This window comes from Dioscorea cayenensis, unplaced genomic scaffold, assembly GCF_009730915.1.
Source record: "Dioscorea cayenensis subsp. rotundata cultivar TDr96_F1 unplaced genomic scaffold, TDr96_F1_v2_PseudoChromosome.rev07_lg8_w22 25.fasta BLBR01001254.1, whole genome shotgun sequence".
NCBI classification, from domain to species: Eukaryota; Viridiplantae; Streptophyta; class Magnoliopsida; order Dioscoreales; family Dioscoreaceae; genus Dioscorea; species Dioscorea cayenensis.
This window is the reverse complement of record NW_024087645.1, coordinates 40,643-112,731: the sequence shown is the minus strand read 5'-3', so window position 1 is coordinate 112,731 and position 72,089 is coordinate 40,643. Positions and strand designations below refer to the sequence as shown.

At 40.4% G+C, this 72,089-nt stretch overlaps 2 non-coding genes across 2 annotated transcripts; one reads left to right on the top strand and one right to left on the bottom strand.

Annotated features, from left to right (window-relative positions):
- Positions 1–31,454: 31,454 nt before the first annotated feature.
- On the top strand, positions 31,455–31,561 carry LOC120255969. Its single transcript, XR_005535158.1, has one exon. It is a non-coding gene; the product is annotated as a small nucleolar RNA R71 (small nucleolar RNA).
- A 5,508-nt stretch (positions 31,562–37,069) lies between these two features.
- LOC120255966 lies at positions 37,070–37,176 on the bottom strand. Its single transcript, XR_005535155.1, has one exon. It is a non-coding gene; the product is annotated as a small nucleolar RNA R71 (small nucleolar RNA).
- Positions 37,177–72,089: the final 34,913 nt, after the last annotated feature.

Sequence of the window (72,089 nt, the reverse complement as noted above, 5' to 3'; positions counted from 1 at the left end):
CCAATGTCTGTTTTTTATTCAGTACCAAGTTTATGTATGTTATCATTAAGCATGTATATGTTGTATTAGAGCATGGATCCATTAGTGTGTTTGAAACTCTTTATGCATGGCTGGTATGTTTGTGTAATTTTTTTGAAACTTTGTTGTACTTGTGATCTGTACAATTTTTGAACTCTGCTATCAGGTCATGTTGCCAATGCTTCCTTTACGTATCTTTGAATTCCCCTATTTTTTACTTGTTGTTTGAGGTTGCTAATTCTAGGTATTTTTTTCAGCCTTCGGTGACTTAAGGGTAGAGTGGGGTATCCCTCTTTAGGTTGTTGAGTTCAGTGGGCCCATGGGTAGGGGGCATGACAATTTTATTGGTATCAAAGCCATAAGTTTAGACTAATAGCTGTCCTCTATGCTTGTCTGTGATTTTCTTCTGTCGTAGCTAATGGAGGAAATTAGAGTTGAGCATATAACACTATTATATATCAGAATTAATTCTAAAGATTTTTTTGGTATCTTTTTCAATGAAAATGGCAGTATAACTCCCGCGTACACATAGTGGAGTAGTTGCTCCTGATGTTTAGCCTACTCTTGCATGGCCAAGAGATGGATGGTGTGGAGTGCCATCTCCATCGTCCTTTCCTTCGCCACCTAGGCAGGGAGCCACTTCGAGGCATGATCCTGTAGTATCAGCTTCAGTGTATGCTCCAAGTGCACTTGAAATTTTGCCTTAGGACCCACCACCTAAGTTAGCTCAATTCCCAGATGTAATGCACGCTTTTAGAACCTATTGAGACAGTGTGGGAGACAACTAATGCGTGTGCAATCCTATAAGTATACGAGTCATCTTGTAGTACCTCTCTCGCAAGCATGAGATGGTAGTATCCCCAGGTCACGAGAAGCTACTCTTACTTCCTCTTTGCATGTTGTTTAACCTACAACTTCGAGTAATGCAATAAAACTACAAAGTAACAAATACAACTTTACTAAAATGTCTATGGTGAAGGTAAATCCTAAGTTAGGTCACGGATGAAGGTAAATCAAGGAGGGACAGTGGTCACGGATGAGGATCATCTTGGGGCTACTAAATTATAAAGGATGGTACAACTATCATGCAAATGGTAGTTTTTACCGAGAAAATCCTAAGTTAGGTCAACTCAATGGTCATGATGATTAACCGCTAATCCGGTCTGAGTATTGATATAGAATTTCTTCCGACTAAATCCTCCTATGAATTCAAAGAGGGTAATGGCTTTCTCAATTTAGGGGCGAAACACAAACTAGGAACAACCTTAGAGTTGGAGGGCTATAAAATAACCGATGGTCACGGCGTATTTGTACATGTATCCCTTCCAAACGTGGTGTATCTAATACAAAGACAATTGATAAGTGTTTGTGTATTATTAATATGAACTATTCTTTTCTTACATTGAGCATTATTTTTCTCATATTTTACTGCTTATGCATGGGTATTTGTGTTCTTTTGTGCATATAGGGTTGTGAAGACAATTACAGAAGAAAGCAACCAAAACAAGATCATGGATGCATTTGTTGATAAAGTCTTTGAGTGAACAAACATAAAGGCACAAGTTGTGCTCAAAATCATGTGAGTGTGTGCCAACCTCCGTTGTGCTTGTGCTCACATACAAATTGGAGGGGCACAAAGGCAGTCATACTCAAGTGTTCCGACTTGTGCAATACTAGCAAGATCTTCATCAATGTGGCTTTTCTTGAAGAAGCAACACGATTTACCTCATGGATGTGTGCCCATTTATATGGCCTCGATGAAAAGAGTGGGTTCAGGAGCATTACGGCAAAATACTGTAACAATTTACTATAGAAAATCACTGTTGCAATTATTGTCCATAGCGTATGGAAAAACTCAAGTCTGTAAATCCACACGGCCGTGTGGAAATTCCCAATTCCAGCTATTATAAAAGCCACAATTTCATAATCTTTTTCCAATCTTTTTCTCATCATTACCCCATCTTTGGAGGCGCTCACGGCTAGGGTTTGGAGAGGCTTTGGCTAGGTCTTTGGAGTAGTTCTAAGGCCTTCAACACCGTGTTCCTTTGGAAGATAGTTATTCGGGGAGCTTTCATCGATATCGATTCGGTTTGTTGTGCCCTAGGCTTGACTAGGGAACCCTTGGAGAAGAAGAGGCAACTCCATAAGACCATCGATACGGACTGTGAGGGGGTTTTTCTTATGGATTGTAAGCTTTTACATTTGATTTCAGTGTTGATTGTATCTTGCTCCATGGAGAGCTAAACCTCTAGTGGTCGCTTTTACTTGTAAACCCTACGATGATTTTGTTTCTTTGACTTTTATTATGCTTATTTAATTGATGTTTTAATTGAGTTTCACCCTTGAATGTTTATTGCATTTATTTTCCCTTAGAATCACACTAGGGTTGAGAATCTATCTTGGTAATCCTTGTGGATGAGTGACACACCATGAGGGTTAGACAAAGCTAGGTTGGAGAGGGTCGAGAGGGTGAGTAGAGAGGTAGCCAAATGTCCCCTTTTCATTCCGATGTGATTTATCCTACTTCCACATTCCAAGAGTTCTTCGCGGTCGCTAATAGAGTGAAGTGCTAAGAGACAAACTCCACTTGGGCTTAGTTGCACAAGCAACGAGTGAAAATATTGATGTAATCCTTAGTGTTGGTGCTCAATTGTGACTAGGGGTCTTTCGCTTGTACCAAAGAGATAGATCTATACTTGGGAATAGGGTTTATCTCTTGGAATCGCCATAGCTTCTTGCAACCCCACACAGTGTGAGGCGTCGAGAGTATCGCTTTCCACCGGGGCATAGTGTGTGGGTTAGTCATAGTTAACCTTAGGTTTGGGACGGCGTGTCTTAGGATTTCCATGACTCATTAGACATCATTTATGTAGCATAATAAGGAGTCTTGCTCTTGAAGCAATAGTCCTAGGGCGAGCAATGTCCGGGTGCCCATCTTCTATCAATTGTCTCTCCGTATTTCTATCGCGTCCCTTTCTTCCCTTACGCTCATTTTTTTATTTGCATTAATATTGTTAAAACCACTTTTGAATCATCTTCACTATAGTTAAATAGCAATATTTGTGTTTTTGGGCACTATTCCCTGTGGATACGATTACCCACTCACGAGGGTACTTTATTACTTCGACAACCAATGCACTTGCAGTACACACACACGTAAGGGTAGTGTCAATGATGGTCACGCAACCTATTATAACCTAAAAATTAATACATAGAGTTCTCTTGCATAACAAAACATTAAAGTACATCAAGCATGGATCACAAATGTACCAATGTAATAAATAAGTTAAAGCATCCAATCTACACAAGTCCAACCCAAGGTTCACCTACATGCGGTGACCTTGGGGGTTTAGTTGTCCATACTAGCAAAATACATAATCAAGTCAATGAAAACAAATAAATAAAGCATGAAAAACTCCCTCAAAGGTCGAAGGCCAAATGATGCTTGGAATCCCTTGTAGAAAAGCTTCCAAAGACACCACTCAAGGGGTGGCTTCCCATGTGTCTTCAACCTCCTCTAAATGTGGCTCTGGGAGTTGATCTTACCAAATCTCACTCTCCCCATCGATTTCTACCTCAGAGATGCTCTCTCTTGCCTTCTTTTAGCTTAGATTAAGAAAGGTGGTGATGAGCCTTAAGCATAGACTTCTTCTCCTCGAAATGATGCCCTAAAAGCCCCTGAAAAATCCAACTCCAAGTGGCTTGCGGTTTGGCATACGGTCAGCAAACGGGCCATGAGGTCCTCAATCGTTTTTCTGATTTTTCGGCTAGTTGCTATAGTGACTGCTATAGTAAAACTACTTCAGTCAGCTTACGGCCATCTTCACATCTATAAGGTTGCCCATGAGGAATTCCAGACCTAGCATTTTTCTTTAAATCTTCATGCTTTGAGTTGCTATAGTGTTTCTACAGTGTCGGGCTCTAAAAAGCCGTTTTTGGTGTCAGTTTCTTCTTGAATCACATTATCAGGGTTACCTAAGCTTCTTTTATGCTTGTAACATGAAAGAAACCAATTAAACCATAAAAAGGACATTCATTCATCGATAAAACATACAAATAATGCACGACAAATATATATATAATGCGTACATTTCGGTGTTTATGAAACATCCCCACACCTAAGCGTTTGCTTGTCCCCAAGCAAACAAATATGAAGAATAGAGGCAAGAAGATAAATGGCTAAATTTATGACCTAAAGCTCAAATGTAAAGAACACCACAAACACAAGTGAAAAGAAATCAAGATAGTGAATTGTTCTATAAGTAATCAAGTAATGATAGTTCTGTTCATCTAGAGTGCTCATGTGAGTATGTGTAGACTTCCTACCTTAACCTCCGATCCCTGGATTACCCCTGGATGTCCATTCACCCCACACAAATTGAAATCAGTGTTAGAAATGCTAAAGACATCCTCAATTATCAAATAAGAATCCTTTGGTCCCTTAACAAAACTTTAGCTCTTAAGTGAATGTGAAAACATGCTCTAGGAGATCAATAGTTTAATTTTCCTTCTTTTTTATTTTTCTCTAGTCCACCTAACATAGACTGTACCAAATTTTTCTGAAGGATGGACATGCTAATTAGGCACAAGAGACATCCAATCTACTCAATTACAGATTTACATGTACACATTCATGCTTCACTAGCAGAGTAATATTGACATAGACTCCCTTTTCTATTCTTTTCTTTCTCTGTTTTCTTTTTCTTTTTTTCCCAAATGTATATATATACATCCTATCTCATGTCTCCTATTAAACTACCTGCTAATAAACTTCTCTTAGTGCTAAAGCAAAAATAAAAGAACCCAAAAGTTGTTAAAGGACTATTGAAAGTAGAATTTAACAAACTAATTCCAAAATCAAAGTGATGGGTTGGTTGTAGTCTAAAAGGAGGAAGTTATCATAATAGAGCATGGAGGTGCACTAGAGATAAAATATAATTTGATTAAATTACATATAAGATGTGCAACCCACATCTATCATTCCTTTAAGCTTGGAAGTTCTTAACAAGGAAATCATAGCTATCATAGGTAATTCAAGCATGCAAAAGAGTAAGATACTCCATCCCCACACCTAAGTTGTACATTGTCCCCAATGTACATGTGTTAATAGAACATGGTGAAAGATTTTCAATAAAATTAAGGAAATGGAGTGAAGAAACTTCCTCAATTCATTGGTGAGATTTGTGCTGGGTAAGCGTGGACATGGGGTAAGTCGCAAAATGAGAGCTGATTGTGTGCAATCCCGCAATTATACGGGTTGTCAAGTAATCCCTGGTGCCTAAGAAGCTACTCTTACTTCCTCTTTGCTTATTGTTCAACCTACAACTACAAGTGGTGCAATGAAATTACTAATTAACAAACAAAAGTCAACTAGAGTGTCTATCGTGAAGACAAATTACAGGTGATAATCAAGGAAGGAAGGTGGTCAAGGTTGAGGATCACCTTGGGGCTACTAAAGTGTGAAGGATGGTATGACTATCATGCAAATGGTAGTTTGGATGGAGAAATCCATAATTTAGGCTAACCCGATGGTCACGGCAATTATTCCCTAATCCGGTAGAAGTATTGATATGGAATTTTTTAGGACCAAATCCTCCTATGAATGTAATGAGGGTAATTGAATTCTCAGTTTAGTGTTGAAATACAAACTAGGAACAACCCTAAAGTTGGAGGGGTATAAAATACCCGATGATCACGACATATTCATACATGTATTCCTTCCACGCTCGGTGTGTCTAATACAATGGCGATGACCAGGCTACCTAGAAAAGCTTGGAAAATGATACATAGAGTTCTCATGCATATCAAAGCATTAAAGTGCACCAAGCATGGATCAGAAACAAACCAAATGCAATAAATTAAGCTAAAGCATCCAATCTAGACAAGGTCACCCCCCAAGGTTCACCTACATCCGTGACCTTGGGGTTTAGATGCTCATACTAACAATAAACAAAGTAGAATACAAGAAAACAACCAAAAACAACAACGTCAATTTCCTCAAGAATGAAAAGCTGAATGACTCTTGAGAAACCCCGTGGAGAAGCTTTTTCATTGTCTTCAACCTCTTACAAGTGTGCCTTAGGAGTAGATCTCATTAAAGCATGCTCTCCTCATCGATTTTCTCCTCGGATTTGCCCTCTAGAACCTTCTTCTTCCCCGGATAAAAGGTGGTGGTGATGAGCTTCAACAACAAGATTCCTCTCCCACTCAAAGATGCCCTAAAGTACTCTTTTAAATATGATCTCAGGAAGGCTTGTGGGCTGGTTCACGATCAATATATGGGCCATGAGGATCCTCAGAAAACTTGCCAAATATCCAGATGAAGTTGCTACGATAGCATCTGCGCAATAATATCATGTGCAATGTTGTTCCTTCTGCTACAGTGCACGGGAGTCTAAAATGATGTTTTTGGTGTTGATTTCATCTTAGATTGCGTCATCAAGGTCACTTGGGCTTCTTTTATGCCTGCAACATGGAAGGAAACAATTAAACCACAAATGGGCATCGATTTATCAATAAAATGCATAAATCATACATATGAATACATATAAAATATGTACATTTAGGCGTTTATCAAGGGCGATAGAGTATGAAGCTCCAATGATGATGATCATGAAAGTAGCAAGGAGCCTATCACAACTCAAGATAATAGAGAGAAGAATAAAAGCAAGAACCAAAATAAATAATGTTTAGTAGGGACTGCACCATTACTAACTCAAAATCACAAGTTACAACAAAATAACACAAAGTATGACAAAATTACAAGAATAAAAAAACAAAAGAAAGATGCTACTCAAGCATGCTGTGAGCCTAAGAATCTGGTGGAAGTGATGGTGCCATGCATGTGGTGGCGGTAGAAGTGGTGCCAACAAATGATGATGAACAGTGAATACAAGCCAAAATCTCAGCCATGTTGCTCTCAATGCGGCATTGTGATCCAGCTAAACCTTCTGCCCCCTCTTAAGAACCTATAGATGGTAGTGGACATCAGTATGGAACTCCTCAAAACTCACCTCAAGTGATGGTCCACTCTCCTTGGGCTCAGACTCAGACTCAGGCGCTGTCTCTGTCTCATGTTAGGGCCTAGGGTCTTGTACACTCTTCCCATGATGCCTTGCAAGGCAGTAAGTGTTCCCCTATCTCTCAACTATCCCATTGAAAGCTTGAGACTGCATCCCAAGTAGGGAAATGGCACCCACAACCTTCATGCCATGGGTGTGCTGATGAGTGCAATGAATATCATGTTTTCTTATTCTTAATTCATACTTTTCTAGGTATGTTTGTAACTATGTAGGAATTGTGTAACTCGATTTAACTAGGAGAGAATCAGGTCATTGAATGATAAAAATCAGAAGAAATGCTAAGTGTTCAATCTCAACACGGGTGGTGCACAGTCGTGCTCTGTCCCCCTATATCTATGGTAAGTACTTGTGTATTAGTAATACAAAGTATTTTTTTCTTACTATGAGCATTACTTTTATCAGGTTTTAGCGCTAATGCTATGTATTTGTGAATTTTTGTTCATGAAGGGTTGTGAAGCCAAATATGAAAGAAAGAAGCCAAAGTGGATTGCGATTGTACTTTGTTGATGAAGTCTTGGAGTGAACAAATGTGAAGACACAAGTTGTGATTGAAGATACGTGAATGTGTGCCAACCTACTTGCACTCAAGCAATTACAATGGTTTGGAGGGGCACAAAGATAGTCATATTTGCGTATCCCGACTTGTGCAATGATAGCAAGATCTTCACCAATGAGACCTTTTATTGAAAAAGCGACGCAATCTACATCATAGACGTGTGCCCGTTTATATTGCCTCAATGAAAAGTGTGGATTCGGGAGTATTTTGGTGGAGTACTGTAGCAGGTTAATGTATTAATTTACTGTAGTAATTACTGTTTACAGGCCGCAGAAAATCTGATTTCAAGAAATCCACATTAGCATGAGGATTCTCGATTCCAGCCTATATAAAGCTGTGAACAGCCTCGATTTCAAGATATCTTTTCCCCAACTTTTGGGAGACCGGCAACTAGGGTTTAGAGAGGCTTTGGCATGTTTTTTAGAGTGGTTCTATGGTTTCGACACCACATTTCCCTTGGAAGATAGTTATTGAGGGAGCTTTCATCGGCAAAGATCCAGCAAGGTGTGTCCTAGACTTGAAAAGGGGAAGTTTGGAGAGGACGAGGCTACTCCACAAGACCATCGACATGAATACCGAGGGGGTTTTCCTATGGATTACATGTTCTTACTTTCGATTTCATTATTGATTGTATCTTGCTCCATGGAGAGCTAAACCCCCTAGTGGGCACTTGGATTTGTGAACCGTAGGATGTATTTGTTTCATTAACCTTTTATTATGTTTTCCTTAATTGATGTCTTTAATTGAGTTCCAATCTTGAATGCTTGTTGAATGATTTCTCCCATAGAGTGACACTAGGGTTCAGAATCCATCTTGGTAATCTTTGTGAGTGAGTGACACACCATGAGGGTTGGACAAAGCAAGATTGGAGACAGTTGAGAGGGTGAGTCTAGAGGTAGCGGAGCGTCCCCTTTTCCTCCGGCATGATTTATCCTACCTCCACATTCCAAGAGTTCTTTGCGGTCACAATAGAGTGAAGGGTTAAGGGATGAACTCCGATGGGGCTTAGTTGCATGAGCACCAGAGTAAAGCGTTGAAGTAACTTTAACACCTAGGGCTTAATTTTGACTAGGGGTCTTTCGCGTGGACCAAAGGGTTAGATCTACACATAGGAATAGGATTTATCACTTGGAATCCTAGAGCTTTTTGCAACTTTACACATTTTGAGGTGTTGAGACTTGTTGATTTCTCTGCCGGTGCATAGTATAGAGTTAGTCACGGTTGACCTTAGGTTTAGGACAGTGTGTTTAAGGATGTCCATTACTCATTCAGCATTAGTTAGGAAGCATAATAGTTGGTTTTGCACTTGAAGCAATAATCCTAGGAGGAACAATATCCGAGTACCCCACTTTTATCGATTGCCTTTCCTCTCATTTTATTGTGCCTCTCATTCTTATTATCTTTAGTTCATTTACATTGATCTTTATCCACACCATCATTATTTTATCTCCACATAATTAGGTAGCAATGTTGGTGTTTCTATTCCTTATTCCATGTGGACACGATACCCCACTCACCTGGGATTTATTACTTTGACAAACCCGTGCACTTGCGGGTCACACATAAGGGGCATTGTAAAGTTTTTGGCGTCTTTGCCGGGGAATAGGTGTTTTGGAAACACTTTGCACTTTTCTATTTGAGCTATTTACCATTCATTCTATTTCATCTTTTCTCTTTCTATCATCGTTCTAATTTGTTTTTCTTTCTTTTGGTGCAGTTCTAGGTTATGACATGAGGGAACTCTTTTACAATTGTTAAAGGAGATCTTGAACTTGAATGTACGCTCAGAAGAATGGGTAAAGAACTTGTGCAAGAATCGTCAAATCTAAATGAAGTAGAAGATGAAGGGTCAGAAAATATGGTAGAACAGAATAAACAACAGAGAACACTTTTAGACTATGCTAGACCCTCAGTTTTGGGCATGCAGTTGAGTTTTGTGCGGCCCCTAATTACAGCTCCAAATTTTGAGCTAAAGTGACAACGCCCTTAGTGCTGACCCGTAAGTGCACGGGTTTGTCAAGTAATAAATCTCAGGTGAGTGGGGTACCATATCAATAGGGAGCAGGGAGTAAAAATACTTAAATTGCTACATAACCATGTGAAAGTGAACAATGATAGTGTTGATTAAATATAATGAAAACAAAGATAAAAAAAGAAACAAGAATGAGAGGCGAAAAGTAAGTGAGAGGTAAGGTAATCAATAAAAAGTGGGGTACTCGGGCAATGCTTCCCGTAGGATTAATGTTTCAAGTACAAGACCAACTATTTTTACTTCCTAATCAATGTTCTATGGGTTATGGAAATCCTTAAGCACACGGGCCCCAAATCTAAGGTCAACTGTGACTAACTCTACACTATGTCCCGCGGAGAAATTGCGTAGTCTCAACACCTCACTCTGTGTAAAGTTGCATGGAGTTCTAGAGAATCCAAGTGATAAACCCTCTTCCTATGTATAGACCTAACCCTTTGGTCCGTGCAAAAGGCCCCTAGTCACATCTAAGCCCCTGACACTAGAGCGACTTCAATGCTTCACCTGCTGCTCGCGTAACTAGGCCCCAGCAGAGTTCATCCTCTAGAACTTCACTCTATTGTGATCGCAAAGAACTCAAGGGAATGGCGTAGGATAAATCACACTAAAGGAGAAAGCGGATGCTCCGCTACCTCTCGACTCACCCTCTCAACCCTCTCCAATCAAGCAATGTCTCAACCCTCGTGGTGTGTCACCGATCTACATTGGGTACCAAGATGGACTATCAACCCTAGTGTCACTCTAGGGGAGAAAATCATTCCACAAGCACTCAAGATTAGAACTCAATTGAAACATCAATTAAGGAAAGTATAATAAAAAGATCAATGAAACAATAACATCCTAGGGTTTACAAAAATCCATGTACCCACTAGGGGGTTTAGCACTCCATGGAGCGTAATACAATCAACAATCAAATCGAAAGTATAAACAAGTATTCCATAAGAAAAATCCCTCGACAGATCATGTCGATGGTCTTGTGAAGTATCCAAGTCATCTCCAAAGGTTCCCATGTCCGCCTAGGGACACACCTCGCCATATCTATGTCGATGAAAGCTCCCCCAATAACCTTCTTCCAAGCAAAGCGCAGTGTTGAATCCCTCGAAACACTCTAAAGGCTTGCCAAAAGCCTCCTAAACCCTAGCTGATAGCTTCCCAAATGATGGAGAAAAGCGGAAGAGAAGAGGGGAAAAAGATCCACAAAATCGGGTTGAATTGTAGCATAAATAGGGCTGGAATTGGGCATCCTCATGCCCCTGTGGATCTGCCACACTGGCCTGTGGAATTTCTACACGATGTGGGGAATTTCTACACACCCGTGTGGATTCTTTGGAAATCCTGTGTTCGGCCGGCTGTGAACAGTAACTGCTACAATACTTGTTACAGTATTTCGCTATAGTAACTTGCTGCAATACTCGACCAAAACACTCCCACTTCCATACTTTTCATCGAGGTAACATAAACGACACACGTTTATGCAATAGATCGCAACTCTTCTTCAATCAAAAGCTTCGTTTATGAAGATCTTGTTATAAATGCACAAGTCGGGATATGCAAATGTGATCGCCTTTTGTGCCCCTCCAAGTTATTAGTAATGACTTGAATTCATGGAGGTTGGTACACATTCACGTATCCTGGTGTCCCACTTGTGTCTTCACATTTGTTTATTCCAAGATTCGACCAAATAATGTATTTACGATCTACTTTTTGGCTTCTTTTTCTCAATACGTAGCTTCACAACCCTACATGTGCAAAAGACCACAAATACACATATATTAGCGATTAAACCTACTAAAAGTAATGCTCATCATAAGAAAAAGAATACTTCGCATTCTTATCACACAAGCACTTATCATAAAGGCGGCATACATTCAAATGATATAGCAGTCAGTAGCTCAATTGTTTGGCCAATGAGGATCCAAACAATCACATTGAAAAATTCTTGGAGGTTTGTGACATGCTGAAGATCAACGGTGTTACGAATGATGCTATAAGATTGAGGGCTTTCCTATTTTCTCTAAAAGGAAGCTCGAAACAGTGGCTACATTCATTGCCAAGAGCTTCCATCACAACATGGAACAAAATGGTTGAACCCTTCCTTGCAAGGTACTTCCCTCCGGGAAAGTCGGCAAAGCTTCGCAATAAGATATCTTCATTTTCCATATGGGACTTGAATCCTTGTTTCAGACTTGGGAGTGATTCAAGGACCTCTTGCGGAAGTGTCCACAACACGGGTTCTCCGAATGGATGATCATTCAAAGTTTTTACAATAGGTTGAATCCAAGTACAAGACAACTTCTAGATGCTGCTATAGGAGGTACAATGGGGGACAAGACCCCTGAAGAAGCTCGACAATTGGTAGAAGAAATGGCCATAAATAGCTACCAATGGAATGCAAGATAAAAGAAGAAAGTGGCCGTACTCCATGAAATTGATGCAATTACATCTTTGGCAGCCCAAGTAGAGTCATTGAGCAAGAAATTGGATACATTGACTTCATCAAGGGTATCCGCTATCACAAGTTGTGATGGTTGTGAAGGTTCACATATGTCGTATGATTGTCCTATTTCGATTGCTACATCAGCTCCAACTGAACAAGTAGATTTTGTGGGAAATTTAGGAAGAGTACAATGCAATCCTTATAGCAACACTTACAACCAAGGATGGAGAAACCATCTTAATTTCTCATGGAGTAACAAAGGTCAACAAAAGACTATGGCACCATCCGGTTTCCAACAACAAGCCCTGAACATAGAGAATCGAGTTTCAGCCTTCGAGACCTGGATGACCGATCTAGAGAAAGCTTTAACCAGATTTGTGCAATTATCGGATACATGATTTCAATCGGTTGAAGCTACACTTCACAACCACACCACTTCATTGCACAATCTAGAGAATCAAGTGGGGCAAATTTCCAAGTCTCTAACGGAGAGCCCTCAATGGAGTCTACCTAGAAACACTGAAACTAATCCGAGGGAACATGTGAAGCCAATCACTTTGAGGAGTGATCGAAGTTGAAGGAAGATCTCCTAGTGAGAATACCAATGTTGAAACACCCGAGGTCGTGGAGGTTGAGGAAAGAGCAAAAAAGGAGAAGGTGGTGGCACCAGCACATTACATGCCAAGAATCCCTTACGCTTCAAGATTGAAGAACGACAAAAATGATGAGCAATACAAGAAGATCTTGGGTCTATTTAAGCAATTGCACATCAATATTCATTTTGAGAGTCTACATTGGTAATCCTTATGAGTGAGTGGCACACCATGAGGATTAGAGAAAGCAAGATTGGAGAGAGTCGAGTGGTTGAGTCGAGAGGTAGCGGGAGCCCCTCTATCCCTTCTGGGCATTATTTATCCCTATCTCAGTATGTTCCAAGAGCTCTTTGCGGTCATACTAGAGTGAAGGATTAAGGGATGAACTCGCTGGGGCTTAGTTGCGTGAGCAATGCAGAGTGAAGCGTTGAAGTGACTTTAACACCTAGGGCTTAATTATGACTAGGGGTCTTTCGCCTGGACCAAAGGGCTAGATCTACATATAGGAATAGGTTTTATCACTTGGAATCCCTAGAGCTTCTTTCAACTTTACACAGTCTGAGATGTTGAGACTGGTTTATTTCTCCGCCGGGACATAGTGTAGAGTTAGTCAAGGTTGACCTTAGGTTTGGGATAGTGTATTTAAGGATGTCCACGACTCATTAAGCATTGTTAGGTACCATAATAGTTGGTTATGCACTTGAAGCAATAATCCTAGAAGGAACACTATCTGAGTACACCACTTTTATCGATTGCCTTTCCTCTCATTTATTTGTGCATCTCTTTCTTATTTTCTTTAGTTTGTTTGCGTGAATCTTTATCCACACCATCATTGTTTCATTTCCACTTAGTTAAGTAGCAATTTTTGTGTTTCTATTCCTTATTCCATGTGGATACGATACCCTACTCACCTGGGATTTATTACTTCGACAAACCCGTGCACTTGTGAGTCACACGCAAGGGGCATTATCACACAACTTGTGTCTTCACATTTGTTCACCCCAAGACTTCATCAACAAAGTACAGTCACAATCCCATTTGGCTTCTTTCTTTCATATTTGGCTTTACAACCCTTCATGCACAAAAGTTCACAATACACATGCATTAGTGCTAAAACCTTATAAAAGTAATGCTCATCAAGAAAAGAATACTTTGTATTAGTAATACACAAGCACTTATCAAAGAAGATGCTCCGGAAGATGAAGCAAGCTAGGAGACATTACAAAAAATGCCCCAAGGCTAATGGGGATGTGCAAGAACGGAGTAAGGGTGTCGAACCCTTGTGCTGCCCTGCTACCATCAAGAGACTATGTCCATCATGCTTTCAGGTCATGGGTAAAAGAAAAACCTTCATCTATGAGTCCCCGTGAGGTAAGACAAAGTACGTCAAGCTAAGTGACATTAAACAAGCGCTTCTTGGGAGGCAACCCAAGTTCTTTTCTGTTTTCTAGTTCTTAGTTTAGTGTTTTTATGAATAAGGCTTGAGTGTTGGTGTCTTGATGTTTACATGCTATTGTTGTGATTTTTCTTATGGATTGTTTGGTTATCGTGTGATTTAATGTGTGTGGCAAAGTTCTTGGTCGTTTGAACATGCTTTTTATGATGATTCTCTGGTCAATTTAACACAGTAAATGCAGGCTCTGTATGTGTATAAATGTGTAGAAATTTTCTGTAGAGTCTATAATTTTTCTATGTCATCCAGAGAAGACACTCGGGCATGTGGAATTTCGGAATTGGCATGTGTTTTTGTTCATTGCTCAACTTCACCATCTCGAGAAGACACCGGGGCATGTGAATGCCCCTGTGAATGACCTTATGACTGTCACACACCCGTGTGTGAATGACCTTATGACTGTCACACGCCCGTGGGTAATTTCCACACGGGCGTGTGTTTCTTTGTAGAGTTCAGAGCTCTATTCTGAGAAGACATAGGGGCGTGTGTTTGCCCCTGTGGATAACCTTGTGAATCACACACAGGCGTGGGTAATTTCCACACGCTCGTGTGACACTCTGTAGAAAGTTCTCATCCATCTTGAGAAGACACAGGCGCGTGTGCGTGCCCTAGTGAGTGGCCCTTGTGAAGATCCATGACAGTGTGGAATTTCCACACGAGCTTGTGAAACACTTAGAGAAATTTCTCAGGTGGATGGAGAAACCACAAAGGCGTGTGGGTGCCCTTGTGGGTTGGGCACACGTGTGTGGAAAATTTCCACATGCTCATGTGGATGCGTTCAGAGGAAAAGTGTGCTATCTCAAGAACATAATGGAGTGTGTGAGTGCCCCTGTGAAGCTCTCCTATAGAGTCACACGGGCGTGGGTAATTTCCACACGCCCGTTTGAATGTACAGAACACAGAAGGATGCGACTCTTCTTTACAAATTTCGTGGGCTTTTTCATCTTTTCACTCCTAAACACTCAGAGAACACATCCTCACACTCTCCCGATCTCTCACCATCATTTTAGAGGGATTCTACTCGAGTTTTCTGGCGGTATTCAAGTTGTTGATGTTCATCTTGTCTGTAACCGTCATTCTTTCTTTCCTTCGCCAATCTTGATTTATTTCGATTAAACCGGTGATTGTTGGTTCGTTTTTCATTTTAAAAATGATGGATGTATGTTTTGGAAATATTTTAGAGTGAATTTGTGATGTATTTTTGAGTATTACAAAGTGGTCGATGCGGTTTTTCACTCTCACGTGGATCCACAAGGGTATGTGGAATTTTTTTACACGACCGTGTGGATTTCGCAGATGTTGATTTCTTGAGTGAATTTGATCAATTTCTTTTTAAATCTTTGAATTTCCCATATCAAATAAATAAGCCGGCAAGCATCCCCGAGAGTCCTCACCTGAGCCATAGCATTTGGAGTTCTTGATTTCTGGGCACCAGGCTCATTTTGAGAGGTTAGCAAAGCTAAAGTTTGGACAGACATGTTTCCCAGTTATAGGGTATTTGAGAGTGATTCAGCTTGCTGACATCATCAACGGTGAGGTTGAGCTTCTTACTGTAGGAAGATGGCACATATTATTATCTATTCGTGAGCCCGCCATTCATTTGCTGACACTCGAGGTGCTCTCATCGTTCGAGTTTGACCGATCATATTCGGGATTTAACAGTATTAACGCCATATAGTTTAGAGCATTTGTACATCACTACAGTATTAGTGTCACAAAATTTTCTATTTGGTTGGAATTATACGATGAGGATTTTACTGCCACAGAGGAGTACGAGCGGCTTCCTATAGATTACCCCTTTAGCTTGACACCTCAGCGTGCATATCAAGTATTATATAGCTGTGGTTAGTATGACCCGGGGGTGTCCAAGGCCACGTGTCTTTCCCAACCTGCATATCGTTACATTCATGCCATTCTGAGTAGGTCGGTTGACAAGGTCCACTTGCGTATATCCCGCAAGTGGACGGGTTTGTCGAAGTAATAATCCCGGGTGAGCGGGGTCGAATCCACGGGGAGTAGGGGAGTAAAGACACTTAATTCGATTCTTAGCTATGTGGAGTATCAACAATGATAAGTGTGATAATGATTCAATTCTCAATAATTAAAAAGCAACAAGTAAGAGAGCAAAAAGTAAGGAGGAGGCAAGGCAATCGATAAAGATGGGGTACTGGATGATACTTCACCTAGGGATAATCGCTTTCAAGTGCAAGAACTCTCTATTATGCTTCCTAATCAATGCAATGGTGAGTCGTGGAAATCCTTACATACATAGTCCCAAATCTAAGGTCAACTATGCCTAACTCTATTCATGTCCCGGAGGAGAGATTAAATAACCTCTCAACCTCGCACTCGAATAAAGTTGCAATGAGCTCTAGGTATTCCAAGTGATAAATCACTTCCTAATTATAGACCTAACCCTTTGGTCCATGCGGAAGGTCCCTAGCCACAATTAAGCCCTAGATACTAAGATCCCCTCAATGCTTCACTCCATTGCACGCGCAACTATGCCCCAGCGGAGGTTTATCCCTCAGACCATTCACTCTATTATGGCCGCAAAGAACTCAAGGAACGGAGGTAGAATCTATCACGTCGGAGGGGAAAAGGGACGCTCCTGTACCTCTTGACTCACCCTCTCAACCCTCTCCAACCTAGCTTTGTCTAACACTCATGGTGTGTCACTCACTCACAAGGTTACCAACAAGAACTCTCAACCCTAGTGTCACTCTAGGGGAAACGTTCATACAATCAAGCATTCAAAGTTGGAACTCACAATAAACATCAATTTATTGTAAGCATAATAAAGAAGTTCAAAGAAACGAATATATCCTAGGGTTCACAATCACCGAAGTACCCACTAGGGGTTTAGCTCTCCATGGAGCTAAGTACAATCAAAGAAATCGAATGTAAAAGCAATGAATCTATAAAGAAACCCCCTCCATGGTCGTGTCGATGGTCTTGCGGAGAGTCCTCTACTCGTCGTCCAAGGATTCCCTCGTCCGGTATAGGATATGCCTCGACGGAAGCTCCCCTACCAACCTTCTTCCTCAGGAATGATGATGTCGGAGCCGTAGAATCTCTCCAAAACCTTAGCCAATACCCCTCAAAACCCTAGCCGAAGCCCTCTCTCAAGTTGGAGAAAAGATAGAGAAAAGAATACCAAAATTGGGGCTGAATCGGCTTTAAATAGGGCTGGAATCGGGCAACTCCACGGGCGTGGACGCTACATGCGCCCGTGCGGAATTTCTACACGGGCGTGGATAATTTCGACACGCACCTGTGGATTCTCTGTTTTTCTGATTTCTCGGCCGGTTGTGAACAGTGCTGCTACAGTCTTCGACCTGAATAACGTCCCAATTCCATACTTTCATCGGGGTAACACAAACGGGCATACGTTCACGTCATGAATCACTTGCTTCTTCAATGATATATATGTTGGTGGAGCTCTTGTTCTTATATGCATAAGACGGAATGCTCTAGTGTGACTGCCTTTGTGCCCCTCCAAATGGATGTGCTCACTCGAATGCGAGGAGGTTGGCACACACTCTAGCATCTCACACCTGTCCTATGTCTTCGCATTTGAACCTTAGCAAGATCTCCTCCAAAATAGGTGCATTATGATCCACATTGGCCTATTTCCTTCATACTCAGCCTCACAACCATACCTGCATAAAAGTGATATAAAAACACACATATTAATGTAAAAACCTGAGAAAAGTAATGCTCAACATAAGGAATGAAGACTTCGCATTTATATCGCACAAGCACTTATCATCAATGAACGACCGTGGTGACATTACTGGCGTCCTAAGCCTGGAGGAGATGTTGTACCTTTATTCGATGGTTCAGAGCGTGCCACTCCACTTTGGACACATCCCCGGCGAGTACTTACGGCACCAGGGTAGTATGCCAAGATCCGTATCCTCTTCTATGGCCCACACATTACTAGACTCATTATCGGGATGGGCTTATTGGACACTATTCATGGTGCTGAGAAGATGATTGTATCAACGCCCCTCGGCCTTGAGATGATTAGACTCATGGGGATGATCAGAAGGTATAGAGATGGGGTTTATGTGCTTAACATTCCCCCACCAAAGACAGTAGAGGCCGAGGGCGATGAAGTAAGGGTGTCTCAGCCAGCGCAGGAACCCAGTAGGTACAAATAGAGACAGTGGCACCTTCTACAGCACAAGAACCACCTCTAGTGCACATCTTCTCACCACCTCGAGCACATGATTGTTTTGAGAGGCTCGAGAGTGCTGTGAGGGTGCTATAGAGTGACCTGGCCGAGGTTCGTGCGCTACAGGCCGTGAACCACATGGAGGTTATGGAGCATCTTGACATCTTACAGCAGATTCTCGAGCGATAAGTGACATCCACGTTAGTGATGAGACCCTGGACCCCTCAGACACCACCATCACCACCAGCACCAATCGATCCACTAGTTACAGCATCATCTCCAACAGCAGAGCAAATTGCACCAGACACTGACGCTTGATGCGTCATTTATTTTCTTTGCATTTATGTTTCGTATTTTATTTTTACATCCAGTTTGGACTTATATCACTCAAAAAGGATTTTTCTTCTGAGTTTATTTTTATTTTCATTGTCTCGAGTTATATTTCATTACTTTATCTTTATAAACTCAAGTTTATTTTGCTTTTATTGAGCATCAATAAACTCCCTTGTGTATACGAGCAGATGGTCTTGTGAGTATTGAATTTGAGGACTAGTCATGGACACGGTCAAAGTGATATTGACATGACCGTGTGTACTCCACAATCCATTGAAACTCAACTCTCAAGGAACATAGCTCTATCAAACATACCATTAAGAGTTCAGGGGAGTATTATTTCAATTACCCATCTTAACATATTCTTTTGAGTGTTACACTTTTTATTGTGTTTGCATACGTACATTGAGGGCAATGTACATCTTAAGTATGGGTGGGAGTTCACGTTACACATGTTCTTTACATAAGTTTTGACTGAAAATGCTCACGTAGCCAATGGCGGTTCACCTTAGTTGTAATGGTTGTATTCTTAAGTTAGGTGAATTTTCAACATTGAATGTTCTCATGCTCTAGTTTTTACTTGAATTTTTTGAAATTTTTGCCCTATTGATACTTGTTGCACTACTCGATCATTAAACCTTTTTGGAAACTCGAGTTCGATGTTTAAGGGACTAGTTAGTTTTGTTTCTTGTGTTAATTTTTTATATGAAAAATGAAAATATATACTTGTTTTGGTTGTGCATTTGGGGTGGAAAGAGCTTCCGCCTATAAAATATGAAGCTACTCTCATATGTCGGAGACTAGTTATGCCGTAATGATAGAAAGAGCTATCTCATGGGATGAGTAAAAGCTAATACCCCGGTAGGAAGAGCTACAACCTCGAAAGTGTGAAAGCTACCTTAGCGGCCGCTTCAGAAAGGGCTACCTTAGAAGATGTGTAAAGCTACTTGACACGTCCGAATATGCGTGTATAAACCGCAAGTGCACGGGTGTCGAAGTAATAATTACCCCGGTGAGTGGGTAGTCGAATCCACGAGGAACGGAAGTATTAGTAATAACCACTTCTCAATTATTTAGTCGGAATCAATTAATATGATGAAGTGAACTAATTGCAAGCAAAAGCAAACGAGTATGCAAGAAATAAAGTAGAAGAGTCTCAATCACTAAGGATGAGGTATTCGGGCAATGATCCCCCTAAGATCTTCCTTGAAGCTCAAGATTCACTAAATGCTCTACAATCGAGTCTAATGAGTCGAGGTAATCCAACGATAACCAATCCTTGTCTCCAAGCAAAAAGGCACTAGTCCCCTACAAGGTCCCGGTGCGAAATCGACCAATCTCAACACCTCACACCCCATATGACCGCAATATGCTCTAAGGAAACCTAAGAGTGAAACCGATTCCTAAATGTAGATCCAACCCTAATTCCCGGCGAAGGATCCTAACCCCCTACAAGGTCCCGGCGGAGAAATCGAGCAATAGCACGCCTCACACCGAATATGGTTGCAAAGAGAATATGGAATACGGAGATAGGAAACACTCAATCGAAAGGGAAAGGGGACATTCCTCCATCTCAAGGCTCACCCTCTCAACCCTCTTTAATCTTGGAAATCTAACTCTAATGGAGACTTCACACATTAAAGTATTAAATCATGCAATGTAAATCAACCACAAGGATTAATAACACTAGCAAGCAATTAAATCACAAGATTAAAACTCAAGACAACTCGGATTAACTAGAAACATTAAGAGAATCAATCCAAAAATATAAATCTTAGGGTTCACATGCACAAATACCTACTAGGGTTTAGCCCTCCATGGGCCTAGTTACAAAACAATAATCAATACAATGAAAAGCAATAAAACAAATAGAGAAAACCCCCTCGAATTCGCGCGGATTGGCCTTGATTGGTAGTTCTACGTCTTGAAGGGTTCCTCTCAGAAGCTAGGTCGCCAATGGCTCCCCAAGATGCTATGACGTCGAAGGAACCTATCAAAGTTGGTGAAGAACTCCCTCTCAATTGGCGAAGACCTTCTCCTCAAACCCTAGCCGCCTCTCTCTCAATGTCTATGCTCAAAGCTCCGCAAAAAGTCCCTTTAGAATCGGCCAAAAGGTGTATTTATAGCCTCACCACGCGTCTGTCACGTGCCCCCACGCGCCCGGGTGGATTTTCCACGCGCCCGCGTGGGCTGCAGGAATTTCCACTGAACAGTAATTCTGCTACAGTAATCCTGCTACAGTAATTCTGCTACAACACTTTTACTACAGTGATTTCCACAAACGCGATGATAAACAATCTCCTCTTAAGGCCACACGATCGGGCACACGATCATATGGTAGGCTATACGGCTTTTCCTTCATCAATGCGTCTTGAAAGGTCTTGAAATCTTTACAAAGAGGAGGAATGTGGAGACATGGCTGCCTTTGTGCCCTTCCATTAATAACTTGGCTTGCAAAACTATGGAAGTTGGCACACATCTCCTCATACACGAACTCCTCTTGTGTCTTCCAACTTGATTTGTACAAGAACTCCCAATGTTATGCCATCATAGCCTATCTTCGCTCCCTTTTGAAATCCTAATGCCTTCACAACCTATATGCATAAAAGAACACCCAATACACGAAATGAGACATAAACCGAATAAAATATGATGCTCAATATATGTAAAACATGCATAAAAACATGTTCACTCAAGCACTTATCACTACTACTGTGTTTTTTGCTTTGTTTTGCAAATAAATAAGTTCCTTATACTTAGAACTTTAGGAGGTATACATTGGGTTGACTTGAGTGTGTTTACACACCCTTACACGATTTCAGGTTTGTTATCCTTTTTTATTTGAGTTTTTAGCTAGAGCATTAATTTTTTGTATTTGGTGTTTAAATTTACCTTACTTGTAGAATGCTTCTTTTGCATACTTTTGGTGAACCTACGGCCAAGCGCTTTCAATATTTCTTTTTTCTATGCTTAAATGTTTTATTTTTACTTGAGGACAAGCAAAAGCTTAAGTGTGGGGAAGTTTGGTAAGAGCTTGTGTATTAGTAATATGAAGTATTCTTTTTTTAGAATGAGCATTACTTTTCTCAGAATTTATCACATATACATGTGTATTTGTGTTACTTTTGTGCATGTAGAGTTGTGGAGACAAGTATGGAAGAAAGAAGCTAAAGTAGGTCGTGAATTCATGTTGTCGATGAAATCTTGGAGTGAACAAACGTGAAGACACAAGTTGTGCTTAAAGACGCGTAAGTGTGTGCCAACCTCCATTATGCTTGATGGAATATGTAAATTTGAGGGTCACAAAGGCAGTGAACTCATGTGTTCCGACTTATGCAATCATAGCAAGATTATCATGAAATGTGATTTTCTTTAAGAAGCAACGTGATCTAACGCATGAATGTGTGCCTATTCATGTGGCCTCGATGAAGATTGTGCATTCGGGAGTATTTTGGCTGAGCACTATAGCAAGTACTGTAGAAAATTATTGTAGCAAACTACTGTAGCATTCACTGTTTACAGACCGCAGAAAGATGAGGAACCTATTTAACCTACGATTCTAGCCCTATTTAAATTGTGATTTAAGCTCATTTGGAGAATCTTTTTCCCATCTCTTAACCATCTTTGGAGGCGCTCATGGCTAGGGTTTAGAGGTGCTTTGTTAAGGCTTTTGGAGTGGTTCTACATCTTTCAACACGGCGTTCCTTCAGAAGGAAGTTATTGGGGGAGCTTTCGTCAGCATCGATTCAGCAAGGTATGCCCTAGGCTTGATTAGGAACCTTTGGATAAAATGCGGCCACTCCACAAGACCATCAATATGAATACCAAGGGGGGTTTTACTTATAGATTGCATACTTTTACTTTCGATTTCATTATTGATTGTATCTTGCTGCATGGAGAGCTAAATCCCTAATGGGTACTTGGACTTGTAAACCTTAGGTTGATATTATTTCTTTGACCATTCTATTATGTTTCTTTAATTGATGTCTTTAATTGATGTCTTTAATTGAGTTCCAATCTTGAATGCTTGTTGAATGGGTTTTTCCTTAGAGTAACATTGTGGTTGAGAGCCTACATTGGTAATCCTTGTGAGTGAGTGACACACCATTCAGGTTAGACAAATCAAGATTGGAGAGGGCCGAGAAGGTGAGTCAATAGGTAGCGGAATGTCCGCTTTCCCTTCCGGTGTTATTTATCCTACCTCCACATCCTAAGAGTTCTTTGTGGTCACAATAGAGTGAAGTGCTAAGAGAGGAACTTCGCTGGGGCTTAGTTACGCTAGTAAAAGAGTGAAGCGTTGAAGTAATCCTTAGTTATGGGGCTTAATTGTGACTAGGGGTCTTTCGTCAGGACCAAAGGGTTAGATCTATGTTAGGGAATAGGGTTTATCACTTGGAGTCCCTAGAGCTTGAAGCAACTTCGTACAGTATGAGGTGTTAAGACTGAGAGATTTCTCCCCTGGGGCATAGTATACGGTTAATCACGGTTGACCATAGGTTTGGGACTGTGTATTTTAGGATTTTCACGACTCATTAAGCATCAGTTAGGAGACATAATAGTTGGTTTTGCACTTGAAGAACTAGTCCTAGGGGAGCAAAGTTCGGATGCCCCACTTTCTATCGATTGGCTTTCCTCTCATTCATTTTTATAACGTCTCTCTTTTCTTTTTTCTTTCCTTATTTCCATTTTCATTGATTTTGTTCACACCACTATCGATTCATCTTCATTCTAGTTAAATAGCAATTTTTGTGTTTCTGATCACTATTTCCTGTGGATACTACTACCCACTCAGAAGTGTATTATTACTTCGACAAACCCATGCACTTGCGGTTCACACGCAAAAGTGCATTTGTCACTTGCGCAACTAAGCCATAGTGGAGTTTGTCTCTTAGAACTTCATTCTATCATGATCACAAAGAACTCTTAGAACATGGAGGTAGGATAAATCACGTCAGAAGAGAAAGGGGACGTTCTACTACCTCTCTACTCACCCTCTCAACCCTATTCAATCTCACTAAGTCTAACCATAACGAAGTTATCACCCCTTCAATAGATTACCTAGATAGATTCTCGACCCTAGTGTCACTCTAAGGGAAAATCAAATCAACAAGCTTACAAGATTGAAACTCAATTAAGACATCAATTAAAGGAAACATAATAGAAGTCAATGAAACAAAATCATCTTAGGGTTTACAAATCCAAGTACCTACTAGGATTTTTAGCTCTCCATTGAGCAATACAAAATCAACAATGAAATCAAAAGTAAGTGCAAGCAATCCATACAGGTAACCCCCTTGATGTCTGTGTTGATGGTCTTAAGGAGCTACCTCATCATCTCCAAGGACTCCTTTGTCACGTCTAGGGCACACCTCACTGAATCAATGCCTACGAAAGCTCCCCAATAGTTCTCTTCTAAAGGAACTGGATGTCAAATGCTGTAGAACCACTCCAAAATCCCAGCAAAAACTCTCCAAACCCTAGCCATGCTCTGCCTAATGGATAGGCAAAAGATAGGATGAAGATCCCCAAATCAGACTCTTAAGGATGTAATTATAGGGCTTAAATCGGGCATCCACAAGGGCGTGTGGAATTTCAACATAGCCATGTGGATTTCCAGGTTTCATTTTTTTTGCGATCTGTGAACAGTAACTACTATAGTGTTTTCCTACAGTAACCTACTACAGTGTTTTAGCTATAGTGCTCCCGACTTCATTTTCTTCTTTAAGGCTGCCAAGTTGGCAACACAACCATGCGGTAGAACACGTCGTGTCTTGCTATCTTGCACATTGATGGAGCTCTTTGATTGCTTCCCCGCAAGTGTACGTGATCGCAAAGTAATACCTCGTGTGAAGACACGAGGATCGTATTACACGGGGCTAAGGATCACCTATTACTCCTTCTTGAGCTATTATCTAGCCTAAGATCTCAAGCGATGGATTTTACTGTACTAAATGTAATTAAAGCTAAAACCATATTCGCCAACAAATTAGAGACAACAAGCAATGAACAAGCAAGAGAATCAATGAAATGCAAAGGCCTATGGATGTGGATCCCCTTGAGGGTTTTATCATGCAACATGGATGATGATCTAAAGATGCAAGGGTAAAATTGGCCATGAGATTCCAAGATTAGAACAACCCCAATTTCTCGGTGATTGAACCCTAATCCCATACGAACATATATAGGAATTTCTCCCAAATCCATATCCCTACGATTGCATTAAGTGCGAGGAAGTCTCACTTAGGAGTAAACCTACATGGAGGGCTACCAAACACCTGATTTCTCGGCGTGATGATACAAGTATCCCCTTCTAATCCATTCATGATCTAATACATGCGAGCAAGCCACATCTACATGCATCACTGATAAAAGAGCTACGGATTTCTCCTTAGTGTAGCACTTAGCATGAAAACAATGGATTAAATCTCAAAATTACTCAAACATGGAATTAACAAGTTATCATCCAACATACATGATAAAATCCGCGAAGGTTCACCAACACCCGGTGGCCTTGGGGGTCTAGTGTGTCATCATCCCACAACAAGCAATACAAACAAGCAAAACATGAAACAAAAGCATAAATGACACTCCCTAGATGAAATGGTGGAGGAGGAGGTGAAGAATATGCTGAATGACGCTTTCCCCGCCAAAGGAGTGCCCAATGACGCTTCCTCTAGCCGCGGGTCTCCTTCCTTCAAATAGTGGTAGATCTCCCCTTGAATGAAGTTGCCTTCTTGCCTTGAGCGTCTTGGACCTTGGGCTTGGATGATCTTCTAGCTTCGTTGCCCTTCTTCTCCTCCCCAAGGTCACCACAAGCCTCTCAAGTGTCTCCCAAAATATGGGCAGCAAAAAGTCTAGCCAAAAGTCCCTTTTCTGCCCTAAAAGTCAGTATATATACCCCCAGGGTCATACGGGTCGTATGAGGGTCGTATGGGGGTCATATAGCACTCAAAAACCCTAGATTCGTGTTTTATACGGGGTGCATACGGCCTCCATATGGCCCCATATACTGGGTAGTATGGAAATCTGGGCAGACACTCTAAATCAGTCTGCTACTACAGTGCATACGACCCTCATACTAGGTAGTATGGGGGTTGTATGAAATTCCTGTTTTTTTTCTCTTTTCAGCCAAATGATATCTTCTTGTTCTCCATGGCTTCCTTATTCCCTACAAAGCAAATAGTAGACAATTAAGAATAAAACGGGCATCAAACCTCACAAAATACATGCAAAGTGAATAACATATATATATGAAAACACCTGCATTTAGACAATTATCAAATATCCCCACACTTAAGCGTTGCTTGTCCCCAAGCAAACAACTCATGAAAAACAAAGAGACTGAAAAGTGGCTAAATGCATTACATCTGGCATCAAGCAAATATATGATTCCAAAAGCAATGGACAATGATACATAGATGTTGAGTCATAGTCAATAAGCATAATAAAAGTATCCTGTCTCACCCCTTATATGTCTGTGTCGTGAAAGTGAATCTTATATCTCATTTGCCCTGATCTGGTCTAGCCTAAGGACTTCAATCAGTACAGCTCTAGATGCTAATCACTCCACAAACAAAGAATACTATGTCTTAAACTACTAAGTGCTACTTCAATGGCCAAATAAGATCCTTCTAATTCTATACCTTGAAACTAAGTCCACTTTCTACTCAAAACCTTTGGTAGGTACTCAAAAAGATCACTAGGTTTTATTTTCATTTCATCATTATTTTTTTTTCGAGTCCGACTTACGCAGACTGGAAGAAAATCATTTTGAAATTTTTTTGGAGGGTGCACATGCTGGTTAGGCACAAGAGCCACCCAACTACTCGATTATAGTCCACATAGACGCATTCATGCTTCAATAACAGAGGAATACTGACATAGACTCATTTTTTTTTTCACATTCACCCTAGATCACATCTTCAGAGTACACTACATGCCACAAAACTAGGTTTAGCTCAACAAGACTTAGAAGTTCTTAAGAGTCCATTGAAGGAAAGAACTTAGTGTTCTAAGGCCAAGTGCTCAAAGTAGTGTGTTACACATACAAGAGAGTTAGAGAGTAGTCACATTGGCCATTCCCAGGTCATCGATAAAACATTCAGTGCACATGACAATACTAGGGGTAAAATAGAATTCAATAAAGCATACAAACAAGTAACTCACATCAATCATTAGTCCAAGCTAAAAGAATCTTACAAGAATGAACAAAAGCCATCATAGATAACACTAGCATGTAGCAAATAATCCTAATACATGAAATACGAGCACAAGGGAGAAACTAGGGAGTGGTCAACAAAAACACATAGATGAAAAATAAAAATAAAGTTTGACAACACAAGTCGGTGAGGGCAAGACCCATGCCAACTTATCAAAATGCAACAAAAACACAAACAAAGCGAACTAAAGTAAACGATAGGTGTCCATGCTCAAACAAGCCGTTACTCATCACAATCTGGTGCTAGTGGTGGTGGCATGGAAGTAGAAGAAGTGGCCACAGTGTGCGAGGATGAACCATAGTAGGAGGTGAGGAAAGCGGTGAAGATGCGCCTAGAGCCGTGCCGTCCCTCAATGATCCGGTAAAGGCTGGCCACGAATCTCATCTTTCGCTCATGACACACGACTGAACCTCTCCCTCAATCCCCCTCGGGTCTCATGTCGAGTCGGGGTAAAGATGTAGCGTCGGGGGTAGGGAGCAGAGTCGCCCTTAGGGTCTAACTCTCGTGTGCTGCATGCATGGGTCGACTAAACTCACTAGTGGCCTGGTGATGTGTGGGTCTACCACGTGCGACCACCAAGCCTATTGCCCGTATGTGGGCTGGTCCGAGGGGTGTTGTACCTCCTACAACGTTCATACCTCGCGTCTGCTCAAATAAACCCATGCCACGGATCAATCTAGTCACATAGGGCCCAATAAATATAGCTCCCAATCATGTATATGAGCCCTGGTGAAGAAATACATCGGAGACAAGGTGGCCAATGTGAGTAGGGCGCCGCTCGAAAAATGCCATACATCATGTAAATATCGCCTTGAGTGACAACCCCCTTGCTATCGGTCCGGCCCCAAATAGATCGAGCAATCAAAGCATGAATGATTCTGTGTGCCGGGTCAATCATGCCCGAGGCCTTTCGAGTTTGATCATCACCCGCCAAAGTTGCCCAATAGTTGCTCCTACCTACTTCACTCGGGAAATCAAGCTGAAGAAGCTTACCGGGCATAGAGTTGATAAACTCATCATCATAGATCCCCAAGTACTTGGCAAAGTCCAAGTGGTGCATAGTACGCTTCAGTCCAAAAGCTTGAAAATGGATGGTGATGATTTTCCTATTCCGCATGGATTCTCCATCTTGTTGTGCCTCAAATGTACTCAAAACCTCCAAGGTTAATTGACGAAAGGTTGGCTCGTTTATGGCAAAAAGCTTGTCCCAACTTTTTTTTGATAGCCATTCCCTTACTTGACTTGCAATCCCAAGGTTCTCCACAAGTCCCCAATCAAGGTAGCACAATGTTCCAAATGGTTTTGTTTTCAATCGATCATATCTCTCTCGATGATGGGATAACATGAAGACGGGCTCATCGGGTGTAGAGGAGGACCCGGTGGTTCTTGGGTGCTTGGACATGAGCTCGTTTTTGTGTTAGGAGAGCCGTTTTTGTGTTAGGGATACAAGATAAATCAAAAATAAAATGCTAGAGATAGAGGAAGCAAAGCGAAAAAAATCGAATTTTTTTGGGGTCATACGGCCGTATGGGGGCCGTATGGTCAATATTCATCTTGACAAGACTCTCCCTTATATTCAAAGCATCAAAATTTTTTTTACATAAATTTGAAGGAAAATTCATCCATGACATTCACATCATTCAACCCAAGCAAAAATGCTAAAGAAATCCCACAAAAATCTCCAAGAATGCCCAAGAAATGAGAAAAAAATAAAAACTAGGGCATAGAAAAAAACATACCGACAAAAATCTTGAGAAAACAAGCTTTTAAACTAGGGAAAACCACTAGATCGACGTCTCAAATGGATGTGAAGAAGATTTAGAAGAAAAAAATGAGGAGATTTGGCCAAGAAATGAGTGAGAAAAGAAGAGAAATTCGAGTGGAAAAAGAGAGAAAAGAAGAGAATGGAAGAAAGAGAGAAAAGAGGGGCATATAAGGGTGCAGGCCCACCCCATACGGGGGCCGTATCGGCTGAGAGATACTCTCTCAGCGGAGCCTCCGCATCCATGACAGACGGCCCTGTATGGGGGCCGTCTGGGGACCCGTCTGAGATGGTACAGAGCCTCTGAATTGCTCTGTATTCATCTCAGATGACCCCCATACGGCCCAGTGTGGCCATATACCTTTTAAAAGCATTCCACACTTCGAAAACCTGCTACAAATGATGTAAAAATGATATAGCAAGCTCGAAGACTTCTCCAAAAATGAATGAAATGAATGAAACAACGATCTAGCACATGAAATGCCACCTAAACATGAGTTTCTCAAGAAGTTGCACAAATACACAACAATTAAACCGATGAGAACAATGTGCCACGTGTGTGAGAGTGAACTTATTCAAAAACAAACAAACCTAAGAAATACGAAAATTGGAATGATCTAAGACCTAGAATATGAAAAATGTAACAAAACACCACCGAACACTTGGGGTCCCTCCCAAGAAGCGCTTATTTAACGTCACGAGCATGACGTTCCTCATTTGTTACCTCATGGGGGCTCAAAGAGTTTGAAACCAACCCCGATTTCGTTTGTAGTGTTGCTTCTTCCCGGTAAATTCAGTGACAACATTGAAAAGACCTCAAATTGCTCATGAGTAGAGAGGGGTGAAAAAAATTTACCTTTTTCTCCTTGAGATGTGGGGTGATGAAGCTTGGTACCTTTCTTTTTTCTCCCATGAATCTCCCTGCACATCTTCTTGACAAATGACTCTTTTTTTCTCTTTTTTTCCTTAGCATTAGTGCGAGGGACACCCTATCTTTTTGGTTGCTTCAAGTTATGAATTTGAGGATGTTGGTGAGGTTTTCCTTGTTCTTCATTCTCTAACTCTCCCAAGTATTCATCCAAAGGATTTATAGAGAGCACCTCCTGCACACAATCAGAAATCAATCTATCAGTTTCATCAATGAAGTAAAGTGTGTCATCATGATCTAAAGAATGTTTCATGGCAGCCGGCAAAGTGTACACCACTTCCTCTTCTCCGACTCTTAACGTTAACTTTCCTCCTTCCAAGTCAATCAAGGCACCCGATGTGCTGAGGAATGGTTGGCCAAGAATCAGTGGTATCTCCACATCTTCATCTATGTCCATGATGACAAAATCCATGGGAAAAACAAATTTTTCCACTCGGACAATTACATCTTCAACAATCCCACGAGGTTTTATTGTTGATCGATCCGCCAATTGTAAGGTCATCCTCGTGGGCCTCAACTCATCCAAGCCAAGTTTCAAATACATGGTGTAGGGCATGACGTTTATGCTAGCCCCCGAATCCGCTAGAGCATTTTCTTGGATTCCACCTTAAATATGCATGGGATAATGAAGCTTCCCGGATCTTTCAACTTTTGTGGGAGCTTCTTTTCTAGGATGGCCGAGCAATTCCCCATAAGTGCAACCGTGCCCCATTCCTCCAAGTTTCTCTTGTTCGTAAGGAGCTCTTTTAAAAACTTGGCATATTTCGGCATTTGAGTCAATGCTTCAACTATCGAGATGTTCAAATGGAGTTGTTTGAAGATGTTCATGAATTTTTTGAAGTAAACATCCTCCTTCTCATGCTTCAATCTGGTTGGATAAAGGATTGGAGGTTTATACTCGGATGATTTTGTTGGTCTTGGTTGTTGGAACTTGTCATTTCATCCCTGATTTTTGTCTTCACAGTTTTCTTCAACTAACTTGGGGTTTTCACTTGGGTCAACCTCGACCCTTGTCTCCACTTGCCTCCCGCTTCTAAGAGCAATGGCCTTTAAGTGCTCCCTTGGATTGTATTCTGTGTTGCATGGAAGACAACCTAGAGGACGTTCAGAGTGTGCCTTCACGAGTTCCCCCACTCTTTGCTCAAGAGATTTCACAGAAGCTTGGAGGTTTCTCAAAACAGAACCTATCTCACTGAACTGTTCACCATGCTGAGTGAGTTGAGCATTCACCTTGCCAAATTGTGCATCCATGCTACTAGTTAGACTATTGAACCTGTCATTAGTACTGAGCATGAACTTGGCAAGGACCTCTTCAGTAGAAAACTTCCTCTTAAAGGCTGGTTATTGAAATTGAGATACTTGAGATGGTGTACCTCTTTGTTGTTGTTGGCCTTGGTTCCATGAAAAAAATTTGGGTGGTTTTTTCCACCCTGGATTATGAAAGTTGAGCTATCACGGGTTCCCTTGATTTAGTTGCCCTCCAATGTAGTCGACATTCTCAATGGATGCAACTGAGGAGCTAGCAATTGGACATTGGGCTGCATCATGCCCACCACCACAAGTGCTACAATTCATCACTGATTCTGACCCTGAACTATTGCCCATAAAAAGATTAAGCTTTCGAGTCAACACATTAACCTTCGTGGCCAAGGCATCATTGCTACTAACTTCATAAAGCCCAGTAGTCTTTTGTGTAGATCCTCTTGAGGTCCAATGTGATTCATTGCTTGCCATAGACTCAAGTAATTGCTCGGCCGCATCGGGATACTTGTTGCTAAAGGAATCACCCGCTGTGGCATCAATGAGTTGGCTAGTAGCATAATTCAGCCCATTGTAAATGATTTGTACTCGCATCCGTGAGGCAAAACCATGGTGGGGGCACCTTCTAAGGAGATCCTTGAATCTCTCATAGGCTTCAAACAATGTTTCGGACTCCCCTTGTTTAAAGGCTAAAATTTCTTGCCTCAACTTCGCCGCTTTGCTTGGCGAAAAGTATCTCCCAAGGAACTTCTCAACCATATCCTTCCATGTTTTAATAGACTCCAAAGACAATGATGTAAGCCAATGATAAGCTTCGTCTCTCAAACTAAATGGAAATAGTCTCAAACGGATCGCATCGTCGGACACCCCATTAATCTTGAATGTAGAGGAAATTTGGAGGAACCGGGAAAGATGGTCATGTGCATCTTCATTTGCTACACCATTGAATTGAACCGAGTTCTGGAACATGCCGATTGTACTCGCTTTAATTTCAAAGTTGTTGAATGCCACGGTCAGTGCTTAAACACTGAACTCATCTCCCGTGAATTGGGGTCTTTCATATTCGGATAGAGTGTGTCGCTCTTCGGCCATGATTGAAGACTCTCTATCCTCAATTTCAATGTTCTGCGTACCCGATCCTTCATCAACCTCTCTCAATCTCTGATGCAAAGTTTTTTCAATTTCACTATCCGGTGTAATCAATGTCGATGGATTTGAGCGTGTCATGCACAGTACCTTGAAAAACTGAGAAAGATGATAGAAAGTTATGATTAAAGGAAAAGAAAAATAACAATAAAAAAATTGAGTAAAGAATGAAATGGCTAGAGTAATAATCTAAAAGTTTCCTAGAATTCCTTAAGGTCCCCGGCAACGGCGCCAAAAACTTGATTGCTTCCCTGCAAGTGTACGGGATCGCCAAGTAATACCTCGTGTGAAGACACGAGGATCGTATTCCACGGGGCTAAGGATCTCCTATTACTCCTTCTAGAGCTATTATCTAGCCTAAGATCTCAAGCGATGGTTTTTACTCTACTAAATGTAATTAAAGCTAAAACGATATTTGCCAACAAATTAGAGAGAACAAGCAATGAGCAAGCAAGAGAATCAATGAAATTCAAAGGCCTATAATGTGGATCCCCTTGAGGGTTTTATCATGCAACATGGATGATGATCTAAAGATGCAAGGGTAAAATGGACCATGAGATTCTAAGATTAGAACAACCCCAATTTCTCGGCGATTAAACCCTAATCCCATACAAATATAGATAGGAATTTCTCCCAAATCCATATCCCTATTATTGCATTAAGTAGGAGGAAGTCTCACTTAGGAGTAAACCTACTCTTCTTTGGATTAAACCTACATGGAGGGCTAACAAACACCCGATTTCTCGGCGTGATGATACAAGTATCCCTTTCTAATCCATTCATGATCTAATACATGAGAGCAAGTCACATCTACATGCATCACTCATAAAAGAGCTACGGATTTCTCCTTAGTGTATCACTTAGCATGAAAACAATGGATTAAATCTCAAAATTACCCAAACGTGGAATTAACAAGTTATCATCCAACATACATGATAAAATCCCACATGGTTCACCAACACCCGGTGTCCTTGGGGGTCTAGTGTGTCATCATCCCACAACAAGCAATACAAACAAGCAAAACATGAAACAAAAGCATAAATGACACTCCCTAGATGAAATGGTGGAGGAGGAGGTGAAGAATATGCCGAATGACGCTTTCCCCACCAAAGGAGTGGCCAATGACGCTTCCTCTAGCTGCGGGTCTCCTTCCTTCAAATTGTGGTAGATCTCCTCTTGAATGAAGTTGCCTTCTTGCCTTGAGAGTCTTGAACCTTGGGCTTGGATGATCTTCTAGCTTCCTTGCCCTTCTTCTCCTAACCAAGGTTGCCACAAGCCTCTCAAGTGTCTCCCAAAATATGGCCAACAAGCCAAAAATCCCTTTTCTGCACTAAAAGTAAGTATATATACCCCCTGGGTCATACGGGTCATATGGGGGTCATATGGGGGTCGTATGGGGGTCGTATAGCACTCAAAAACCCTACATTCGCGTTCCATACGGGGTGCATACGGCCTCCATATGGCCCAATATACTGGGTAGTATGGAAATCTTGATAGACACTCTGAATCATTCCGTTGCTACAGTGAATATGGCCCTCATACTGGGTAGTATGGGGGTAGTATGAAATTCCTATTTTCTTCTCTTTTCGCCCAAATGATATCTTCTTGTTCTCCATGGCTTCCTTATGCCCTACAAAGCAAATAGTAGACAATTAAGCATAAAACGGGCATCAAACCTCGCAAAATACATGCAAAGTGAATACGATATATATATGAAAACACCTGCATTTACACACTTATCACTCTTAACAATGTTACACATGTTGGAGCATATGAGTGTAACTGCCTTTGTGCCCCTCCAATTTGTGTATTCACTTGAGCATTTTGGAGGTTGGCACATACCCACATGTCTATGAGCACAACTTGTGCTTTAATCCTTGTTCGCTCCAAGAATTCCCTCAATAATTGCATCCATGATCTATTTTTGCTCCCTTCCATCCAAACTTGTCTCCACAATCCTAAATGCAGGAAAGACCACGAATACACACGAATGTGCCATAAAATTTGATAAAATTGATGCTTAATGTAAGAAAAGTATACTTCATAATACTTACACACAAACACTTATCACTCTTCACAAAATCAATTGATAGGAGGAGGAAAGTGATTTAAAGTGACAAAAATGAGAAGAAAAGGTGGAGAAATGGAGGAGAAAAGTAAAGAAGATGGGTGAATAGTGCGTGAGAGAAGGTGGCAGCTTGTTAAAATTATTTTCCCGCGCTCATTAGCAAGCTTGCAGGCAAACTTGAGCCCATAAATGTGTGTTGGATGGTATACGGCTGAGCATGCGTCCACATGCATGCCTATCTGCGATTGACTGAGGTTGCATGCCGGCCTCTTCATGATCAATAAATGGGCTAGTTCTAGTTTTCTCCAAGTTTTCTTCCTAACAACCATAAAATGATCAAAACAAAGCAGGTTTCATCATAACAATTATCAAGAATCCATCTTTGATGCACAAGATAAAGAATAAGTCAAAGAATTCACAACATGCATGAGATAACACAAGTAAAAGAGTTTAGAAAAATGATAAAAAAACACTACTACACACAATTATAATGAAAGAACAACTTACTATTAACGCACAAAGAATACGAAAACAAGAGCGCAACGAATTTGGAAGCTTGGGTTACCTCCCAAGGAGTGCTTGTTTAAGATCATTAGCTCAACATACCTTCTCTTACCTTCAAGGTAGGATGAATGAAGGGAAGTTACCTCCGGCTTGGCGTGTGATAAGTGTCTAAATGTAGGTATTTGAGTGTATGTATTTGTTACCTCTAGCATGTATTTTCATTAGAATTGATGCCCGTTTTGTGCTTAATCGTGTGTTATTTACTTTGCAGGGCACGGGAACACCATGGATGACACGAGGATATGATTCGGGTGAAAAAGAGAAGAAAACTAGGGTGTGGTACTGTAGGGTATACTGCAGCAAACTACTGTAGCTGGGAGTACTGTAGCATCGACGCTGTAGTAAGATTAATGTAGCTGTCACTGTTGCACATGGAGAATTTCAAGTCAGGATTTGGATCATGGCATACGGCCTCAAAGCTGCCCGGTATGATCACTGTAGCTATAATATAAGATATTTACTTGATGGAGTTTGCCTACCCCAAATAGTGTCAATGTTGAGCTCCATAGCGAGTGGTATGGCACTCGAGATGGAGGCCATAGCGAGTGGTATAGCACTCAGGATGGAGGCCATAGGGAGTGGTATAGCACTTGGTATAGCACTCAGGATGGGGGCCATAGGGAGTGGTATAGCACTCGGGATGGAGGCCATCAAGGGGGTATGAGGAGTGGTATATAGAGGGATTTTTGGAGAAAGATTGGGGACTTTTTGGCTGGACCTCTTGGAGACTCTAGGGTAGACTTTTGAAGGATTTTTGGCAGCCATCACTTGGAGGAAGGGGAGAAACGAAGACCCCATTCTTTGGGAGAGTTTGGCTTGAAGCTTGGGAAGATCAAGAGCTTCAACTTAAAGGGGAAGCCTCATCATCGAAGGAGGAGAAGCATTCAGCATCTCTAGGGCTAAAAGAAGCATCATTCGGCCAACATTCTCTCTCCTCTTCATCATTCGGACCAGGGAATGTCATTTATGTATTTACTTCTTGCTTTTGTTGTGTTTGAGATACTTATTTGTATGATGGCACACTAGACCACCAAGGCTGCCAGATGTAGGTGAACCTTGTGGGGTTCATCTTGTATTTTTGATGCTACATTTATATTTGATATGCATTGGTGTGATTTATGATTTGGCTCATTGTGTTTCATGCCTAGAACTATTATGTGGAGAAATCCTTAGTTCTTGTTTGAGTTGTATATGTAGACGTGACCTAATCACCTGTAATAGATCGTTAATGAGCTAATAGGGGTATTTGTTGACCAACTTGCTAAGAAATTGGGTGTACGTAGCCCCTCCGAACCATGAGGATAAACTTAGATTAAGTGTGTCCTTGTTGCGTGATCTCCATTCACTTAATGCAATCGTAGGAATATGACTAAGGAGAGATCCTTGTCATCATTTGTACGGGATTAGGGTTTAGCCGCCGAGAAATTGGGGTTGAACTATTGGTGAGGTCCATCAGTCTAAATCACCCGTGCCATGTATTTTCATGCATCCTTATATCTTGGTGCCCCTCTTGGGAATCCTCATCCCTAGGCCAATTCTTATCATCATTGCTCTTGTGATTTTCTTGCATGACTTGGAGTTGTTACACTTGTGTTTTATTTACAATTTTGCTTGTATTAGATTAGTATACCATGCTTGAATTGTAAGGTTAGAAAGTGAGGATGGAGGAGTAATAGGAGCTCCTTAACCCCATGGAATACGATCCTTGGGCTTTTCCTCAAGGTATTACTTGGCGACCCCATACACTTGCGGGTAATCAATCAAGGTTTTTGGCGCCGTTGGCGGGGACATTAAGGAATTCTAGTAAACTTCTAGCTTATTGCTCTAACCATTTTTTCTTTTCTTTTATTTCTTCCTTTCATTTGTCTTATTATTTTCTTGAGCTTAACTTTCTTTATCTTTCTTGACTTTGCAAGGTACTGTGCATGACACTAGCAAATCGATCAAATTTAGTTGCACAAGATAGTGAAATTGAGAGAACCTTGCATCAAAGACTTAGAGAAGTGGGCGAAAGCATTAGTGAAAGAAACATTGACATTGAGGACACAAAATCTGTAATCATGGCAGAAGAAAGACGTACTTTATCCGAATATGAAAAGCAACAATTCACAGGCGAAGAATTTAGTGTGCAAGCGCCATCCATCGCCACAAATAATTTTGGGATCAAGGCAAGCACCATCGGCATGGTCCAAAATTCAGTCCAATTTAATGGCCTTGCAAATGAAGATGTCTATGATCATCTTTCCCGTTTCCTTCAAATTTGTTCTACCTTCAAGATAAACGGGGTGACTGATGATGCGATCCGTCTACGATTATTTCCTTTCAGTTTGAGAGATGGAGCATATCGGTGGCTCACATCCTTATCGCCGGGGTCGATCAAAACATGGAAAGATATGGTGGAGAAATTTTTGGTAAGGTATTTTCCTCCTAGCAAAGCGGCGAAGCCAAGGCAAGAAATTTCGGCATTCAAACAAGGTGAGTCGGAGACACTATTTGAAGCTTATGAGAGATTCAAGGACCTTCTTCGAAGATGCCCCCATCATGGCTTTGCTTCTTGGATGCGAGTTCAGATCATCTACAACGGGTTGAATTATGCAACTCGTCAATTAATTAATGCCGCAGCGGGTGGATCTCTTAGTAACAAGTACCCCGATGAGGCCGAGCAACTCCTTGAATCAATGGCAAGCAATGAGTCTCATTGGGCCTCAAAAGGTGCACCACAAAAAGGGGCCAGAATCTATGAAGTTAATGCTAATGATGCTCTTGCTACAAAGGTTGATGTGTTGTCTCAAAAGCTAGACATGCTCATGGGTAGTAGCTCGAAGCCAGAATCGGTGATGAGTTGTAGCACTTGTGGTGGAGAGCATGGAGTCGCCCAATGTCCTATTGCTAGTTCCTCCGTCGCCCCTATTGAGAATGTTGATTATATTGGGGGACAAAGGCCACAAGGGAATCCCTACAGTGCAACTTATAATCCGGGGTGGAAATACCACCCAAACTTTTCATGGAATCAGGGGCAACAATAGAATGCTGCACCACCTCCTCAAGGTTCCCAAATGCAACAACCAATATTGGAGAAGAGGTTCACTACTGAAGATGTACTTGCCAAGTTCATGATTAACACTGAATCAAGATTCAATAGCATAACTAGCAGTATGGATACTCAGTTCAGTAAGGTGAATGCTCAGCTTGCTCAACATGCCGGACAGTTCAATGAGATTGGCTCCATTTTGCGAAACCTTCAAGCTTCTGTACAATCCCTTGAGCACCAAGTGGGGCAGCTTGCTTAAGCTAATTCTGAGTGACCTTCAGGTAGTCTCCCTAGCAACACTGAGGAGAACCCAAGAGAGCATTTGAAGGCCATCGCCCTTAGGGAGGCGGGAAGCGAGGTTGAGACAAGGGTTCGGGAGTTGACCCAAGTGTCAAGGAGACTAGGGTAGCCGAGTGGAAGACCCTAACATAATGGAGAAAGTTATTGATAGAAGCAAGCAAAGTGAAGATAAGGAAATTCCATCAAAGGGTTCATCAAAGCCGTCGAATACAAACCTCAATTCCCTACCCGGCTAGATTGAAGCAAGATAAGGAGGATGCTCAATTCGAGAAAAATTCATCAACATCTTCAAGCAACTCCACATAAACATCCCGATAGTGGAAGCTTTAACTCAAATGCCCAAGTATGCCAAGTTCTTGAAAGAATTGCTAACAAACAAGAGAAAGTTGGAAGAAGAGGGCACAGTGGCACTCACAAGAAATTGCTCGGCCATTTTGGAGAAAAAGCTCCCACAAAAATTGAAGGATCCGGGATGCTTCATAATCCCATGTGTACTTGAGGGTGGAGTCCAAGAAAATGCCCTTGCAGACTCGGGGGCAAGCATTAATGTTATGCCCTACACCATGTACGTGAAGCTTTGTCTTGATGAACTTAGACCCACAAGAATGATTTTACAATTGGCGGATCGATCAACAAGGAAGCCTCGTGGAATTGTAGAAGATGTGATTGTTCGGGTGGACAAATTTGTGTTTCCGGTGGATTTTGTCATCATGGATATTGATAAAGATGTGGAGACACCATTGATTCTTGGTCGGCCATTCCTCACTACCTCCGGTGCCCTAATTGACCTTAAAGGAGGAAAATTAACATTAACAGTTGGTGAGGAAGAAGCAGTGTACACTCTACCGGCGGCCATGAAACACTCTTTAGGCCATGATGACATGCTTTATTTTGTTGATGAAACTGAACTTTTAATTTCTGATTGTGTGCAGGAAGTATTATCATTAAACCCATTGGATGAGTACTTGGGAGAGCTAGAAAATTAAGATCAAGAAGAACCTCACTCTCCTCTTCCAAGTTCCAATTTGAAGTGGCCAATGGAGAAGGTTATGTGCACCAATGCCAAAGAAAAAGAAAAGAAAGATTCAATGTTGAAAAAGATTTGGAGGGAGGTTCGGGGAAAGAAGAAGAAAGGTAGTACTCATTCTCATCAAACACCTCAAGAAAAGAAGGTACAATCTTCACCTCCCTTTGTTCATGAAAAGTGTGAAATTCATTCATTGATGTTTTTGAATTTACTGGGAAGAAACAACAACAATTCAATGATGATCGGGGGAAATTTCAAACTATTCGAGCCCCCATGAGGGAAGTAACAAGGTACGTCAAGCTCGTGACGTTAAACAAGCGCTTCTTGGGAGGCAACCCAAGCATTCGGGGGTTTATTTTCATGTTTATGGGTTCTTTGTGTTCATGTTCTTGTTATTTTTCGTATTTTCTTAGAGTTGTTAATTTGAATAAGTCCATGCTCTCATTATTTTGTTTATCATGATCATTGTCCATGTGGTTGTTCACTTGATTTTATTGTGGAGTAGCACTTGTTTGGGCTATCATTTTATATGTTAGATCATAACTTTGAGCCATTATTTCATGGTGGAGATGATTTTAGAACCTTTTGTAACCATGGCCATGTGTTTGGAGAAGTAAAGGAGCCTTTAAACCAAGTTTTTAGGGCCTCACGGTCTCTATGGGCTGCTTATAGAGGCCGCGAGAAAATTCCAGAAAATTTTTAACTACTCCTCGCAGGCTCTTTGAGGAGTGCATAGAGACCATCAAGAAAATTCAGAAATTTTACACTGATCCTCGCGGGCTCTATGAGGAGTGCATAGAGACCATCAAGAAAATTCAGAAACTTTTCACTACTCCTCGCGGACTCTATGAGCACCTCATAGAGACCGTGAAGACCCCTTTTTTCTTCATGAGAACCTTGTCAACTTGTCTCTCTCCTCATTCTTCTTCTTCTCCAACCGTGACCTAGCCTCCATGATCTACCTCTCCATGGCCGGATCTCACTAAATACCACTCTAAATCATCTCCACATCTCCTTTTGAAGTAGATCTAGTGTTCTTCTTCAAGCTCCACTCTAGTGCTCTCCTCCTTTGTTGGTATGAAGCTTATTGTGAATGAAAATTTTCTTTTCTTTTCTTCTTGCTTTCTTGAGTTTTTGTGTGGATTGTTTCAAGCTTTTAGCTTGTATTTTGTGGTATGAACATCATCTATTTGATTGATCTCGAATTTATGTACAAAATTTTTCAAATTCATGATGTTGTGGAAACTCTTGCAAATTGAATAGTATCCATACGGGATCCTTATGCCCGTATGGATCCTATTCACCCCATTTTCTTCATGTTTCATCATTTTTCATGGCACATGATACACTCTCTTGGATTCCTTTCATTCTTATTTGAATTTTTATTGATGTAGGAATGCCACAAGTCAAGGAACTTGACTCCAAACGTCCAAGAAACACTATGCCAACCCAGAAGAACCCCACTTTAAGCATGCTCATCATAAGGTGAAGTGCGAAGTTTCGAAGACCAAACTATGTGGCACACTTCATCACATAGATTGGGGTATTTTGGAGACATTTGGGACGGATGAACAATTCAAGGAATTACTTTCACATGGGTTTTGGTGAATCTATTCTCAATTGATGATCATACCTTTTACCAATTTACTTTGGAGGTTTTGAACAATTTTGAAGGACACCATGACAACCACATCTTCAACATCTTGTGATGAGTACTTGGATATTTGAGCATGGACATTTGTTTTATTTCTCTAGTTTGTTTTCTTGCTTTACTTTTTATGCAAGTGTGTTTGTTTGCTTGATTTCAATAAGTTGGTGAGGGGATGCCCTACCAACCTTGTGTAGAACTCTACTACTCTTTATCTAGTATTTTTTGTTTGTTGACTAATCCCTATTATGTATTCTTGCAATCTTAATTTTTGTTTGGATTGATGATGCCCTTATGCCTTGCAGGGCATTAAGGGAGTTTGGTGAGCCTCCCCACATTCCATGGAGGCCGGACCCGACATGAAACGCTTGCGACACCTTTGGTTCGGGTCAGTGCTCACCGTGTGCACAAGATTAACCGGGGAAGTTTGTTCCACCCTCCTCCATTGTTTTCATTGCATATATTACAATGCTTTTCATGATTAGTGTACATTGGGGACAATGTACATCACTAGGTGGGGGATGGGTGTATTTTATGATCTAGGTTATTATTTGCATGCTAGTTTACCCATGATGGCTTGTTCATTATTGTAAGACTCTAATAGCATGGATTAATGATTGATTTGAGTTACATATTTGTTGTTTTACTCTATTGAATCATGTTTCACCTCTAGTATTGTCTTGTGCACTAGATCTTGTGTTGATGCCCTGGGAATAGCCAACTGGACTACTCTATCTCTCTTGATTGCTTAACACACAACTTTGAGTACTTGGCCTTAGAATACTAAGTTCTATCTTTCAATGTACTCTTAAGAACTTCTAAGTCTTGTTGAGGTAACCCTAGTTTTGTGGCATGTAGAGTAGTATGAAGACATGATCTAGGGTGATTGTGAAAAATAAAATAAAAATGAAAGAGAAATGAAAAAGTGAAAAGAGTAAAAAGAAAAATGAGTCTATGTCAGTATTCCTCTGCTAATGAAGAATGAATGCGTCTTTGAAGACTGTAATCGAGTAGTTAGGTGGCTCTTGTGCCTACCCAGCATGTGCACCCTCCAGAAAGATTTTTAGTGCAGTCTATGTTAGTCAGACTTGGAATTAGAAAGAAAATAAAATGGAATGAAAATAAAAACCCTAGTGATCTTTTTGGCTACCTACTAGAGGTTTTGAGAAGAATAGGGAATTAGTTCAAGTTCAAGACTTGGAAGGATCTTACTTGTTCGTTGAAGTAGCGCTTAGCATTTTAGGACTTAGTACTCTTTGCAAGTGGAGTGATTAGCATCTAGAGCTGTACTCATTGGAGTCAGTCGGCTAGACCAAGTAAGGGTAGATGAAATACAAGGTTCACACACATGGCACAGACATATATGAGGTGAGACATGATCTTTCTGTTGTGCTTACCGCGTGTAACTCAACATCTAGTTATCATTTTCCATGCTTGTGGAGTCTTGTATTTATTTGAGCCGGAGGTGATACACTTAGCCACTTATCATTATCTTTGTTTTTCATGATGTGTTTGCTTGGGGACAAGCAAATGCTTAGGTGTGGGGATATTTGATAAGTGTCTAAATGTAGGTATTTGAGTGTATGTATTTGTTACCTCTAGCATGTATTTTCATTAGAATTGATGCCCGTTTTGTGCTTAATCGTGTGTTATTTACTTTGCAGGGCACGGGAACACCATGGATGACACGAGGATATGATTCGGGTGAAAAAGAGAAGAAAACTAGGGTGCGATACTCTAGGGTATTACTGCAGCAAAGTACTATAGTTGGGAGTACTATAGCATCGACGCTGTAGCAAGATTAATGTAGCTGTCACTGTAGGACATGGAGAGTTTCAAGTCAGGATTTGGATCATGGCATACGGCCTCAATGCTGCCCGGGATGATAACTGTAGCTATAATAGAAGATATTTACTTGATGGAGTTTGCCTACCCCAAATAGTGTCAATGTTGAGCTCCATAGCGAGTGGTATGGCACTGGGGATGGAGGCCATAGCGAGTGGTATCGCACTCAGGATGGAGGCCATAAGGAGTGGTATAGCACTTGGTATAGCACTCAGGATGGGGGCCAGAGGGAGTGGTATAGCACTCCGGATGGAGGCCATCAAGGGGGTATGATGAGTGGTATATAGAGGGATTTTTGGAGAAAGATTGGGGACTTTTTGGCTGGACTTCTTGAAGACTCTAGGGTAGACTTTTGAAGGTTTTTTGGCAGCCATCACTTGGAGGAAGGGGAGAAATGAAGACACCATTATTTGGGAGAGTTTGGCTTGAAGCTTGCGAAGATCAAGAGCTTGAACTTAAAGGGGAAGCCTCATCATCAAAGGAGGAAAAGCATTCGGCATCTCTAGGGCTAGAAGAAGCATCATTCGGCTGACATTCTCTCTCCTCTTCATCATTCGGACTAGGGAGTGTCATTTATGCATTTACTTCTTGCTTTTGTTGTGTTTGAGATACTTATTTGTATGCTGGCACACTAGACCCCCAAGGCCGCCGGATGTAGGTGAACCTTGGGGTGTTCATCTTGTATTTTTGGATGCTACATTTATATTTGATATGCATTGGTGTGATTTATGATTTGGCTCATTGTGTTTCATGCCTAGAACTATTATGTGGAGAAATCCTTAGTTCTTGTTTGAGTTGGACATGTAGACGTGACCTAATCACGTGTAATAGATCGTTAATGAGCTAATAGGGGTATTTGTTGACCAACATGCCGAGAAATTGGGTGTAGGTAGCCCCTCCGAACCATGAGGATAAACTTAGGTTAAGTGTGTCCTTGTTGCGTGATCTCCATTCACTTAATGCAATCGTAGGAATATGACTAAGGAGAGATCCTTGTCATCATTTGTACGGGATTAGGGTTTAGCCGCCGAGAAATTGTGGTTGAACTATTGTTGAGGTCCGTCGGTCTAAATCACCCGTGCCATGTATTTTCATGCATCCTTATATCTTGATGACCCCTCTTGGGAATCCTCATCCCTAGGCCTATTCTTATCATCATTGCTCTTGTGGTTTTCTTGCTTGACTTTGAGTTGTTACACTTGTGTTTTATTTACAATCTTGCTTGTATTAGATTAGTATACCATGCTTGAATTGTAAGGTTAGAAAGTGAGGATGGAGGAGTAATAGGAGCTCCTTAACCCCGTGGAATACGATCCTTGGGCTTTTGCTCAAGGTATTACTTGGCAACCCCGTACACTTACGGGTAATCAATTAGGGTGTGTTGTCACATGGGAAGAAATGCTTCAATTGGTGACCATTGACTTTTAATGTCCCTTTTTCCAGATGACATATCTCGACGATGCCGTAAGGGAACACTTGTGAGACTTTATATGGTCCATGCCACCTTGATTTTAATTTTTCTTGAAAGTGCCTCAGTCTAGAATTGAAAAGTAGCACTTGATACCCCTTTTTTGAAGTATTTAGCTTACTTGATGTGTTGGTCATAGTACTCTTTCACTTTTTCCTTATAACGCACTGAGTTTTTATAAGCTATCGATCGCTATTGATTTAACTCATTTAATTGGAACTTTCTCTTATGGCCACTTAGATAGGGGTCAAAATTTAACTACATTTATGGCCTAGTATTCGCTACGCTCCAATTTGGCATGCAATTGACATGATTTCCCATAGACAAATCTATAAGGTGTTGCTCCAATAGGTGTTTTGTAAGCCATCCTATACGCCCAGAGAGCATCATCAAGTTGATCCAAAAAATCTTTTTGGTGATGGCTTACTATTTTCTTCAAGATTCGCTTCAATTCCTTATTTGATACTTCAACTTGACCACTAGTTTTGGGGTAATATGGGGTCGAAGTTTGATGAGACACCCTGTACCATTTCAACACTTTTTCGAACAGAGAGTTACAAAAATGAGTGCCTTGGTCAGTTATGATCACAATTAGTGTGCTAAAGGAGAACAATTTTTTTAGAAATTTTAAAATTTCACTTATGGTCACTTATGCACAATTAATTTGGAAAGCACCAAGTAGGACCAAAATTTGTCAAACGCAAAGACCACTGCAAGGAGTTCCTTTTCCTTGGTGGTGTAGTTCTCTTGGGAATCATTTAATGTCTTGCTTGCATTGTAAATGGGATGGAAATGGGTATCCTGCCGTTGCCCAGTACTGTCCCAACTACATAATCACTTGCATCAAACATTACTTCAAGCAGAAAACTCCAATCCGGAGAAACTATTTTTGGTGCCTCAACTAGGTTTTTCTTTAGGCTAAGAAAAGCATTCTTGCAATCTTTATTAAACTAAAAAAAGCATCATTTTCTAGAAGTTTCGTTAATGGTAGGGTAATTGAAGAAAAGTTCTTAATGAATCTCCTATAGAACCCATCATATCCGAAGAAGCTTTTGATAGCCTTTACTGATATAGGGGAAGGTAATTTTTCAATGGTGGAGACCATCACCTTGTCTATCTCAATCCCATTTTGCGAAATCTTGTGTCCGAGCACTATGGTTTTAATAAGTTCTTGTGTATAAGTAATACGAAGTATTCTTTTCTTATATTAGGTATTACTTTTCTCAGATTTTATCGCTTATTTGTGTGTATATGTGTTTCTTTTGTGCATATAGGGTTGTGGAAACAATTGTGGATGAAAGGAACCAAAAGTAGATCGTGGATGCATTTGTTGATGAAGGTTTAGAGTGAACAAATGTGAAGACACAAGTTGTGCTCAAAGACATGTGAGTGTGTGGCAACCTCCATTGTGCTTGAGCGAATATACAATTTGGAGCGGGACAAAGACAGTCACACTCATGTGTTCGGACTTGTGCAATACTAGCAAGATTTTTCGTCAATGTAATTTTATTGAATACGTAACACGATTTGCCACATGGATGTGTGCCCATTTATGTGGCCTCGATGATAAGTGTGGATTCTGGAGTATTTTGGCAAAGTAGTATAGCAGTTTACTGTAGCAAATAACTGTAGTAAAATCACTATAGCAGTTACTATTTATAGCTCACATGAAATCAGCTTCTGGAAATTCACACGGGCGTGTGGAGATTCCACACGCCTCGTGTGGATGCCCGATTCTAGCCTCTATAAATACTATGAACTGAGATGTTTTGAAGGATCCTTCTCTCATCTTTTCCCTATCTTTGGAGGCGCTCTCGGCTAGGCTTTGGAGATGCTTTGGCTAGGTCTTTAGAGTGGTTCTACAGCCTTTGACACCGTGTTACTTCAGAAGATAGTTATTAGGGAGAGCTTTTGTCGGCATCGATTCGGTGAAGTGTTTCCTACGCTTGACGAGGGAACCCTTGGAGAAGACGAGGTGATTCCACAAGACCATCGATACTAACTATGAGGGAGTTTTACTTATGGATTGCATGCTTTTACATTCGATTTCATTGTTGATTGTATATTGCTCTATGGAAAGATAAACCCCAAGTGGGTGCTTGGACTTGTAAACCCTATGATGATTTTGTTTCACTGACCTTTTATTATGTTTCTTTAATTAATGTTTTAAATGAGTTCCAACCTTGAATGCTTTTTGATTGATTTTCCCTTAGAGTGACACTATGATTGAGAATCTTTATTGGTAATCCTTGTGAATGAGTGACACTTCATTAGGAGTATACTAAGCGAGGTTGGAGAAGGTCGAGAGGGTGAATTGAGAGCCAACGGAACGCCCCCTTTCCCTTCTGATGCGATTTATCCTACCTCCACGTTCTATTAGTTTTTTGCAATCATGATATGAAGCACGGAGAAACAAACTCCGCTGGGGCTTAGTTACCCAAGCAATAGAGTGAAGCATTGTAGTAATCTTTAATGCTAGGGCTTAATTGTGAGTAAGGGTATTTCGCCTGGACCAAAGGGTTTTATCTATATTAGGGAATAGAGTTTATCACTTGGAGTCCCTAGAGCTTTAAGCAATCTTGCACACTGTGAGGCCTCAAGAGTATTCCTTTCCATAGGGGCATAGTGTAGGGTTAGTCACGGTTGACCTTAGGTTTGGGACCGTGTGTTTTAGGATTTCCATGACTCATTAAACACCAGTTAGGAGGCATAATGATTAGTTTATGTACTTGAAACAATAGTCCTAAGGTGAGAAATGTCCGGGTACCCCATTTTCAATCGATTTTCTCTCCTACTATTCAATTGCATCTCTTTCTTATTTTCTTTATTTCTATTTTCATTGATATTGTTCACACCATTCTTGAATCATCTTCACAATAGTTAAATAGTAATTCTTGTGTTTCCAAGTACTATTCTCTATGGATATGACTACCCACTCACCAGGGTACTTTATTACTTTGACACCGCATGCCCTTGTGGTACACACACACAAGGAGTGCGTTACTTTCCTTAACCATGAAGTGACATTTTTCCAAACTAAGAACCAGATTGGTTTCCTCACACAGGCCAAGACTTATTCCAAATTTCTAAGGCACAAATTGAATGAGTCACCAAAGACCAAGAAGTCATCCATAAATACCTCTATAATGTCTTCCACTATGTCTTTAAAGATGGCCATCATACATCTCTAAAAAGTGGCCAGTACGTTGAAAAGCTCAAAAGGCATACGATGATAGGCACATGTGCCATAAGGACAAGTGAAGGTGGTTTTCTCTTAATCTTTTAGATCAATGGGAGTCTGAAACTAACCAGAAAGACCATATAATAAACAGTAATAATAGTGTCCTGTGAGTCGTTCAACAATCAGATCAATGAAGGGCAATGGAAAATGATCCTTCCTTGTGGCATCATTGAGTTTCCTATAGTCTAGCACACCCTCTAGCCTATGACGGTTCTTGTAGGAACAAATTCATTTTCTAATGGTGATAACTGTCATCCCCCCTTTTTGGGTACTACTTACACTGGACTTACCTGTGCACTGTCAGAAATGCGGTAGATAATGCCTGCATCACGTAGCTTGATAACCTCATTCTTCACTAACTCTTTCATGTTGGGGTTAAGACTTTGTTGGGGTATCGGAGTGGGTTTGTGATTATCTTCCATGAGAATCTTGTGCATACAGAAAGATGGTGTGATCCCTTAATATCAAAGATTTTCCAAGCAATTGCCCTTTTGTGCTTTTTCAGTACACTTAGAAGTTTGTTGTTCTGCTCAGCTGTCAAGTCAGATGCAATAATGAATAGGATCTTGGATCCATTTTCCAAAAAGGCATACTCTAAGGTTCAGGAAGTGGTTGGAACTCAAGATCTGGGTGTTCTTCAATTGATGACTTCAATCTCCCATAATTCCAGAGATCGAACTTCTCAACTTCTTCATCTTCCCCACTGATGAGCTACCACTATTCAAATCCTATTCCATAATCGGAATCTCATCCTCAGCTACATTTGAGTCACTCCCTGGCATATAATCCATCTCTTCAGAACTACTGGGCCTTGTTTGATTCATCTCTCCCTCAACCAGCTTCATTAACAGTGAGGGGTTATCGAAATTATTTCTTGGCTTTTTACTAAAAAATTGGGTTGACAGTTAGGCAGGCAAGATTCCACTATGGTGTTCATCCCTTCTGATTCCACATACTACTTAAAGATATCATGAACCTTTTGATTCTCAACAGTTGGGGTGGTTGATTCATCACAATACTGCTTCTTCCACTGTTTATTTTCGAAAGATATACTATCCAACCCTGATGGTTTGCTTGGGCGATGAAAGTTTGGACCCTGTAAATAGTAGTAGTTAACCCAACCGTGAGTCAAAGCCATAATTAAAAGAATAGAAAGGAAGTATGTACAAAGATAAGAGTGAACACTTAAAATTGAAAAGAGAACAAGGAAAGGAAATGCAAATAAAGAAATATAGATATATGTATACAAACAATAAATAAAAACAAGAAAAAAATAAACAAAACAACATTCAAATCATCAACAAGATCTAAGTTTTCTGAATATTTCTTATGGGCCACCAATAACAGACACTAAATACCTGATGCGTGTGCAATCCTGAAATATACGGGTCGCCAAGTAGTATCTCTAGTGCAAGCACGAGAGGGTCATATCCCCAAGGCCCGAGAAGCTACTCTTACTTCTGCGTGCGTGTTGTTTAACATACAACTTCGAGTGATGCAATGAAACTACAAAGTAACAAATAAAAATCTACTACAATATCTATGGTGATGGCAAATCACGGGTGATAATCAAGTAGGGACATTGGTCACGGATGAGGATTCCCTTGGTGCTACTAAAGTGCGAGGGATGGTATAACTATCATGCAAATAGTAGTTTAGATTGAGAAAATCCTAAGTTAGGTCAACCCAATGGTCACGGAGATTAACCCCTAATCTGGTACGTGTATTGATATAAAATTTCTTCTGACCAAATCATTCTACGGATATAATGTGGGTAATGGATTTCTCAATTTAGGGTTGAAATACAAACTAGGAACAACTCTAGAGTTGGAGGGTACAAAAATACCTGATGGTCATGGTGTATTCGTACATATATCCCTTAGAAGTGTGGTGTATCTAATATAAGGGCGATGGTCACAAAACATAGTATAACCTATAAATTGATACATAGAGTTCTCATGCATACCAAATCATCAAAGTACACCAAACATGGATCACGAAAGTACCAAATGCAATAAATAAGTCAAAGCGTCCAATCTACAAAAGTTCACCCCCAAGGTTCACCTACATCCATTGACCTTGGGGTTTTAGTTGTCCATACTAGCAAAATACATAATCAAGTCCATAAAAACAACTAAATAAAGCATGAAAAACTCCCTCAAAAGGTCGGAGGCCGAATGATGCTTGGAATCGTTTATAGAAAAGCTTCAAACGATGACACTCAAGGGATGGCTTCCCTTGTGTCTTTAACCTCCTCTAAATGTGGTTTTAGGAGTGGATCTTGCCAAATCTTGCTCTCCCCATTGATTTCAACCTCGGAGATGCTCTTTATTGCCCTCTTCTAGCTCGCATCAAGGAAGGTGATGATGAGACTTAAGAATAGACTTCTTCTTCATGAAATGATGCCCTAAAAGCCTCTTAAAAACCTAACTCAGGGTGGCTTGCAGTCTAGCATACGGTTAGCAAACGAGCCATGTGGTCCTCAATCATTCTGGCATATAGTGACTGTTATAGTAAAACTACCTCAGTCGGCTTAAGGCCATCTTGATGGCTGTAAGGTTGCCCGTGAGGAATTCTAGATTGAGCATTTTTCCTCAAATCTTCATGTTTTGGGTTGCTAAAGTGTCGCTACGGTTTTGTTCTAGTGCTCGGGTCTCTAAAATGATATTTTTTTGCCGATTTCTTCTTGGATCGCATTGTCGAGCTTACCTCAGGTTCTTTTATACTTGTAATATGAAAGAAACCAATTAAAATATAAAATGCATTGATCATTGATAAACATACAAATAGTACATGACAAATACGTATTCTTATGCGTTTATCAACAACCAACTTACCAGGAGTACAGAGATTTCTTGAATTACTGGAGTATGTATGGAGGACCTGCACCGACTATTCTATTGCCTACTTTAGTGCCATCTCTGATGCAATCAATTCCCTGAGCTCCTATAGAGGGTAGTAATTCAGTTAAAGTTTGATTCTGTCCAACCTCTTGAAGGAAGCTCAACAGTTAGGCTATGGTACTTTTGATGGCACGAGTGATTATATGCTTGCTAAAGAGTGGCTAATGATGGTGATAACCACTTTTGATGACATTGTTCTCGAGGATGAGCTAAGGCTCAATGTTGCATGAGATTGCTTGAAGACATAGCCAGAGTTTGGTGGGAGAGTCTAAAGAGTTATTCCTATACTGCATTGACTTGGTCAGAGTTCTGGTAGGAGTTTGACGAGGAGTACTACACTTGCTTCCATAAAGATCAGAAGAGGCATGAGTTCATACAGCTGATCCAGGATAGCAGATCTGTGACAAAAGATGACACAGAGTTAAAGGACTTTGAAAACTTTGTACCTGAGCTTGTAGATTTCGAGGAAGTATTGTGTTCAAAATTTGAGGAAACATTGAATCTTAACGTCCTGAAGAAGATGATAGTTACAAAAAATTTGAGTTTTAAGGAGGTAGTACAATTGGCCCTTCGACCAGAAAATTAGTTCAAGAAGACAAACGAGTTTAGGAGAACTTGGCTAACAAAAGAGGTACAGACATGGGTCAGTCCTCCAAGAAGAGCAGAAGTGAGAGTTCATCTGCAGGTGTATCCTCCACTAGTTTCTTCAGGTCTCTTCCGAGCCAGTCTAGTAGACAATAGAGTTTATTACCTTCCAACAGTGTTACAAATACAAGATCAGCAGGGACGAAACGGTAGTGCTTGAATAGCCACAGGTTCCATGTAGGGTGGAGTTGATAAGTGCTTATGTATAAGTAATATGAATCATACTTTTCTTATATTGAGCATTAATTTTATCAGATTTTATCGATCATTCGTGTGTATTTGTGTTCTTTTGTGCATTTAGGGTTGTGGAGACAAGTTTGGATGAAAGAAAGCAAAAGTAGACCGTGAACGCAATTGTTGATGAAGTTTTTGGATTGAACAAACATGAAGACACAAGTTATGCTCAAAAACATGTGGGTGTGTGCCAACCTCCATTCTGCTCAAGTGAATACACAAAGTGGAGGGACACAAAGGTAGTTGCACTCATATGTTCCAACTTGTGCAACATTATCAAGAGCTTTCTCAATGTGGTTTCATTAAAGACGTGGCGTGATCTACCACATGGATGTGCGCCCATTCATACGGCCTCGTTGAAAAGAGTGGATTCGGGAGCATTTTGGCAAAGTACTATATTAGTTCACTGTAGCAAAATTGCTGTAGTAGTTATTGTTCACAGCTTGCATGAAACCAAAATCTAGATATCCACAGGCCCGTGTGGATGCCCGATTACAGCCCTATAAATACCACTTTGAGAGTTTTATTTGGGGATCTTTCTCCTATCTTTTCCCTATCTTCTTGGGAGAGGCGGCTAGGGTTTGGAGGGGCTTTTAGCTAGTTTTTTAGAGCGATTTTATGGCCTTCGATGTGGAGTTCCTTTGGAAGAGAGCTATTGGGGGAGCTTTTGTCGACATCGATACGGCGAGGTGTACCCTAAGCTTGACAAGGGAAACTTTAGAGAAGATGAGGCGCCTCTACAAGACCATCGATACGGACTACAAGGGGGTTTTCTTTATGGATTGCTTGCACTTATCCTTGATTTCATATTTGCTTTTGTATTGCTCCATGGAGAGCTAAACCCCTAGTGTGGTGCTTGGGCCTTTGAACCCTAGGATGGTTTTGTTTCATTGACTCTTATTATGCTTCTTTAATTGATGTTTTAATTAAGTTTCAACTTTGAATGCTTGTTGAATTGATTTTCCCTTAGAGTGATAATAGAGTTGAGAATCTATCTTAGTAATCATTGTAAATAAGTGACACTTCATTGGGATTAGACAAAACAAGATTGAAGAGGGTCGAGAGAGTGAATCGAGAGGTAGTGAAACGTCCCCTTTCCCTTCTGATGTGATTTATCCTACCTCCACTTTCCAAGAGTTCTTTGTGGCCATAATAGAGTGAACTGCTAAGAGACAAACTCCACTGGGACTTAGTTGCATGAGCAATAAAGTGAAGTGTTAAATTAATCCTTAATGCTAGGGCTTAATTGTGACTAGTGGTTTTTCGCCTGGACGACAGAGTTAGATCTATATTAGGGAATAGGGTTTATCACTTGGAATCCCTAGAGCTTCAAGCAACCCTACACAATGTGAGGCATCAAGAGTGCCCCTTTTCACTGGGGCATAGTGTACGGGTTAGTCATGGTTGAGTTTATGTTTGGGACCATGTGTTGTTGGATTTCCATGATTCATTAAACTTCAATTAGGAGGTATAACACTAGTCTTGCGCTTGAGATAATAGTCATGGGGTGAGCAATGTCCGGGTACCCAATTTTACTATCGATTGTCTCTCCTTATTCCTTTTGCTTGTTCTCTTTTCTTTTTTACTTTTATTTGCATTGGCATTTTAAATCAACATCACAACTTGGTCTTCACTATAGTTAAATAGCAATACCTGTGTTTTTGAGCAACTATTCCCTGTGGATTGGCTACCTACTCACCGGGATATTTATTACTTCCATGTCCCATGCACTTCCGATACATAGACGTAAGGGGTGTGTCAAGTGTCCAGAGCTGTGAACATGTTATCAATGTGGTCAAACAGGTCACATCAGGTTAGCATGTCCCCGCATTGAGCTATGGTGATCATACTCCATTGCATGTTCCAGGCCGTTCTGATTAGTATAAGGGTACCCAGCCTAGAGCTCAACCACAAGCCACTATTACCAGATATGTAGCTACTAGCAACATCCCATAATCAGGAGGACCATGCCTGCAGACCAAATCACAAACTAGGATTTTTGCCCTGACCAATGAAGAGCCCAAGTATGAACAAGACATGATCATAGTTACAATGTCTATCATTCAACTTGATACATAAGTATTGATAGATTTAGAGTCAGAGAGATCTTTTGTCAAGTAGGAAGGAAATTTTAAGGGTGAAATTTTCTTATGGGGGAAGAATGTTATAACCAATTTTTTTACTGTAGCTATAGTCAGCCCAGTATTTTGTTTTTAAGCTAATAATGTAGCAGCCTATTACGTAGCAGCACGAATTCTTCATTAATTCCTCTTTCTTTCCTTCTTTCTTTCTTTCTCCCTTTTGGCCGAGCACATAAACCCTAGAGAATTTTTCTGACAACTATCACCAGTGAATCAGAACACCAAAATTCTTCCTCTCTTACTCCTAAATTTGGTAATGCTTTTGATCCAAGGTTTTTCTTCCATATTTCTCTCATTAGTCTTTGTTTTGGAAATCTTTAAAAACTTGGAAATACACCATGGATTGGTTTGGTTATAGGGTCAAATCGAAGCCAATGTCATTGCTACTCATTTGTGTGAATGCTTTTAAAGAGATTCTTGATTAAATGATGTAAATCGGGAGGAAACCATTGTTTTACTGACCGATTACTATAGTAGTATTAGTACATGGATCCATTAGTGTGTTTGAAACTCTTTATCCATGGTTTGTATGTTTGTCTAATTTTTTGAAACTTTGTTGTACTTGTGATTAGTATAATTTTTGAACTCTGCTATCTGGTCATCTTGCCAATGCTTCATTTGTATACCTTTGAATTCAACTATTTTGTACTTATTGTTTGAAATTTCTAGGTATTTTGTCAGCCTTGTAGTGACTTTAGTGTAGAGTGGTGGGGTATCCCTTTTCAGGTTATGGCGAGGGTTATCGCGTCCTGTGGGCCAGTGGGTGGGGCATGACTAAGGGTGCATCCCACACATCCAAGTACAACCTAAAAATTGAAGCACAGATGTTCTCACGTAATCCAATATATCAATGAACACAAAGCTATAACCATAAACCAAACAAAAATGCATTAAAAGTCAATTAAAGCATCCAACTAAACAAGTTTACCCCATGGTTGACCAGCATCTGGTGACCTTGGTGTTTAGCTAGCCATACAACCAAATAACATAATCAAAGTGTTCATAACAAATTAAACAAACACAATAAACACTTCCTTAAACTCTAGAAGCAGAATGGCGAGTTAGGTCACGTGGAAGGCTTCCACAAAATGTTGCTATGGGTGTAGTTTCCCTCATCATCTTCGAGCTTCTACATGTGAGATCAAGGAAGGATCTTGCTAGAGTGTGCTTCTCCCATCGATATCCCCCTCAAAAATACCCTCAAATGTTGTTCTCCACCTTAGGTTAAGCTTAAAAGGGCTAGAGGGCCCAAGGTAGAAGATGATGATGGCCACAAAATGCCCTAGAACCCCTTTTAAGTCATTCTCGGGATTTCTTCACGGCCTAGCTTGCGGGTCTAAGAATACTCACAAGGTCCTTGGGATTTCTGCCAAAATTTTTGCTAAATTGCTACAATATTTGCTACACACACCCATAAGGTTACGTGCAAGGAGAACAGAGGGCTTCACAAATTCTTCATTCCTTTATGCTACAGTGCTTGCTACAGTACCCACTTGGACTCTAAAACGCCATTTTTGGTCTAGATTTCTTCTTGAATATGTTCTAGGGTTTATTAAGGGTTCTTCTAGGCCTGTAACACAAAAGGAAGTAATTAAACTATAAGAAGAAATCAATTCATCAAAATACACATGAATAGTGTAAAACATGTATGTATGAGATACATACATTTAGGCATTTATCAGTAGTCGATGACCACAAAAATATACTTATTCCCATTGGATGTTCGAAAATGGCACATTAAATCAATACCCTAAATATCAAATACTTCATACTATTCAATGAGATTTTGCTTCTTCTCATCCAGTTAAGACAAATTTTAGCTCTGTTGACAACTATCATAAGCTTTTACAAACTTCCGAGCATCATGAAACATCGATGACCCGAAGAATCCTACTTCCAAAACTTTCTTTACTGATCAATTTGCATTGAAATGCCTTCTAATACCATGAAATGGCAATGATGTAAGATTTTCCACCTTTCTACATGTGAGACACACCACCTTACCATCAGGTAGGCACAAATCTTGTATAGAAAAGGATCTTCCCAAACAAAGTGTTTCACTTCTAAATGAAATTTTTTATGTTACTTATATGAAAATTGTGCTGGGATGATAACACCAACTAAATGCTTTGCAACATCCTCAAACTAGTCGATATCTGAGTCTTTCAATTTTTACCCTTGAACTTGATAAAGATGTTTTTTTGGAAATGCGTAATTATCAGTTATCTAGTAACAATCAAGAATATGGTGAAATGAATTCAATCACAAGAATATGAATATCTCAAGAAAGCAAGGAAGTGTAGAAATTAGGGAAGTCTCAATCAATAAAGATGAGGTACCTAGGAAATACTACCCCTAGGATCTAACATGAAGCGCAAGATTTACCATGTGTTTATAAACGAAGTTAAACATGCCGAGGTAATCAAAGAATAATTTGTCCTTGACAAGGTCCCCTTCCTTATATCCCGCAAGTGCACGGGTTTGTCGAAGTAATAATCCCAGATGAGCGGGTATCGAATCCACAGGGAGTAGGGAATAAAAACACTTAATCTGCTTCTTAGCTATGTGAAAGATCAGTAGTGATAAGTGTGACAATGATTCAATTCTCAAAAGTAAAAACAACGAGTAAGAAAGCACGAGTACAGGAGGAGGTAAGGCAATCGATAAAGATGGGGTACTCGGATAATGCTCCGCCTAGGATAATCATTTCAAGTGCAAGAACGCTCTATTATGCTTCCTAATCGATGCAATGGTGAGTCGTGGAAATCCTTAAATACATAGTCCCAAACCTAAGGTCAACTATGCCTAACTCTATACATGTCCCGGAGGAGAGATTAGATAACCTCTCAACCTCGCACTTGAATAGAGTTGCAATGAGCTCTAGGGATTCCAAGTGATAAATCTCTTCCTAATTATAGACCTAACCCTTTGGTCCAGGTGAAAGGTCCCTAACCACAATAAAGCCCTATATACTAAGATCTCCTCAACGCTTCACTCCGTTGCACGCGCAACTAAGCCCCAGCGGAGGGTCATCCCTTAGACCATTCACTCTATTATGGCCGCAAAGAACTAGAGGAACGGAGGTAGAATCTATCATGTCGGAGGGAAAATGGGATGCTCTTGTACCTCTCGACTGACCCTCTCAACCCTCTCCAACCTAGCTTTGTCTAACGCTCGTGGTGTGTTACTCACTCACAAGGTTACCAACAAGAACTCTCAATCCTAGTGTCACTCTGGGGGAAATGTTCATACAATCAAGCATTCAAGGTTGGAACTCACAACAAACATCAACTAATTCAAAGCATAATAAAGAGATTCATTGAAACAAATACATCCTAGGGTTCACAAATACCCAAGTACCCACTAGGGGTTTAGCTCTCCATGGAGCTAAGTACAATCAAAGAAATAAGATGTAAAAGCAATGAATCCATAGAGAAACCCCTCGATAGTCGTGCCGATGGTCTTGTGGAAAGTCCTCTACTCGTCGTCCAAGGATTCCCTCATCCAGTATAGAATACGCCTGGACGGAAGCTCTCCTACCAACCTTCTTCCTAAGGAATAACGATGTCAGAGCGGTAGAACCTCTCCAAAACCTTAGCCAATACCTTTTAAAACCCTAGCCAAAACCCTCTCTCAAGATGGGGAAATGATGGAGAAAAGAATGCTGAAATCGGGGGCTGAATCGGCTTTAAATAGGGCTGGAATCGGGCGACCACACGGGCCTGTGGATTTTACACACGCCCGTGTGGATTCTCTGCATTCTTGTTTTCTCAGCCGGCTGTAAACAGTGCTGCTACAGTAAATTCACTGCGGTGTTTTGCTGCAGTACCTGGCCTAAAATACTTCCCGAGTCCATACTTTCATCGAGGTGACGCAAACGGGCACACGTTCACGTCGTGGATCGCTTTGCTTCTTTAATGATGGACAAGTTGGTAAAAATCTTGTTCTATGTGCATAAGTCCGAATGCTTGAGTGTGACTGCCCTTATGGCCCTCCAAATGGTTGTGCTAACTCAAATACGAGGAGGTTGGCACACACTTTAGCATCTCACACCGGACCTATGTCTTCGCGTTTGAACCTTAGCAAGATTTCCTCCAAAATTGGTGCATTATGATCCACATTGGTTTCTTTCCTTCATACTCGGCCTCACAACCCTACCTCCATAAAAGTGACATAAAAACACACATATTAGTGTAAAAACCCGAGAAAAGTAATGCTCAACATAAGAAAAGAATCCTTCGCATTCATATCACACAAGTACTTATCAGTCCTGCCTCTAGGCCATCGATACTAGTCCACTACGAGGTCCGAGTAGAGAAATCACTCAATCGAAACACCTCACACCACATATGAACATAATAGACTGTAGGGATGCCTAAGAGTACACCCAATTCCTAAAGGTAGACGTAACCCTACTTCTAGATGAAAGATCCCTAACCCCCTATAAGGTCTCGGTGGAGAAATCTCTCAATCTCACTCACACCAAATACGGTTTCATAAAGCCTAAGGAATATAGAGAAAAAATGTACTAATCAGAATGAAAATGGAACAATCCATTATCTCATGGCTAACCCTCCAAACCCTCTTTAATCTTGGAGTTCTAGCCCTAATTGAAGCCTCTCTCTCTTGCCTAGACAAACAAATCATGCAAACAAATCAATCATAAGGATTGATACGACATGCAAGCAATGAGAAAACAAGATTAAAACTCAATTAAACTAAGATATAATAGAAAACACAAACTAAACCAATACAAAGATAAGATCCTATGGTTCATATGCCTAAATACTTACTAGGGTTTAGCCCTCAATGGGCAAATTACAAAAAAATTAATGTAATGTAAATCAATGAAAACAATGGAATATAACCCCCTTAAATTTTTTATGATGGCCTTGATGGGTCGCTCAAAGTCTTAAAGGATTCCTCTCTGAAGGTATGTTGCTGATGGCTCACTTTATGCTATGACGAAGAAGAGATTTATCAAAATTGGTGAAGAACACCCCCCATATTCTCCAAAGATCTTCTCTCAAGACCATAGCTGCATCACCTTTCAAACTCTATTGAAAGCCTCCAAAAAAAAGGGCAAAAGGGCTATTTTACAGTTAAAAACAGCGTATGTCACGTGCGCCCACGTGACCTTGTGGGTTAGAAAACCACTGATAAGTGCTTGTATAATAGTAATATGAAGTATTCTTTTCTCATGATGACCATTACTTTTATCAGATTTTAGCACTAATGTATGTGTATTCGTGCTACTTTTGTGCATGTAGGGCTGTGGAGCCAAATGTAAAGGAAAGAAACCAAAGTCGTTTGCAATTGCACTTTGTTAATGGAATCTTGGAGTGAACAAATGTGAAGACACATGTTATGCTCAAATATATGTGAATGTGTGCCAACCACCATGCGCTCAAGCAATTACATGGTTTGGAGGGGCACAAAGATAGTCACATTTGTGTATCCTGACTTGTGCAATGATAGCAAGATCTTCGTCAATGTTATCCCTTAATGAAGAAGTGACGTGATCTATGGCATAGATGTGTGCCCGTTTATGTTGTCTCGATGAAAAGTGTGAATTCAGGAGTGTTTTTGTTAGAGTACTGCAGCAGGTAATATAGCAAATCACTGTACAGTTTACTGTAGTAGTTACTTTTTACAAGCAGCTGAAAACCAAGTTCTTAAGATTCACATGGGCCTGTGGAAATTCCACACGCCCGTGTAGATTCCTGATTCCAGTCCTATATAAAGCTGTGACTTGTACTGATTTTGAGATCCTTCTTTCCATCTTTTCTCCATCTTTTCCCAACTTTGGAGAGGCTGGCGGCTGGGGTTTAGAGAGTCTTTGGCAAGGTTTTTTGAGTGGTTCTATGGCCATCGACACCTTGTTCCTTTGGAAGAGACTTATTGGAGGAGCTTTTGTCGACACTAATCCAGAGAGGTGTGCCCTAGGCTTGACAAGGTTACTTGACAACTCCCCTTGCGTATGTCCCGCAAGTGCCCAGGTTTATGGAAGTAATAAATCCCAGATGAGTGGATATCATATCCACAGGGAGTAGGGAATAAAAATACTTGAATTGTTTCTTAACTAAGCGAAAAGCGAATAATAGTTGTATAATAAGATGTAATGTAAACAAAAGTAAAAGAGACAAGAGAGAAGGAACAAGTAAAGGGGAGATAAGGCAATCGATATAAATGGGGTATCCGGATATTGTTCCACCTAAGACAATCATTTCAAGTGTCAAAACCCTCTATTATGCTTTCTAACTAATGCATTAATGAGTCGTGGATTTCCTTAAATACATGGGCCCAAATCTAAGGTTAACCATGTTTAACTCCATACATGTCCCAGAGGAGAAATTGAACAATCTCTCAACCTCGCACTCGTATAGAATCACAATGAGTTCTAGGGATTACAATTGATAAATCCTCTTTCTAGATCTAGACCTAACCCCTTAGTCCTAGTGAAAAGTCCCTAGTCACAATTAAGCCCTAGGTGCTGAAATCACTTCAACACTTCACTCTGTTACCTCTACAACTAGGCCCTAATGGAAGGTCATCCCTTAGCCCATTCACTCTACTATGACCGCAAAGAACTTGAGGAAATGGAGGTAGGATAAATCACGCTGGAGGGGAAAGGGGACGCTGCGCTACCTTTCGACTCACCCTCTTAACCCTTCCAATCTAGCTTTGTCTAACTCTCGTGGTGTGTCACTCACTCACAAAGGTTACCAAGGTGAACTCTCAACCCTAGTGTCACTCTAAGGGAGCATTGAATCAATCAAGCATTCAAGATTGGAACTCAAATAAAACATCAATTAATGAAAGCATAATAACAAGTTTAATGAAACAAATACATCCTAGGGTTCACAAATCCAAGTACCCACTAAGGGGTTTAGCTCTCCATGGAGCTAGTTACAATCAATGAAATCGAATGTAAAAACATAAGTAATCCATTGAAAACCCCCTAGGTAGTAGTGACGATGGTCTTGTGGAGAAGCCTCTACTCGTCCAAGTGTCCCTTTGTTCGGCTGGGATACACCTCGCCGGATCGGTGCCGACAAAAGCTCCCACTAACCTTCTTCCAAATGAACTGCGATGTTGGAGCCGTAGAACCTCTCCCAATCCCTAGCCAATACATTTCCAAACCCTAACTGCCACCCTCTCTCAAGTTAGGGAAAAGATAGAAAAAAGAATGTTGGAATCCAGGCTAAAATCGGCCTTAAATAGGGCTAGAATTGGGCATCCACACGCCCCTATGGATTCTCCACACGGCCCATGTGGAATATCCACACGGGCGTGGATAATTTCCACACGCCCATGTGGATTCTCTGGAATTCTCTTTTTTGGCCAGCTATGAATAGTGCCCGCTCCAGTAGATTGCTACAGTATTTGCTACATTGTCTTGCTATAGTACCGGCCCGAAACACTCCCGAATCCATGTTTTCATCGAGGTAATGTAAACGGGCACATATTTACGTTGTATGTCACTTTGCTTCTTCAACAAGGGCTTCATCGGTGAAGATCTTGCTATTAATGCACAAGCCGGGATACTCGAATGTAACTTCCTTTGTGCCCGTCCACATCATTGTGCTAACTTGAATACATGGAGGTTGGCACACATTCTCGCATCTTTAGCCCGACTTATGTCTTCGTGTTTGATCCTTCTCAAGATTTCCTCCAAATGGTGCATCCACGATCTACATTGGCTTTTTTTATCTAACATTCGGCTTCAGAACCCTATATGCATGAAAGTAACATAAATGCACACATATTAGCGCTAAAACCTGATAAAAGTAATGCTCAACATAAGCAAAGAACACTTCATATTTTTATCACACAAGCACTTATCACTACTCCACAAGATTTGTCGATACGAATACCGAGGGGGTTTTACTTATAGATGGCATGTTTTTACTTTTGATTTCATTATTGATTGTATCTTTCTCCATGGAGAGCTAAACGCCCTAGTGGGTACTTGGACTTATAAACCCTAGGATGTTATTATTTCATTGACCTTTTATTATGTTTTCCTTAATTGATGTCTTTAATGGAGTTCCAATCTTGAATTCTTGTTGAATGATTTCTCATTTAGGGTGACACTAAGGTTGAGAGTCTACAATTGTAATCCTTGTGAGTGAGTGACACACCATGAGGGTTGGACAAAGCAAAATTTTAGAGGGTCGAGAAGGTGAGTCGATAGGTAGCGGAATGTCCTCTTTCCCCTTCGTTTTGATTTATTTGACCTCTATGTTCCAAGGGTTCTTTACGGTCACAGTAGAGTGAAGGGCTAAGAGAGGAACTCCACTGGGCTTAGTTGTGCAACTAACAGAGTGAAGCGTTGAAGTAATCCTTAGTGCTGGGGCTTAATTGTGACTAGGGGTCTTTTGCTTAGACCAAAGGGTTAGATCTATATTAGGGAATAGAGTTTATCAATTGGAATCCCTAGAGCTTCTTGCAACTGTACACAGTGTGAGGTGTTGAGACTGATTGATTTCTCCACCGAGGCATAGGGTAGAGTTAGTCACGGTTGACCTTAGATTTGGGCCATGTATTTTAGGATTTCCACAACTCATTAATCATCAGTTAGGAGACATAATAGTTCATCTTGCACTTGATGCAATAATCCTAGGGGGAACAATGTCTGAGTGCCCCACTTTCTATCGATTGCCTTCCTCTCATATTATTGTGCCTCTCTTTCTTATTTTCTTTAGTTCTTTTCATATTGATTTGGTTCACACCACTATTGATTCATCTTCACTTTAGTTAAATAGCAATCTTTGTGTATCTGATTGCTATTCCCTGTGGATTCGACTACCCACTCACAGGGGTATTATTACTTCGACAAACCTATGCACTTGTGGGTCACATGTAGGGGATGTGTCAACCACCCATGCAACCGGATATAAATTTCACATAAACACTTGAACAATATTTTATTACAGTACTTTACTATAGCACTCTTCATGACAAGCTCTAACACTCTTCTATTAAGGCCACATGTCCACGTGGTAGGTTATGAGACTTCTCATTGTCTAACCATCATTGGGAAGATTCTTAAATTCTTCACACAAGTTGGGACATTGGAATATGATTGCCTTTGTACCCTTCCAACTCACAATTTGGTTTGAATTCTCTTGGAAGTTGGCACACACCCATGTGTGTATAAGCTCCTATTGTCTCTTGATCCTTATGTTGCACAAAAACTCCCTAAAAGGTTCCTTTATAACCTATCTTTGCTTCCTTTCCTTCTTTCAAGGCCTTCACAACCTATTTGCACAAAGAAACACCAAATATACTTTATGAGACATAAACCATGGTAAAAATGATGCTCCATGCATGTAAAACATATAGTGAAATATGTCTACTCAAGCACTTATCAACTTCTTTCTTTGAACTCATAGCACCCTTTGAATGTTCCAAATGGGATAGATGATCGGTCATAATATTCTCAGATGCCCATTTATCCCTAATCTCCATATCAAATTCCTATAAAAGGAAAACCCATCAAATTACCCATGGCTTAGCATCTGATTTTGATAGAAGATATTGCAAAGTAGCATGATCAATATACATCACTACTTTAGATAACGCCCCTTGTGTATAGTTGGTAACGCCCCTTGTGTATGTCCCGCAAGTGCACGTGTTTGTCGAGTAATAAAATCGCAGGTGAGTGGGTATCGTATCCACATAAAGTACGGAATAAAAATACTTAAATTGTTTCCTAACCAAGTGAAAGATGAATAATGATTTTGTAAACAAGATGTAATCTAAACAAGAATAAAAGGGATAAGAAAGAGAAGCACAAGTAAAGGGAAGATAAGGCAATTGATATAAATGGGGTACTCGGATATTGTTCCGCCTAGGATGATCGTTTCTAGTGCAAAACCTTCTATTATGCTTCCTAACTAATGCATTAATTAGTTGTGGAGATCCTTCAATACATGATACCAAATCTAAGGTCAACCATGCCTGATTCTATATATGTCACGGAGGAGAAATCGAACAATCTCAACACCTACGCACGCGTACAGAATCGCAATGAGTTCTAGGGATTACAAGTGATAAATCCTTTTCCTAGATGTAGACCTAACCCTTTGGTCCAGGTGGAAGGTCCCTAGTCACAATTAAGCCAAGATGGTAAAATCACTTCAACGCTTAACTCTGTTGTCTCTACAACTAAGCCTTAGTGGAAGGTCATCCCTTAGCCTATTTACTCAACTATGACCACAAAAAACTCGAGGAAATAGATGTAGGATAAATCACACTAGAGGGGAAAGGAGACGCTCCACTACCTCTGGACTCACCCTCTTAACCCTCTCCAATCTAGCATTGTCTAACTCTCGTGGTGTATCACTCACTCACAAGGGTTACCAATAAGAACTCTCAACCCTAGTGTCACTCTAATGGGAGTATTCATTCAATCAAGCATTAAAGATTGGAACTCAATTAAAGCATCAATTTATAGATGCATAATAGAAGGTTTAATGAAACAAATACATCCTAGGGTTCACAAATCCAGGTAGCCACTAGGGGGTTTAGCTCTCCATGGAGCTAGTTACAAGTAATAATGAAATCGAATGTAAAAGCAAGTAATCCACAGAGAAGCCTCGGCTCTTCGAAAGTTCTCTTTGTCCGGCCTAGGATACACCTCGTCGGATCAGTGCCGACGAAAGCTCTCCCACTAACCTTCTTCCAAATGGAGCGTGATGTTGAAACCGTAGAACATCTCTAAATCCCTTGCCAATACCTCTCAAAACCCTAGCAGCTGCCTTCTCCCAAATTGGGGAAAAGATGGAGAAAAGAATGCAGAAATTGGGGATGAAATCGGTTTTAAATAGAGCTAGAATCGAGCATCCACACGCCCCTGCGGATTCTCCCCACGGGCTGTGGAAATTCCGCACGGGCATGGATAATTTCCACATACCCGTGTGGATTCTCTGAACTTCATTTTTTCGGCCACCTGTGAACAATACCTGCTGCAGTGAATTGCTTCATTGTTTTACTACTGCAACCTGCTACAATACCGGTCCGAAACACTCTAGAATCCATGCTTTCATCGAGGTAACGTAAACGGGCACACATTTACGTCATAGATCGCTTTCCTCTTCAATAAACAGCTTCATTTGGTGAATATCTTTGCTATCAATGCACAAGCGGGGATACTCGAATGTGACTGCCCTTGTGAACCTCCAGACCATCGTGCTAACTTGAATACAAGGAGGTTGGCACACATTCTTGCATCTTGAACCCGACTAATGTCTTTGCGTTTGAACCTTCCCAAGATTTCCTCCAAATAGTGCATTAACGATCTACATTGGCTTCCTTCTTTACCATTCGGCTTCACAACCCTATATGCATGAAAGTAACATAAATGCACATATATTAGTGCTAAAACCCAAAAAAAGTAATGGTCATCATAAGGAAAGAATACTTTGCATTCTTATCACACAAGCACTTATCAGTAGTGGTGTAATTTTCTTGGGCCGGTGTTAACATCTTGCTTGCATAATAGATTTGATGGAAATGCTTGTCATGCCTCTGATCCAAAATAACCCCCCACTACTCGGTCACTTGATCACACATGAGTTCAAATGAGAGGTTCCAGTCTGGCGACCTCATAATTTGAGCATCAATCAATCTCTGGATCAACAAATGGAAGGACTTGTGACATTCTTCATCTAAATGAAAAGATGTATCCTTTTTCTAGGAGCTTAGTCATTGGTCTTGAAATCTTCGAGAAGTTTTTAATGAAATGTCAATAAAACCTAACATGCCCCAAAGAAACACTAAATGTCCTTTGTTGTCAATGGGGGCGGAGGTTTTTCTATTGTAACAATTTTTGCCCTGTCCACCTCAATCGTAGATTTTGAAATCTTGTGCCCTAAAACTATCCCTTCTTGTACAATGAAATGACACTTCTCCCAGCTAAGCACTAGGTTTGTTTCCTCCCATTGAGCAAGCACTTTATCCAATTCAAGCAATTGTCAAAAGAGTCCCCAAAAAGTAAAAATTCATCCATGAAAACCTCCATAACGTCCTCTATAAAGTCATCAAAGATGGACATCATACATCTTTGAAAGATAGCTGGTGCATTACATGATCTAAAAGGCATCCTCTTGTACACAAACGTGCCATAAGGACAAGTAAAAAAATCTTTTCTTGGTCTTCAGGTGTAATTAACATTTATAGGTACCCTAACATCCCATCCAATAAACAATAGTACATGTGCCTAGATAAGCGTTCTAACATCTGGTCAATAAAAGGAAGTGGGAAGTGATCTTTTCTGGTAGCGTCATTCAATTTTTGGCAAACAATGCAGACCCACTATCCTGTGATGGTGCGAGTTAGAATCAGTTCATTATGGTCATTTTGAACTTCTATCATTTCCCCTTCTTGAATACCACTTGAACTGGGCTAATTGATGAACTGCCAGAAATTGGGTAGATCACCCCTACATTGAAAAATTTTTTTACTTCAGTTTTAACTACCTCATTCATGTTCGGGTTCAGTCTTCACTATGGTTGCATCCTTGGCTTAGTTTCATCTTCCATCAAAATCTTATGAGTGCAAAATGATGGGCTAATCGCTCAAATGTTAGAAATATTCCAAGCAATTACCATCTTATGGTTCTTCAACAACTGAATTAACTTTTCCTTCTGAATTGGAGCTAAGTTTGCCGCTATAATTGATAACTGTCTAAATGTACATATTTTAGTACATGTATTTTATACACATAGCATGTATTTTTGTATGAATGGATGCCCATTTTATACTTAATCATGTATTATTTACATTGTAGGGCATGAAGGAGCCATGGAGAGCATGAGGATACGATTATGGCAAAAAAAGGATGAAAAACAAGTGTCACAGTACTATAGCGTATTACTGTAGCTAAAGTATTATAGCTGGATGTAGCTCGCAGTACTATAGCAAAACAGTATAGTAGCACTATAGCAGCACTGTAGCACCTGGAGAATTTTTGGGACAGAAAGTTGGGTCTAAGTCATACAGCCTCAATGCAGCCGTTATTGACCCTGGTATATATCGATTTGTGGGATTATAAAAAGCTTATTTTTGGGCAAAACAAGGGAACTTCTTCTTTGCCTTTTGCGCTGTCGCCACCGCAATTCCTTGAGGCCTTGAAGCCATCTTCTAGCGGCTATCCTTGTGGGAACCGAGCACACATCATCACTAAGAGGGAAAGGAGTGAAGGAGAAGGAGTTAGAGTGAAGTTGTAAGCCACCATTGCATCACCATTCGAAGCTTCATCGATTCAAGGAGATCACGACCAAGAGGGGGTTTTCATTACTTCTTTTATGTTTTTGTCTTCATTGTATATTGTATAAGTATCCCTTATCATGAGGGATTAACTTATTCTTGTGTTTGCATTTGGATGAATCCTAGGGTTCATCTTGTGTAAGAACTTAGGATGTTTCTATTCATTTAATTTGATGGTTGTTTGAGATTCATTCTTTCATGCCTTGATGCTTGGAATTACATTTATGGAGAAATCCATAATTCTATTATTAGTTGTATATGTAGATGCGACCTACTCATGCGTACCAGATCTAGGAAAGATTGAAAAGTGATGCCTGTGCTGACAAGTCGAGAGATAGGTTATTGGTAGTCCCTCCATTGCTAGGTTTAAGCCAAAAAAGACCTATTTAGAGAACTATGAGAACTTAATGCAATCATAAGTGTGTTCATCTGAAAAGATTCCGATTGACATTCATATGGGATCAGGGGTTAGTCGCCGACAGATTGGGGCTAATCTATTCAGAGGCCTCTAGGTCTAAACAATCATCAATGCATTTTTAAACCATCCTAGTTTGGGCCTTAATGACAACCCTAGGTGGATTCCTTATCCAAGCACTCCCTTCTCATCCTTGATACTCCCTTATTTGTTTACATCCGTGTGCTAGTTACCAAGCCCTAGGATTAACTTATGTTAGTTTATTTGTTTTATTTCTTCTTCACTTATATTAATTTGTAGGCTAGAAAATATATGAAAAGTGAGTAATAATACTTCCTTGGTCCCATGGAATATGACCCCTATTTAACACATAGTGTATTACTTGGCGATCCCGTACACTTGCGGGGAAGCAATCAATAATCACATGGAATTTTTTCTCACCCCTTCAAAATGCATACTACAATGCTCGGGAAGCTCTATTCAATTCTAATTTTAGGGGTTCTTCAATTGAGGGCTTAATTTCTCCAAATTCATAGTCATTTACTCCATCTCAGAATTGTTAATGTCATCATCCTTCTCCTCATCACTTTTTGGAATTCCTTTACTTGCCAGTTCTCTATGTTGTTTCCAAATTTCTTCTCATACTCATCATTCCCGTCGAAGATATATATCATGCTAAGCACTTTATTCACCAAAATTGACATGATTTGTTCCAAACTTTGTAATTCATCTTGATTCACTAAAGATATCATATCTCATTATAATGATTTTTTATGAATGGTGGATATCATCTCTTGCAAGCTGACATCACCATTATAACCCCCAATACTATTAGTGTAATACCCTCACATGAATGGAGATAAAAATATCTGCAAAATTCATTTATGATCCATAGTAGGTTGAACAAGGATCACATGAGTAATGATGATGTCCCAAAGCTGCGAGTAATTCATCCATATCTTGTGCCCCCCTTCCCCACCCCCTTTAATTAACTTACTCATGTCAAACAAGAGTACCGAAAGAAAATGTTCAGAAAAACAAAAATTAAAGAAAGAAGAATTCAAAGAATCAAATATATACAAAATTGAAGAAAATGGCTAGATTACATAAAATGTATTCTCAAGTGTTGCCAGTCCCTGGCAACGGCTCCAAAAACTTGATACGTTCCTTGCATAATTGTAAGTGCATGGGTCATACAAGTAGTAAAGTTTCCCCGAATACGTCAAGTAGTCAAATCATTAGGGGCTGGTATAGCTCTCAATACTTGCTATATTATAATATCTAGATAACTTAGGAGATTGGATGAAAACTAGTTTGAAGCAATTAAAGAAATATGAAAGGAGAAAAGGAAAGAGAGACAGTGTTTATGTTAAAAAGACATTAGTGGAAGAGACAGTGGCCTAGATTAATCCCCTCGACAAATGGATTGAGTAGGCAATGATTACATGTACATCTCCTTTGATCGTGGTGACCACCTACGGAGGGTTTGATAATGTACAACTTACTCAAGGCTCTAAAGAAAAATTCAACTTCTATTGTAATCTGTGCCCTAGCAAAATGGATCAATCAATCACCATCTAAACAACGGATACCAACTAAGGTTTACATGCTTCTTCACTGTAATTGCAACTATGGGCAAACATGCACACCACATCAATGCTCACGCAGATAGCAGTAATTCTGATGTTGAGTTTTGCAACATACAAACATCAAGACAATTAACACAAAGATAAACAATCATGATAAATAAAAGGGAGATCACAAGAAAACACAATAACCAAAGCTTTTAAGTCAATACATCATGAGTCGAGGTTCATAATCCGGGGTACTAAATGATGGTTAGCCCATCATGGTTCAATAATGAATCAAAGAAAGTCAACAAGAGAAAGAAAGGCAATCCATAAAACTCCCTTTAATGAGAGTATTTTATATCATATTTTTCATACCTCCAATGCACAATTAGCTTGCCTTTTAATGCATTTTGTCTATAAATGATGCTATTTTTGGGTATGTTTGTCTCTGTTGGCTCATAACACATATGGAGTGAAATGACGGACAAGCCCAACCTAAGAAGACAATTCCCTTAACTGTCCAATGCAAGCATGGGCAAAGAACTAGTGTGCCATCTCCCCATGATTTTCTTTGTCTGAGACTCCTTTGTTTATTAGTGAGAGCACGGGTAAAGCACGAGAGTGCTATCTCCCCATGATTACCGCAATCTAGGAGTGGCCTATATTTTTAGGGAAGCACGGTCTGCGTGCTCTTTTCATGGGCGTGGTCAAGCTGAGCACCAGTGGAGCACACTATGCTCTCCTCATGATTTCCTTTGGATGACACTTTGCCTTTTTCACTCAAAAGCACCAAGAAAAGCACTATCTGAGCATAACTGTGTTGAGACTGTATCAAACCCAAAAAGTCTTTTTTAATTCCCAGATTTAGGGTTTCTTGGCATATTTGGTTCAGGATTCTTCTTCTCCAGCAGGGGAACTCTCAAGAGAATGATGATTAGCTGTCACCACTTGAGCTAAGGAGGTAATAAGTACTTGAGTGAACATATTTCTTTATGTATTTACATGCATTGAGCATCATTTTTATCATATTTTATGTCTCATAAATTATATTTGGTGTTCCTTTGTGCAAATAGGGTGTGAAGGCCTTGAGAGAAGAAAAGGAAGAAAAGATAGGTTATAGAAGTATATTTTTGGAGTTTTGTGCAACATAAGGATCAAGACACAAGAGTAGCTCATACACATGGTGGTATGTGCCACCTTACGAGAGAGTTCAATCTAGATTGTGAGTTGGAAAGGCATAAAGATAGTTACATTCCCATGTCTCAACTTGTCTGAAGAATTCAAGAACCTTCCCAAATGATGATTAGATGACAAGAAGCCTCATGGCATACCACGCAGAAGTGTGCCCATCCATGTGGCCCCTAGAGAAGAGTGTTGATGCCATATTTATGAAGATCACTATAGCAGTACTATAACAAAACACTAATCACTTGACTTGGTGAAATTTTCACCAGGTCTTGTGGGCAATTTTGCAGCCCACATAGGCATGTGGAGGCACACACGGTCACATGGAGGCACGTGACAGACCCGATTTCAGCTTATAAATAGCCATTTTGACCTATTCTTTGGATATCTTTTGTGCAGATCTTGAGATGCGAGGCGGCTAGGGTTTGGACAGGAGGTCTTTGCAGCCTAAGACACGTTCATTCACCAACTTTGATCGACTCCTCCTCTGTCATAACACCAAGGAAGCTACTCGTGAACCTAGCTTCGGAGTGGATTCCATGAAGATGTCAAAACACTCTATGGCAAACATTGATTTTGACAAGGAAGACACTATTCTATTCTGAGCTTTTGGTCAGCCACATGGGATGTTGTTGACCTACTTCGCAGTCTTACTCGGCTTGTACGATGAGGAGTATGCTAACACAGTAAAATATGCATAGCTTCCTACCGATTACCCTACTGGTTTTACTCAAAGCCAGGTATTTCACGATTTGTGCGGTGGCTATCAGTTTGTTCCTGGAAAGTGGAAGGGCTCTTTACTTGCATGACTAACACACAAGTATAAACATGCTGCTCTCAGCCGGTTGGTGATAGGTTGTGTTGACGATTCAGGTGTACTTAGCCGGTTGGATCTTCTATACCTCCACTCCATGACTCAGAGAGAGCCCGTTTATCATAGGTACGTTGTAGCCTACTACCTCCACCATCAGAGTCAGTATTTGCTGATAGGAGCACTCTTCGCCGGGCCATATATTTCTCGAGTCCTATTCAAGATAGGTTTCCTTCTTTCAATGCGAAGGGAGGAGAAGATCAGTACCCCTGCACCTTTGGGACTGGTCACTCTTCGATTGATGGGTATAGTGAGATACATAGGTTCAAGTAGATACACACTAGTTGAGTCATCATCTGATGATGAGCTTATCGAGGCTCCTAATGCACCACCAGAGGGAAAGCCCATGGTTATAGAGGCAGCACCAGTACTATCATCCGATCTTGGTCCATCTTCTACGCAAGTTCATGAGCATCAGGCTAGATTCCCCGACTGCCATGCCCACCATCCTCAAGAACTAGGCGTGAATTTTAGAGCGTCTTCATCACATGCAGCAGACATTAGACGAGGATGTCACCTCTGACTCACCGGTAGCACCAGCACCTGACACTGACATTTGAGGTGTCTCACTCATGAGACTTTCTTTTATTCTTCTTATGCTTTATTTGAGTCATATTATTTTGTTGACTTTTATACTCAGAAAGGCTTCACCTTCTGAGAGTTATGTTCATGCTTTATTTTCTTTTGTGAGTCTGTGCTTTATCGTTCTATGTATATATATATATATATATGAACTCGTGCATATTTTCTATTTTGTTAAGCTTCACTAAACCCCTTTTATCCATGCAGATGGCTTTGAGAGTGATGTTGATGATAATTTTGTCATGAACATGATCATGTGATATTGTCACATGGCCGTGTGAGCTTCACAACCTGTTGAACAACTCACACCCATGAGTTAGTCTTCACCAAAAGATCAATAAGGAATTCAGGGGAGTATTGTTTCAGTTGCATTCCTGCACACATTATGCTTTTATTGTTAATATTTTATTATGCTTATGTGAGTACTTTGAGGACAATATACATCTTAAGTGTGGGGGAGGATTCACCTTATACATGTTTTATACTTGTGTTTTCATAAGCGTGCTCTTTTTTCCAATGAAGGTTCACCTTAGGGTTAAGAGTTTAATTCTTAGTTTTTGGAGGTTGTAAACACTAGGTTTTATCATGCCCTAGTTTTCATCCAATTTTCTTGAATAATTTTGTCCGATTGCTACTTCATGCACTTTTCTCACTTATTAGACCTATGGAAACTCTAGTTCAATAATTTTTTTGGAACTTTAGTGTGCTAGTTTTATCTAAAAAAAAAAATTAGAAAAATTCTAGAAATTTTATTTTGGTTGTACATAGGGGGTGGAAAGAGCTACCACCTATGATGTATGTGGCTACTCTCATAAGTCGGATACTTGTTATGCTTTAATAAAATAAAGAGCTATCTCATGGGATTAGTGAAAGCTACCATCATCGATCGAAAGAGCTACCACCTCAAAAGTGTGAAAAACCACTCAGGAAAGGGGTACCTTAGGGTTGTGTGAAGCTACTACCTATTCTTTTTGTATATAAATAAGTCCCATTTTATTAAGAAATTTGTAGTGGACATAGTATTGATATGAGTTGAGTTTTTCACACACACACGATTTCGGACTTCATTAATTTTATTT